Consider the following 72,089-nt stretch of genomic DNA (forward strand, 5'->3'; position numbering starts at 1 on the left):
TTAAGATGATTTGGCCCCTCCATAGATTTTTATATATAGTTTTCTAGAGGTTTACCTAAAAAGTATCAATTACTCTTACCATAGTAGTTGATTCCTCAGAGATTTTTGTGATATGACTGAGTGGGAAACAACTTCCTTTTCTTCCAGGTCAATATCCATTTTACAGGACTTATTCAACAATCCAATCTTTCCTCATATATTGAACTACAACTGTATCATATAGGAAATTTACTTATATACTGACACCTAGTTCCTGAGTCATTCAACAAATAAGCATCTGCTATCTGCCATAATTTCTAGGAACATTATACATTATATTCTTTTATGTCGATACTTTTGACAATTTAATTAATTAGCCATATTGTTATTGTTAAATTATTGCTATTTTATATCTTGCTTTGTTTTTGATGCTCCACTCAATTTCCTTTAATGCAGTTACTTTGAAGCCACTGTCTTTAACCTGGTTTCATTCTCTTTGCCATTCTTTTTATTTCATGACTTTACTTTTACTTAAGTTTGGTCCTATAGAGTACACATATTAACATACCATACATTTGTGAAAAGAAAAGGTGAACAAAACTGGTGAAGCCCTACTTGTTTGGATCTTGTATTATAGTGGTGAAGCCAGAGTGCAATGAAATAAATGTGTGTGTGACACCATGTGCTCAGGGATCAATCATAGAAAAAGAGCCCATCAGGTACCAGGATGGACTTGCTGTGGCAGGTTCAGGACCTTGTAGAGCACGGTCTTGAGGGCCTTTGCTTGTCGTCTGATGATGATAATCAGGCCTATAGTGTTCACATTGGGTTTGTCAAAAAAAGAATGAAACCTAATGTACAAACAAAGAGAAGATCACACATAGGAGAAATGAGAAGGCACTTGCCTTGTCTGCTACCCAACCATGGAAAACACAACTGGACAAATGTATACAGAATAGGCAAAGGGAAGACAATGCTTCTACGGCTTGATTTGAAAAATACCCAACTTTTCTTGTATATTTTATTTTGTGAATTATTTAGTTTCTTTGGTCAGTTTTCACTTGGGATGTTCAATTTGTAAAGTGTTCCACACCACAAATTTATCACTACTTTTGTCTTTTGGACAAATTTATTTTTTCTCCTTTATTATTTTTGCTTGGCATCAACAGAATGTCATCAGCTTTGGAGTGCTGCCAGAAACCAGTGAAATCTTTTCTTCCTCACTGTCTCTCAGGAAGCACCTGAGCTTATTAAATCTTTTTCTTCCTCATTCCCATTTTATTTCTCTCTCTCCCTCTACGTTTATTGAAGTGATTATTTTTCTTTAAATACAGGGCAGAAAATGCAGACTTCATTATGGTGCCCCAAGTTTATTTGTCATGGGAGGTTTCAATAGGAATACATGGATGCCATTTCTAAATTTTTTGGGGGATAGAATCGTGATCAGGATAGCTTGAGTTCTGGCCACTCACAGCCTAAACAGTGATGGAGAGGGAACACAGAGGAGGGTGGCTAGGTGTACTGTGTTGTGTGTGCGTGTGATCCTTGTGAACTGAGAGCAGTCCTCAGAACAGGGCTACCTGGACTCACATATTTCAAGGTAACCCTTAGAATAGAGGGTCCAGAACTTCATCCAGACAAGGTGCTGAGAGGATAGCCTTTGCAATTCACAGGGTGCCTTTGCAACCAGATTAATAAAGTATAAGTTTTACATGATATGGACAAGGGACTCCCCTTTTCTTGAGGTTACAGCAGCAGCAGGCAGGCCACCTCATTCCTCAACATTTTTTCACACCATCTCATCACTCTATGCCTTGCTCATTCCCCTAGACACATTTTGTATCTTGATTCTATAAAGCAATCGTCTTTCTCAGGGTCTTTGCAAGGCTGGTAATTCTGCCAGGCATACCTTTCTTCAGAGAAACTTGTGTCTCCACTCACTCTTCTTTTAGGTTTCTGTTAAAACGTCACCTCACTTGCAGCTCCTGCCTCAACTCCCAATAAAATATAACACCCCCATCCACTGTCTCCTTTTGACATGCCACCTTTTTGTCAGTGTCTGTCACCATTGCATATGTTGTATCATTATTTTTATTTGGTCATATTCTTTCTCTATCATTAGATTAGGGACTTTGTTTTTCTAGGTTCTATTTTCTGGATGGTGCTTGGAATATGGCTTATATTCAATATATATTACTCAAATGCAGGAAAGATACTCAATAAAACATTAGGGACATTATGTTTCAGGAACAAATTGATGGTGGAAAAGGAATTCCTAAAGAGAAGTAGCAGTGGAGATGCCTTAATGCGGACGAGATCATACACAAAATTTGGAAATTAAATTTCTTGACTCTAAATATAGATATCGCAGTTATTCTAGGTTACTAATGCTTGCTTGTGTGAAAGTAAGTCATTTATTTTTCTAATTCCTAGTAGTCACCTTCAACACATGGAACCAGGGAATCACACATATTTTTAAAAATTTCTTCTTCTGGGATTTTCAGAGGAACCAGAACTGTGGTCCCTTCTATTTGTACTTTTCCTCTCCATGTACCTGATCACTGTGTCTGCAAACCTGCTCAGTGTCCTTGCCACCATCTCTGACTCCCACCTCCACACGCCCATGTACTTCTTCCTCTCCAACCTGTCCTTTGTAGACATTTGCTTCACCTCCACCACCATCCCAAAGATGCTGCTGAACATCCAGATGCAGGGCAAAGTCATAACCTATGAAGGCTGCATCTCCCGGTGTATTTTTACATATTATTTGTAAGGATAGATAACTTTCTCCTGACTATAGTGGTCTATGACCGGTTTGTGGCCATCTGTCACCTGCTGCACTACTCAGCAATCAGGAACGCCCACCTCTGTAGACTATTGGCTCTGGTCTCCTGGTCCGTGAGTGCCTTTTATTCCTTGTTACAAAGCTTAATGGTGTTGTGATTGTCCTTCTGCACTGACGTGGAAATCCCCCAATTTCTCTGTGAACTCAATCAGGTGGTCCAACTTGCCTGTTCTGACACCTTTCTCAATAACATGGTGATATGTGTTGCGGCTGTGCTGCTGGCTGGTGGTCCCCAGGTTGGTATCCTTTACTCTTACTCTAAGACAGTTTTCTCCATACGTGGGATCTCATCAGCTCAGGGAAAGTATAAACATTTTCCACGTGTGCATTTCACCTTTCAGTTGTCTCCTTATTTTACTGTACGAGCCTAGGAGTGTACCTCAGCTCTGCTGCCACCCACAGCTCACGTTCCAGTGTCACAGCCTTAGTGATGTACACTTTGGTCACACCCATGCTGAACCCCTTCATCTATAGTCTGAGGAATAAAGACATAAAGAAGGCCCTGAAATCATTCTTTGAGATGGTAGCTATAAAAGGAATAATTCTCCTGGGTCAGAAGAAGTATCCTTGATTGCAGTGCTAAAAGTTTCTGAGCCAGAAATTGCTTTTCTTTAATTGTATAATGCAAGTAAAAATTGTTCCTGCCCTTTTTTCCATATCTGTCCATGTCTTTGACTTGAACATCTTTATACAATTTAAGTAACTCATTCTGTTAAGCTTTCACTCACTCTGATATAGAAACAGTTCTCTAATATTTATTTTTTTCCTGTTTATCAAAGTTTTTGCCAACTTTGTGTTTGAAATATTTCAAAATTCCCATTTCTTTCATGGACAACATGAATTTCTTAAAATTAATTTCTTCTCTAATGACATATACCACCCCCAAAAATTTTTCTCTTGTTTTCCTTATAGAAGAGTGATGAGTTGTGTTACTCATATTTTTAAAAAACTACAATTGACAACCAAGGCAATTTATATAATTTTATAATAGGGGAAAATATGAGACCACTGTTTTACACACTTTTGTACATCGTTCCTTTGCATATCACTACCCCAATTGCTTACCCAGAAAACGTAGACTTCTATATACATAGTGTTTGATAGGTAGTCTTTGAGTTTTATTCTCCTAGTTAGAATCCTGTTCCCTTATTCATATCTGTGTCCAAAGTGCATCCATAGTGACAGCAAAATGATTACTAAAGACATGTCTCCGAGTGGAGTCTACACAAACACAAATTTGAATAAATAGGTTGACTTTATTTGGCCTCTGAATCAGAGTAGAGCTTAAGTGTGATGAAGTAGAATTGTAAGATACTTTTTATTACTAAGTAAAATATTTCCATTTCTAGCTATACATCTACACATTGAAGTCTGAGAGACTGATGCCTGTGTGTAAGTGGGTTTTTCATTGGGTTGAATTGGTTGGTGTGTTCACATTTTTTATTAAATTATCTTCATTTCATCTTGAAAACTTCCAGTGCTGCCACAAGTCATACCCTTTCCATGACTTTAAATGCAGTAAAAACTTTGTCATAACCACTAAATGGGCAGTGAACAACAATATCAATATCACACATTAAATAACATGTATGTATTTATCTCCTCCTGATGAGAGGATGACTCACTAGAGAGCTTGAATTCCCGCCCCGTCATGTGATTCAGAGTCACAGGTTTTAAACAAACTTGCATGTCCTTCCACCTTCTCCTGCTTACCTGGAAAGGAACCACAGTGGAGTCAAATTTTAATACATTTATCTGAAATAATCTTCAGTAACAGAGTAACCATGAATGTTATCTTCAAATATCAGGGACAAATGACTAGAATGAAAAGAAGCAGATTGTTATAATTGCCTTCACTTCTGTTTGTTCTTATTTTTGTATTGGTTAGCTGTTGGTGCCTAATAAGCCATTGTAGTAGCAATTGGTAGTAAAGTGCCTTGATTATCGAATGAGATAGTGTGGAGGAGAGTTGTTCTGATCTCTGCTGTGTTCCTCGTGAGTCTATATTCAGCTATGATTCCTCACATTGTCTCTGAAGCTCATCCATCATGTTGTGTGCAGCTGTTTTGCACTTTCTTCTTCGAGAAATGTATGATAGTTCACTCCGTTTATATATGTAGATTAAAACTTAGAGTTTGTGAGAAAAATAGTTTATCAAGTGAAAATGGCCTTAATTTAATTTCACAGTTCCTATCTCTGTATATGACATTTTTCTTTCTTCCAAGTTATAAGATATATCTCCTAGGTCTCATAACTCAGCTACCTGTGCTCAAGACCTGACCCTGGGCTATGGACCCCTAGAATTTTTTAACTCTACTTTATTGGAGTGTAATTATGTAAAAAATGGCAAATTTATATATGTTTATTTATAATATATTATATAACATTAATTATATATTTATATTATATAGAATCCTATATAGTTTTATAGTAATATTAATATGTATTTATATATATATATATGTAAAAATCTTTCTCACTTACACTGGGGTTACATCTCAATAAACCTATCATAAGTTGAACATGTCATAATTCAAAAATTCATTTAAATACATCTAATGCATCTAAACTGCCTAACACCATAGTTTAGCCTAGACCACCTTAAATGTGCTCAGAACACTTACATTAGCCTACAGTTAGGCAAAATGATCCAACACAGATCTATTTTAAAATAAAGTGTTGATGGGCCAGCCCACTGAACTGGTTAAGTTCAGTGTGCTCTGCTTCAGCAGCCCAGATTTGGTTCCCAGGTGTGTATCTACACTGCTCTGTTAGCAGCCATGCTGTGCTGGCAACCCACATACTAAAAAATAGAGGAAGATCGGCATGGATGTTAGCTCAGGGCAAATCTTACTCAGCAAATCACAACAATAAAAAAAAGTGTTGACTATCTTATGTAATTGATTGAACACTGTACTCAAAGTGAAAAACAGAATGGTCGTATGGGTACAGAATAGTTGTAAGTGTTTGGGTTCTTTACCCTCATCATCGCATGGCTGAGTGGGAGTTGTGGCTTGCTGCCATAAGCCAGCCCCATGGGAGAGTATTGTACCATGTATCACTTCTCTGGGAAAAAGATCAAAATTCAAAACTTAAAGTACAGTTTCTACTGAATATGTATTGCTTTTCACCATCGTAAAGTTGAAAAATGAGGAGTTGAACCATTGTAAGTTGAGGACTGTCTTTGTGTATACATACACACACACAAAAACAGACCCATTGATAATCCCATCTTCTTGGTTGAAAGGAAACTTGAGAGAAAGAGGAACAGGATAAAAATAATAAACATTTAAAGAAACATGAAATTGAAAGAATGTAAAAATTTTGGCACAAAGATCTAGAGTAGAGCAAGTGACCTTAATTTTAATGATGAATTTCTTTTCCTCTTTTAAAGACTCAAAGGCCTCAGCTAGAAACACATTTATGTTTAGACAATGAGAAATTCTCTGCACTAAGGGAGCCACATGTCTGCAAATTGACTTTAATATTCTTTTCTTATTTAAGGTGGGATTTCAACAAAAAAATGCCTTGACCAAGAAAATCTAAATGAATGAGTTGAGAAGCTTAACATCAGTTTCCTTGAGCAAAGCAGTTTTAGATGAATGTCTGCTTTAGATTACAATTGCTGCTTATCAAATTACCACACTAGTGGCTTAAAACAAACAAATTTATACCTTAACGTTCTACAGTTCGGAAGCCCAAAATGCGTCTTATTGGGCTAAAATCAAGATGACTGCAGTCCCGGGTTTCTTATGGAAGCTACAAGAAAGAATAAATTTCCTTTTCTCTTAGACTTCCTAGCGGCCACCTGCATTGCTTGGCTCATGGCCATTCGTCCACCTTCAAAGCCAGCTGCACAACATCTTCAAATATTTCTCTGACTCCAATTCTTCCTCTTCCTCTACATTTAGGGGATGATCATGATTACATTAGTCTGACCAGATTATTCAGGCCAACCTCTTATGTTAAGGTAAATGTATAGTAACTTAATTCCACCTGCTATCTGAATTCCACTTTGCCATATAAACCAACATATTCAAAAGTTCTTGGGATTAGGATGTGGACAGTATTTTGGAGGCCCTTATTCTGCCTTCAAAGTCTATTTCAGATATATATTATTTGATGTCCTTGAAGAGCCCTCATATTTAAAAGAGTCAAGCACAATTTATCACTACCTGTAGAGTGAGTGAAAAACTGTTCTTTCAAAATTACATGCAAAGAAGATGTGGGTGGAGAAGACCTAAAACTACCTCTTACTCAGGTCCACAGCCTTGCTACTCACACTGTGATCCACAGACCAGGACCCGCAGCATCGACACCACCTGAGAGCTTGTTAGAAAGGCATAGTCCCTGGGCCCACTGGAGACCTGATGAATTTGCATTTGAACTACAGACTTTGTCCATTTGTATGCACATGAAGTTGGAGAAGTGCTGGTCTGGGAAGGTTTCCTCACCTTCTTATTGTTGACGTTGGGAACTGAATAAATACTTGTAGCGGATACTGTCGTGTGGATTATATGAGTTTGCTGTCTCCCTTAAGACGTTGCCAAATAGCCCCAGGGGCAAAATCATCTCTGATTGAGCACCACTGTGCCAGAGTTTGAGAACTGGAAGCATCCTGACGCAACTCCAATCAAGGCTCCATCAAGATTCTGTTTATATCAGTGATATTGTGATTTATAATCAAGAATATATATATTTGGCCTTCATCACATTTCTGGCACAGAGTTCCTAAAAGTCTTGGAATTTCCTAAGTGTTGAGAGCTATAAAGTGTCTTTTGTTATATTAAAAAGGTGATTTTGGATTCCAGCTAAGGATAGGAACTGGTTGCCAGGAGAACCAGCCATGTGGATAGAGGGTTGGAATTTAAGTCCCACATGTAACCTCCTGGGATGGGAGAGGGGCTGAAAATTGGACTCAATCCCCAGTGGCCAATGATTTCATACCTATGTAGTGAAGCTTGTATAAAAACCCATAGGGATGGTGTTCAGAGATCTCCCAGATTGGTAAACACAAAGAGGTTTGGTAGAGTGATTCACTCAGAGAATCTCCACGCCCTTTCCTCATCCCTTGCCTTATGCACCTCTTCCATCTGGTTGTTCCTGAGTTATTTCTTTTTATGGTAAACTGGTAACCTAGTAAGTAACATGTTTGTCTGACACCCGTGAGCCACTCTAGCAAATTATTTGAGCCCAGGAAGAGATCAGGGGAACCTCTGAATGGCAACCAGTTGGTCAGAAGCATAGGTAACAACCTGACTTGCAACTGGCCTCTGAAGTGGAAAGCAGTCTGTGGGACTGAGCTCCTAACCTGTGGTGTCTAAGGCTGTCTCCAGGTAGAGAGTGTCACCATTGAGCCGAACTTTAGGACACCCAGCTGGTGTTGGAGAATTGCTTGGCTGTGTAGGGAATATCCACACACACACATTGTAATTGGGTTGAATCTGTTCAGGTATTTTGGAGCCTCATGTACTTCAATGTCCATATCTCTTCCCAGATTTGTAATTTTCAGCTAACATTCCTTCAAGTGAGCTTCCTGCCTATTTCTCTTTCTCTTCTCCTTCTCAGATTTCCATAATGCAAAAAATAAACTCTCACTTAATGGTAACACATAACTCATTGGCTTTCTTCACGGTTTCTCATTCTTTTCTCTTTTTTTTTCCTCTTCGAACAGGATGATTTCAAGAGATCTGCCTTCAACTTCACACATTCTTTCTTCTAATCGATCAAGTGTGTTGTTGAAGGCCTCGAAGGTACTTTTTATTTCAATCATTGTATTCTTTAGCTCCAGAATTTCTTTTTCATTTTTTATTACAATTTTTAAGTCTTTGTTCAATTCCCTGACTCAGGTATGGGGCACACAGCAGCAGCAGCACAGGCCAGTGATGGGTGCATCAAACCCTTGACTTTCAGCTGAGGGGCAGAGGGCAGTGCAGCAGCAACTCTGGTCTTCACATGGCACAGCACTGTGACTCCTGATGCTGGAGAGTGGGAGACAGCAGGGAGAGTGGAAGAGTGGGTGCAGGAGTGACTCAGGCCTTGGGAACAGTTCTCACAAAAATGACAGTTTCAGCCCTGGGCAGATGATACGGCACTGGAAGCTATGGGCAGCTCTATGAGCTGGGCTCAGTGTTGGTGAAGACTGTGGGGTTCTTGATCTCAAAGGCTGCAGATGACCATGGCAGTGATGAGGATTGCTGGGGTCTTCCTCTGCTCCTTTCCCCATGGGGTAAAATCCCTGTGAGGGGATCCCTTTTGGAACCAAGTTTCTCTGGACTGAACCCAAAGATTCTAAACTAAATGTAACTAAACTTAATTACATTTGCAAAATATCCTCATTTTTCATAAATTGTATCCTAGTCTTGAGAGCTAAATCCTTCAATGCACACTCAAAAGAAGATGTATCCAGGGTTCATGTACCAGGAACAAGAATCTTGGGGCATTCTGAGACTGCCTATCACACCATGTTCGTGAATTGGAAGATTCAGAATTGTACCAGGTCAATTCTCCCTAAAATAATCTATAGATGCTGTGAAATCAAAACCTCTGCAATTGCTTTTGTAGAAATTGACAACCACTTCTAAGGTTCTGATAGAAAGGCGAAGAACCTACAATAGACAAAAATGTTTTGAAAAAGAACAAAGTTGGAGGTCTTACTATATATATATATATATATATATATATATATATATATGTATGTATATATGTTCTGAAAATGCCTTAGGATCACTAACAGGCCCGAGGGAAGGTATTCCTCTCCCTGGCCAGTCAGCAAACACTAGAGGAGGGGACCGTGTCTTCGTACATGCAGACAGCAATGCAAATATTAAAGAAACATGAAAAATCAAGGAAGCATGACAGCAGAAATGGAACAAAACCTCCCAACAAAGAAAAGCCCAGGAATAGAGGGTTTCACTAGTGGATTCTACTAAACATTTAAGCAATGAATGCCCAACTTTTATAAAGACTTGAAGAGGAGTGAACAATTTAAACTCATTTTTTTGAGGCCTGCATTAACACGGAGGTTTTTATGGGAGACGTGGGATCTAATAGGTTTTGAGGGCTAAGTAGGAGTTTTCCCACCAACTCTCCACCATTCACCTGGTAGAGATGAGCATAGTGAGAAGCAAATAAGAAATCAGAAAAGCGGTAAGGACATACTGTAATTGAGAACAACAAAACAATTATCCTAATGAATGCAATTATTATTAGATTACTGTGTGTTAGTTATGGCAGAAGATGAGATGTGAGTGAATTGAATATAAAATACCACAGGTTTGAAGGTAAAAGACCATATGTAATATGCTTTCAAATATGTTTGCATATATATGCATACTCCACCTTCAGGATAAGATGAAATGGCACACTGAAGTTCTTGTATCTGCTAAGCAGTGAAGCCTTAGCTGGTGTCTTAGTGAGTTTATAATCAACTAGTTGAGAAATTATTTCAAAGTGGAATTTATTTGTGGGATCACTAACTAGGCTTTTAAAAGCTTTTAAAATCATCAAAGAGGTTGTCTCTTCCCATAGAATGTGGTGGAAGCATACATACATACAAAGAATTGTTTTTGATTTTCATGTCCATGCTTTATGAAGAACATCTACTTTCTCCTGATATATTCTCTCATCTCTTTCCTGATATATCAATTAGGCTACATATTTCTCTTATGTTAATTTATTCTTTGCTGAGACTATACTTGAAGAACTAAAATTTTAAGACACTCTTCTGTCTTTAATTTAAATGACAAATTGCACATGAAACTTTAACCGCAGCTCTCTTTATCCAATAGTTAAGGATTTTCTGTGATTTTCTTGTTCAGTAACCTCCTTGTTCAAGTCCTGGAGGATCTTACCCTGACCCATAAGCACTGTCTCCCTGCTGCCAGTGAATTTTAAAAGTGATCACACTTACAATATCTTTCTACAATATCCTGCTTTGCCTTAAATATCAAAATGTCATCTTTTAATAGCTATCTGTCATTAGAAAAGCAACTGTTCATTACAGAAATATGAATTGTGCTACAAACTCCAATGCATTATCTTCCTCATAGATAAAATAGAATGAGGAATCCACATAGAAATTTTGCATTTACCCTTTAAGAAGGAGATTCCCTGTGTTTTTTATTTTAGCACACAAGCTAAGAAAGTTTGAATGATTTGACTAAGGGCATGAATCAAACTCTAGTCTCGTATAACGATCATTATCATTATGATGAAATGAAGGTTTTAATGCGGCATTAGGAGAAAAGAATCAGAATGCATGGGCCAACTATTGTGCAAGACTGTAACTGATGATGGAAAGCTTGTTGGTGTGAAGAACTAGAACAGAAAACTCAGTCCAATTCAGCAAGTATTTTCTGAGGACTTACTGAATCCTGACTACAGAAGAACTACATAACTGTAACAGAGACAATGAAGACATTGAAATTGTTAAAGATTTTGTTTACCTTGGTTAAGCCATCAATTTACATGGAGACTGTAGCCAAGAAATCAAGAGAAGACTGAGACTTGGAAGGGCATCAATAAGAGAATTTGGAAAGAACATCAAATGTAGGGAAGTGTCCTTAGAGAGTAAGGCCAAGATTATCCACACCCTTGTATTCCCAATTGCTATGTACGAGTGTGAAAGCTGGACAGTGAAGAAGGCAGACAGGAAAAAATGGATTCATTTGAAATATGGTGTTGGAGGACAGCTCTATAGATAACCTGTACTGCCAGAAAGATGAACAAGTGGGTCCTAGAGTAAATTAAGCTTCAACTATCCCTAGAGGTGAAAATGATAAAACTGAGGTTTGCTGACTTTGGGCACATCCCGAGAAGGCAGGAGTCTTTGCAAAAGACAATAATGCTGGGAAGAGTAGAAGGCAGCAGGAAAAGAGGAAGACCGAACATAAGACAGATTGACTCCATAGAGGAAGCCATATGCACGAGTCTACAGGAACTGAGTACGGTTGTTGAGGACAAGGCATTGTGGATGGCACTCATTCATAGGGTCGCCAGGAGTAAGAGCTGACTTGATGGCACATAAGAACAACAAACTGAATGCTTAGTGCTGTGCTGAAAGTTCTGGTGAGAGGGAAGGAAATGACATGCCTTTCTCCAAAGACGGTTAAGTTCCCTATGGTTTTGATTCTATGTTAGCTGATACTTCATAGTCAAACATATATCTCTCTGTGTGTATATATATATATGCACATGTATATACACAAATATGTACATTTGCATACACACAGGTACACATGTTCATATGTACGTGTGTACTTGTACATATGTATATATGCATGCTTATACATACATATTTCCTCATAACAGGAATGTAGAATAAAAATGGGTGCAGGTGCAAAGTGTGAGGAAAGACTTGACACTTTATATCAGAAAAGAAATGAAATAAATGTCTGATGAGCAAGAGATACTGCAGTTAGGAAGTGGTTGCAGGTATGCAGAGTATATTTGCATTTCTGAGCTGGGGCAGTGAGAGGTGGCCTTGGGTTGGAGGAGGGGAGGGAGATACCTGCCCTAAGGAAACACTGCTAGATGGTGAACACACTTTACTACACAACAGCCTGCAGTTTCTAATAAAAGTATTTTTGTCAACAGAAAATTTTAGTGAAATCTGGTAATCCTTCCTAATCTGTGCCTTCACATGTCCAGATGTGAGACCATCATTTTAGATTTGTGTATGTGTTTATGATGTCTATTACACATATTTATTGCAGTGGATCATGGCCAAAAATGTCCTAAAGCCACTAGTCAAGAAAAGGATGTTAGTCTGAGTAGCCCTATAAACCACTACATAATTGTCTCTTCCTTTTTTTAGTTGATTTTTTCTCATCATGGACTTTCATTTCTCCATAAGTAAATTAGAATAGAGGAGAGTGAAGTTTTCCCAGGTCTGTATTTCCCTCCAGGCCAGCATTGCTATACTTAGACATTAAAAATCTGTGTATCAGGGTTCCAAGATGGAATATAAAACTTTTAGAATAAACTTACCACAGTTATTTCCCAATAAACGTCTTAAATTAAAGCAAATAAAAAATCAATAATATGAAAAGTTTTTGAGATGACCTGAGCAAGAGGTGTAGTCTATAAGTGCCATTAATCCTTGAAAAGACAGGAAATATGAGTTACTTATTCTGTGCAATATTTATACCAAGTCTACTTTCTGGGGTGTACAAAGCAATTTATGGTTTTTTGAAATTGTTTTGAATTTTTTTTGTATGGAAAGAGAGAGAAATATGACATCATGGGATTTAGTAACAAGAATCTTTATTTCTATATATGCTATCCTGTCCTAAACTAAACCTTATATTGATATATTCCAATTATGAATAACAGTGCAAAAGGATGGGTAAAAACATATGAAGATATTCCATTTAAAATAATAGAGTAGAGAAATAAAAATTAACAAAAAAGTAATCCAAATCTATGTGTTTTTAAATAAATAGTAAAGTGCTAGGAGCTATGCAAATTGGTATAAATCTATTAGAAATCAGATATCACTTGTATTTTAATTAAGTAAAATGTTTTTAAAATTTGGAGGTATTCCCCTGCATTCAGTCAGGTAAGATGATGCTTTATATATAAAGATGTCTCTGAAACACTGTATAAAGAAACAGTTGGAGAAATTTAGACATGCAACAACAGAATAAATTGGGCATAGTGAGAACATAACAGTGGGTGGGCTCTTGCATCAGAAAAACCCAAGATGGAGTTCCAGCTGTTGGACTAGCTGTCTGGGCTTAATTCAGGTGCTTAACATCTCAGACTTCTCTCCCTCATCTGTAAGATGGGCGTATAAGATATGAAGTGAGTAAACACCTATGAAGGATGTAATTGTGCCTTTCATAAAGTTCCCCGCTCTCAGTGTGTGTTAACACTGTGCAGCCACCTATGGTGCCCTCTCTGTGGTTGGCAGTGAGTATAGAGCAAGGAGAGCATTCGACATCTGTCGGCATTGCAGCAACATGGAGCTTGTGTCACACAGGCATGGTGACAGGTCTGTCAGAGTGACATCACTGCAGAAGATTCCTTTCCCTTTATGTGACTGTTAAGATTTTTTTCAACAGAAGCAATAGTTTGGAAGTTTTGAAAAATTAATGCTAAAGTTTAAATAATATAATGCTTTGAACAGACAGCCAGTGTGGGCTGCATCCTTTCATACAGCTCTTAACTTCAAAAATGCAATCAATTTGGGAAAGAGAAGTAAGTTTTTCCCACTAAATGTCTCCTTGTGATCTTCCTTCTATCTTTGGATTCTAAATATGCTAATAATTGTAATATTAGTAAACTCATATTAGCAGTAAAATTGCCTTTCAGGATATTAAGACTTAAATTTAATTAGCTGGATTTAATTCTTTATCCAGACACATGGCCCAGCTAAATTGCACCCAGGTGTCAGCATTTATTCTTGTGGGCCTCACAGCTCATCAGGAGTTGAAGACGCCCCTCCCTCTGGTATTCTTATCCATCTGCCTCTTCCCAGTAGGAGGCAAGCTGGGTTTGATCCTTGTCATTAGAGCAGAAGCAAGACTGAAGACACCAATGTACTACTTTCTTAGCAAGCTAGCGTCTATTGATTTCTGTTATTACACTCAAAATGCTTGAGAATTTCTTGTACAAACAAAAGGAGATTTCCTTCAATGCGTGCACTGCTCACTTAGGCTGTTTCCTAACTGTGTGACAGCCAAGTGCTTGCTCCTGCTTCCATGGCCTACGAACAACATGTGGCCATTTGTAAACCTCTGCTGTATATGACTATAATGTCTCCAGGAATCTGCATTCGGTGTGTGTCCAAGAGAATCCCAGAAGTGAATGAAAACATCTAATTGTATTACAAATGTATGAAACAGTCTGAATGAAAGGAGTGGGTGTAAAGGTGAAGAAATCTATACTTTGGGAAGTGAGTTGAGTCTGTAAAACTGAAGATGAAAGAAACTGTGCCGAAGCACTGTATTGTAGCTGATAAAGTTGTGACCCAGGGGGTACTGTTAACAACGCTGATACTTCTGTACATGTGCACTGAAAATGAGCAGATACGCAAAGGGATAGTGAACAGTGGGGACAAGGTTATTATTTTGAGTAGGAGTTGACAGATAAGCAAGGAGAAGAGGTTAGAATGATCCGCGTGGAAACAGGGTTGAAGACATCAGTGTGAACTTACTTTAGCTGAACATAGACACAGAAGGCTGAGTATAGATATATTTATATGTGTTTGAATACACACAGGCTGCTACACACAGATATATTTCCTTGCTATGCCCGCTGAAAGTATCTAATGCCCTGACAGCAGCAAACACACCTGGTACCCAGATTTTAATTTTAATACCACGTTCCAACAAAAGGAAACAGCGCTCCTTGTAGAAATAACGGATTCTAGGATTTGGCAAGGAAATGTAGGAAAATGAGACTAAAGTGTCATTCAACATAAGAAAGTAATGAAATGCTACTCAAAAAAGGCCAAGAATGATGGGAGTGCGCCAAAGGGACACATCAGCGAACTGAAGGAGCTCTGCATCGCCAAAGCTGGAACAATGTGAGCAACAAAATAAATAAAATTGTTGGATAATAACCCAAAGAATGTACCGAATATCAATGACTGCACCAATGTAAGTAACTGAATAATAAGGAAATGAAAAGACACAAATCTCCTGTGCAGAACACCAATGATTCACGCAGACATTCTGCTCTAAAGGAGGTTGAGGCTAACTCTCTGCTCCTTAAGCGTGGGCTGCACAGACAAAAGTCCCTACAAATGGGATGGTGTGGACAGAGGGGACAGGGTAACTGCACAGGGGAGACATCTGACAAACGCAGCCTCAGCCAGGTGACCAACATCAACATCAATGGGGGGAAGTCACAGGGAGAGCATGGACCCTTGAAATGCTGAGATGAAAATGGCAAGTTACTCCTCTGATCTTCTTGCCCCAAATCCATAATCCCAATCTAATCATGAAAATAAATCAGAGAAATTCTGTTAAAGAACATTTTATGAAACACCTGACCATTACTCCCTAAAACTACCAAATTCTTCAAAAACAATGAAAGCCTGAGAACCTGTCACAGCCAGGGGAGGCTAGGCAGAAAGGACTAAATGTAGTGTAGGATAACAGACAGGATGTGTTCATAAGAGCAGAAACTGGGAATGGAGATGAGGGAAACTCTCTGTACTATCACAGCAAGCCTTTTGTAACTATACAACTGTTCAAAGAATAAAGTTAATTAAATATTAGAGTACTAGCGAAATGCAAAATACCTGGAAACGATGAGTTGTGAACACGTCTTCAGACTCCATTATGTGCCCTGCACAAGCACTGTCACTACAGTCAGTCACATTCCTCATAAAATAGGATAATGATACCAAATTCGTAGTTTCTGGGAGATTTAAATGATGAATATAACATTTCTGGCATTGTTTCTAGCAAAAACTCACTAGGTAATAGAAAAAGTAGTCAGAATTTTTGGATACATTAATTTTCACCCCTCAGAGACCCGCTCCTCTCCTTCCACTCCCAGGGTTTCTCTGCTCTTTCCATCCCTCAGTCTCTCTCACACTTTGAATGCAGCAACACTCTGTTCCTCACATTGACCTGGGTGACTTTTACAGAGAGCAGACCTGATCACAGCTGTCCCGTTGCATGAAACCTGCACTTACTGTCCACTAATTTCAGAATCAAACTACAATCCTGTGGCCAAAATATAAGGCTCTTTCTTCATCTGACTGTGTTCTCTCAGACTAGGCTCATGTGGTTTCATTTCCCACCCTCTGCTACTGAGTATTGGTCAGATAGTAATAATCTGCATTACAATTACAATGTCATATTGTCATTTTATAAACACACCTTGCAGTCTAATTATGCCCTAAATGTCATCCCCTCCCTGCTCATCCTGGAGTGCTCCCACCTCTCGACCACCTGGGAGAATTCCAACACCTGTTCAAGGCTGAGCACAGTCACAATCTTGTCTGTGATGCTTTCACTAAACTCTCACTGAAGAGTCAACTTCTTTGGATAAACTTCACCAGAGTTCAATGTCACCTCAGGATATTACAGTTTCTTTACATTTCCCATCATGTTTAGCCAATGAGTGCCTTGTGAGAATAAACAGTGTCTTAGTCATTACTTAACATCCAGAATAAAGTTTGGTGCCTACCATATATTAATTGCTGGAAAAAAAGATTTTTTTAATGACTGCAGAAACAAATTTTTGAATGAGGATAAACAGACATTCCCAAAGTGGGGGAAAAAGAATAAACCATGAAAGACAGGGAAACACTATTGAGAAATGAACGTCCCCTGATTAAGCACAAACACTGCAAAAGATACATCAGAGAAAGATGTTCGATTCTGAGTTTCCTTCCCGAATCAGTCTGTATTGGCAGGAGTTGGTGTTACTACATTCTCTATAACTTATTTTCCCTAGTGATGCCCCCCAAGAAACTACCAATAAAAAGGCTCCCTCACACTATCACATGTCCCCTCAGCACTTGTGAAAATGCTGTGATCTCCTAGATGTCATCACAGAACAGCCTGAGAGCACCGATCCACTTTCCTCCATGGACGAGTCATCATGTTTGAAGCCATGTCTCCACGAAGGGCAGATGGCCCCTCCTGGGCCCTTTCTCACTTGCTGTCTGCCAGGTTCTAAGCTTGACACGTCCCTGCATCATGTCATTGGCTTAACAACTGCTGTAGCACTGAATGCAACAGCAAGACGTTACCCTGTAAATATCCATGCAGATCGTTCACACAGATACTAGCGCTAAAGTGACAGGAGTGCTTCACACGGTGACCTGTTATTAAGTCCAAAAGTTTGGTCACTGTGCCCACCCAGAATCTGATGGGCACCTTCAAGAGGCAGAGACCACCACCTGCGGCCCCTTCCACAGAGAAAGCCATTAAGCGACCTCCTAAGAGACATTCCCTTCTCCAGAGAGCAGAGGAACATCACCTTATCTTCCCAGAAAATTAATGCCAATCATGACATGCCATTTGCAACAGCATAAACATGAGCAGGACCCAATGGTGACAGGAAACACCTCTGCTTCCCTCTGAAACCGCTTTATGATCATAGACCAAATCCTTCCCCAAACCATCCTGCTCAGCATGGCATGAAAAGTAAGGGGCCATCGCTCTGAACTCCTACAAAGAAATGCTGCCCTGCATTTCTTCCAACGCTTGCAAATTTCAGCCTCGACAGGCGATCCCAGTAAAAAAGAGAAGGAGAACTCAGGAGGCTCTTCAACTGTCCCCCAAACCCACTGCCCTCCCACAGCAAAGTGGGATGTCCAGGTCGTTCCAGTACAGGGAGCTGGGGAGAGAAGGGAGGCGTCCACACCAGGCGAGACACAACCAGGTGAGTCGCTGCCAGGAGGCAGGTAGAGATGCGGGCGGCCTCTTGCTCCCTCTGACCCTGGACTGAGCCAGCTGTCCCTCCCTCCAGCCCCTGAGAGCTGGCAGCACAGCAGGCAGCCTCTCTGAGCCTGAGACATCCGCCAGGACTGCCCCCGTCGCTGAGGAGCGGGTATAGAGGGGACAGAGGCACCGAGGAGCCCTGTGCAGCCCGCGAGCCCTGTGCGCCTGCCCTCAAGAGCAGCGCCCCACAGGCCTCAGCGGACACGGCGGGCCAGGGACGCGCCGCTGCTCGGAAGGCTGTCTGGGACGTGTGCCCGGGCTCAGGGCCCTTCTCCCCTCGGAGCGGCCCTGCCCGCTGTCCTCCGAGGGCGTCCTAGTCTCCATGGAGCCCCACATAAGCGCTCCCGCCCGGGCTCCCTGCAGAAGCAACGCCGGACGCCTGGGCCTCGCGGGCCAGGGCGGCACAGACCATTCTCCGCCGGCCAAGGGCCAGAGGCTTCATGAGTTTGACCGGCCGGCCCCGCCCAGGAGGGACGAGGCCTGGCCGGGACAGCCCCGGGCGCACTGGGGAGAGGGGAACCCGGGCGTCCTGGACGCCCTCGAGGCTCCGGCATCCCGGTTCTCCGCCTCAAGCACGCCCCTCATGCCAGTCAGAACCTGCTGCCCCTTTCGCTGGCTCCGCGGTGACACCGCCCACCTGACCTGGATGTCTGGGGCCTCCCCATTGGCTCGGGGTCGGGGGGTGGAGCGAGTGAGGAGGCGTGGCCAACAGGATGCCCTCCCCCGTGGGGCTGGAGCGAATGCCAGCCACCTGCCTGCACACAAAGGCCTGGAGCCACACCCCTCCTGTCCGCTGCCTGCTGGGAAACGGAGTCTTTTGATTGGAAACTTAGATGTTGCGTGTCTCTGCCCCTTTGCCTTTGGGAAATATGGTCCACTCTTGGACCTTCGGATCAGATGCCACAGCCCTCGATGCCAGAAAATCCCAAATGAACGTGCTAGGTCATTGATAACTCTATGTTTAATTTTTTTCTACACAAAATTCATCTTGAGGTGGAAAGTGGCTCCACGAACTTGAGTTTCCTCACCAAAAACAGCTGCAATATTTTCTGTATTCTTCCTACAGGAACCAAAACAGACTTGTTTTGGTAGGTTTCCCAGGTTTTCCCTGTAAATTGAGATCAGGCAGTAGATATAGTCATGGACAAAGACTGAAGAAAAGAGACAAATCCATTTCCGGCATCCATGGCCTCTGACTCTGTCTTGACCCTGAAACAGAGGTTTTCAGCATATTGCTACTTAGGAAGACGGAGGCTCGACACAGGAATGGGAACAGCAACAATCAGAGAAAGCTTTGTGTGCTCACCCCTGAGGGCTTCCTCAGGGGCCCCATCTGTTCTTAGATTTTTCCTAGGTAGGAGCCATCCTTCTTTGTCTCTTTGTATGCCCTGGAACTTTGGGCAGAAAACTTACCATTTGGAACATTATGACATGACAACTAGGGAAATCAGGTTCTCCACCTTCCCGGCATTTCTGGGGGATGCTGGCTGCAATAAATGGTGATAGTTACTTTAGGGGATATTCTGATCCAATCCTGAAAGTTCTGTATTCTTTGTCATGTGTGGCCACTGAACACTTTGATCTGTTAGCCTAAGGATCAGCCAGAGATCCTGAGTTCAGTGGGTCTTAGGATGTCCTCCTGGGGAAAGAGGGCGAGGGAACTCTGTATGTGACAGGGAGAGTGAGTGATTTGGTGTAGAGAAAGAGCGTGGTGGACTGCATCCAGTTCTGCTTTCATTCTGGCACACAGAAGACCATGTGTCCTAGCCCTCTTGGTTTTTCTTATGGACGTGTGGCTACTTCTGCCGAAGGGCATCACTTTTTGGCCAAAGGAGAAAGGAGGGTGTGTAAGGCCCCAGGTGCTCTTTGTGTCCTTCAGCGGCAATGGAATAAGGCGTGAGTTCCAGATGGTGTAGCAACAAGGTCATGGGGTCTCCATCAGACTTGCCCAACGAGACTTGGGAAGCAGGGGTCCCTTCACCCCGGTGACCAATGTTTGATGTAAATCTGAGGAGAAATGCATCTTTAGTCATGGATTTCTTAATCGTTGCATTTAATTTCTTACCAGAGCATTACCTAAGGTTGTCCTGAAGATTACGATGACCTACCCTTTCAGATTGTCTAAAAGGTGATTCTCCCAGAGCAGAATTGGCCGAATCTCATGTTGCTATGGTCAGAAGTCATGTCTGCTGACGGCTGCTTGTCACAGATTGGGGCCCTGCCAAGAGACTCTGAGTCTGACAGGGAGTATTGCATGTGGAAAGTGTATGGAAGTGTTCTGGAGAGATATCCCTATAGGAAGTTAGCAAAGCAGAGATGGTCACAGGAGAAGCTGAAGCACAAGCCCATTGCCACTGGGTCTCAGCTAACCCTCAGGGATCTCTAGAACTAGGACGGCCCTTTGGTGTTGTCCCAAATTGAGACAAGGGAACCAGGCTTCTTACTCCCTTATATGCCAGACATTGGCCTCTGGCTGTCCCTGGAGAGGGCTGTGTCCTCGGGTTAGGCAGTTCCCTATGCTGTGGGGATGTCCTGTGCAGGAAAGCGCTGTGAGCTGTCCTCAGCCAATATTCCCAGGAGCTGTGGGGTGGATGCCTTGGCCTTGAGCGTGACTCTGGGCTGAGTCTCAATATTTCAACGGCACTGCTCCTTCACCGTGGTCTTCCTTCCCAACCCAGTTAATAATCCCCTGATCTGAGGAAGTCTCTGGGAGGACTAACATAGAGCTCTGCCTTTCCCTGTGATTGGATGAGACAAAGGCATTGGGGAAGAGCAGAATCTCTCTCTTCAGGATTCAGACCCTCTTACCTGGGGACTTCTGGAGAGCTCCAGAAGGCTTCCGACTTTGGCTGACAGTGCTGAAGTGGTTCCTGTAATGGTGGCCATGGATTTGCTGTTGTTGGGTGCTTGTAGTTAGGGGAAATCTGATTCCCTCCAGAGAGCTTGAACAGGGTGCTCTCCAACGTCTTGGGGTCACGAGGACTGGCCTGGTAGACATCGAAACCCAGGGGAAGGTTGGCAAGTTGAGGGGTGTTCTCGTCGCTGTCCTCAACAATGACAGAAAGGCCAATTCATCCTGGTAATTCATCCAGACACACCTAAGCCGAGAGACAGCATTCGGAAGAATGGTCGAGTCATGCCATTCAGGGACAAAACCTAAGCCAAGCCAAGGGGAAGGCAGGATTCTGGACTCAGGTTACTCATCCAGAGATGCTCCTGTCTTGGCAGATGGCGGTGGTGTGAACATGGTTCCCAGGGCTCTGGAACACCCTGGCATGGCTCTCTTATTGTGATGAGGCAAATCGTGTCCAAATCAGCAAGACAGGTTTGCAGGGCAGTGTGAGTGGGGGAGATGGCATTGAGCTGGATGGTGTGGCTGTCAACTGGACAGATTTTTTGTTAGCTCCCAGAAATGGAATGTGCATATGTGCATGGACCACATCGCAAGATATTCTCGAGGTCCGTGAGTGAGGAGTACAAACACCGTCTCATCGACCACTTTGGAAAGACTGAGTTGAATCCTACGGTGATCTTGTTTTCGCTTGCACTGGAAGCCAAGATGCAAGCATCCGTCCCCACCTTGGACCTGGAATAGTTTAAATGGCACCTGACTTACCAGTTCCTCAAACATTTTGAGGATTTCCTGCCAACACCATGTTCACCTGAGGCATTTCAAGGGACTCACACTATTAGATTCTCTTCTCCTAAGTCAGCTCTTAGGAAGCCAGTTTTGGTAACTTCTGTGTGCCTTGAACAAGAAAGATTTCATCCAGATTTTCTAATTCCTTTCCTCGTGGACTTCCACAATCTACTTCCAATTTGGAAACCCAAAGATGGGATAAGTGGTGCCTCCTGTGTCCACAGCTGTACTCCTGCAACAAACTAAAAGTTGCTACCTGCCGGATCGGCTCTCAGGAGCTCCCCAGTCCTGGAGGAGGCACTCTTGGGACACCCATGCCTTCATCCTGGCTCTGGACTAGCCCTGGGACCTGCCACGACTATTTCTCCTCAGAGGGACAGCACAGTCTTCCCCACCTTCCTCTGGCAAGTCTCTTTCCTGGGTGGCTGTGCCGTACCAGCAAGGCCCTGGGCTGCCGGTGACCAGAATTGATCCTCAGCTCCAGGCTGTGCTGAGATGGCCTCCCTGGCAGAGCCCAGCCTGCCAAGTCTCTGAGTGATGCTTGCAGCCAACAAGGAGGAGGGGAGAAGTCAGAAGTGCCAGGGGCTTCACCCAGCCCTTGTCTTTCAGACTCTTTCCAAGGGAGGAGATGGCAAAGGCTGGGTGGTCAGGCTTTCGCTCCTGGTTCTGGAGCCGGTGCTCCGGTTGAGCTCAGAGCAGTGTCTGTTTAGCACCCAGATGGGAAGCATTTCAGCATTTCCCTCGGTAAGGCTGTGTCCATGAACATCCACAGATCATCAGGTTGCTGCCATTCCCCGCAGGACTCCCAACTCACACCCTTCTGAAGCCTCCTCTTTCAAAGCTCCCAACAGGAAAGGCACACATCCCCATGACAGAACCACCGCACAAGACTGTGGAAAAGAACACAGCAAGCCCAGGGGCTGCACACTTGCTGGGCTCAGGCACTGCAACGACTTTAGGAAAAGTCACTACAAATACTACATATTGTGTAAATTTGGGACTGTCCGACATCACGGGCCTGAGAAGCACACAGGCCCAGAAGTCACCCTTGGCAGCAGGGAGACCCTGGGGTCATTCCTGGTCAGGAGGATCACCAGAAAGGCTAGGGGCATCTAGGGAATTTCTACCCTAAGATACAATTGTATGCAGAAGTGCAGAAATGCTGAAAATCCTGGCTTACAGGGAGCACTACGTTTATGGAGGGAGACCTGGCTGAGGACCTAAAAGCTGCATCCCACAGCTTTCCCCTTGGAGAGACAACAAGCAGGAAATGGTATTTGGAGTCAGGGACCAGCAGCCCAGGAGGATCCAGTCTAGGTCAAGGGTGAACAGGGAGCCCCTCAGTGGGCCTGAGAAGGCAGAGTCCTGCCTGCCCATGGTCCATGTGCACAGGACCTTCCTCTGGCCTCGTCTTCCCCTCATGCACGTATTGATCTTTTGACAGTATTTTCCCCACTAAGTGCTGAAGCCATTCTGGAGACCGAATCAGAAAACAAGGTCCTAATCTGTGTGCAAGAGAAACTGGGAAAATCTTCCCTCTTCCTGCAGAGTGTAGGAAGGCAGCCACTGTCCTGGGCAGGACATGTGCTAGGGACAGGCACATGCTAATGTGAAAGACACGCCCAGCTCAGTGGTTGTCACTCTGCCTGAGAAAATGCCTCCAACCCCTTAGTCCCAAGAGGTCAGAGGGGCCATCTCTTCTCCTGGACAGGGTGAACCACACTGCAATGATCCTGTCCCTCAGAGGGAGGGGGACTTGGGCATGTTCTTCAGTAGCCTGGGAGGGGACTGGCCCTTCTCCCTTCTCCACATAAACTAAGCTGCTCACGCTGCGAGGTTTCTAAATTCAAGGAGGAATGTGAGTTTCTGGATCTGGTTTCCATGAGCGTGGCGAGCTAAAGACGCACACCTCCACTCCCAGGATTAGAAAGAAGCAACAATTTAATATACTACTCAAAGGAACCATTTGCCATTGACAACAAAAACATGGCCCCTCCAAATATGGAAATAGGTGCTGGGGAAAAGGGGGGAGGGAGAAGAGGGTTTGGTGCATTCCATTGTGGCCTCCAGGGGAACCCAGGAAACGGATCACAAAGTTCTCCTCATCAGAATCAGAGGACGTGGCCCTGTGCACCCTGAGTGTCACCACTGTGTCCCTGCTGTGGTTCAGCTGGTCTCAGGAGGGTCATGGATCACCACCACTGTGCGCTTGGTTGGGGTTCTGGCGCCTGGAGAAAGAGAGGCATTTCCTGAGGGGCCTGCCCTGGAATAACAGGGCACACCTCTCCCTGCCCCCACTGTGCTCTGTGCTCCAGCCCTGTGTTGAGTGCTCAGACAGCCAACAGTACCCCATCTGTCCCTGACACAGGGGCTGATATTTAACATCACCCATTTCACAGAGGAGGAAACCAGTCCCAGAAAGGTGAGTGCAATCGCCCAGGACAGGACCGCTCCACAGTGCAGCTGGGACCCACTGCCGGCTATCTGCCTGCCCAGGCCCACGCTCAGCCCGAATGTTTCCTGAGCCCATGGATTCAGCCACTGCCGGTCCGGACACTCACTCTGCCCTGGGCAGTTCTTCTTGTCTTTGAAGAAGAGTCGAATCTTTCTGGCCTAGTGGTTTTGGGGCTCCAGCTGGCAGGACAGGCTGTAGCTACAGGACAGAGTAGAGCTGTGAGCTCTCAGGAGCCACACATCACATGTGCGTCCTGGAGCCTGCCAGCAGCTGGATTCCAAGGGCCCCAGGGGTCGCCATGCAACCAGATCTGAGGCTGACCGTGGAGCCATGGCCATGGGCTCTGGAGCTGGTCAGCAGAGAGAGTCTGCCCTGCCCTCACCCAACTCCTGACCCGCCTCACCTCTCCTCCTCGCTCAGGGGCTTCACAGCCTGGAAGCAGGCCCCAAAGTGCTCATCGGGCTGCACAGTGTACAGATTTGCAGCCTCCTGGAGCAGCTCGATCTCCTCGATCAGTTTGAATTGCTAGGACAGAGAAGCACAGGATGCCCAAGGACCTGAGTGGGGGATCCTACAGGCTCTTGGAGGGGGTGAGGAAGGGGCCAACGAGCCAGCCTTGGGCCTTTGTCCACTTGGAACTCTGCCTGCCTGCGATTCCAGTCAGGACTCTCCTGCTCTCACACTTGGCCCGAAAGAGCTCCTCCTCCAGGAAGGCATCTTTGATGCCAGCCCTTCCCCCACCCATCAATGCCATCGGATCCCCAGCTCTACACATCGAACTGTGCAAATAAATGACTCTTGGGATTGGGCCAGAGGGGGTCATGCTCACGGGGGGTGGGGGTGTCTCTGATTTCCACACCCCCACCCTCCCCACCGTGAGGCTGCAGCCACTTACCTCATTCCATTTCCGACAGTTGAGCACATTACCCTGGAAGGCAGACAGCCACAGTCCATCAGAAACGGCCCCCTTAGGCCAGCACTAGCCCCCCTGTACACCTCTTCTAATGTTGCACTGCTGCCAGTGCACAGGCCCTTCCAGAGACAAGACCTGGAACTCGGCCAGGCTCTGGGCTCCAGTGCAGGGGGCACAGTGCAACTGAGGCAAGAGACCTTGTAATCTAACCCTCTCTGATGACACATGGGGAGACTGAGGCCTCAGGCAGGAAGGGAGAGTTCAGCCACTGATGTGCTTCCTGACTGGGAGGTGCCCGTCTTCTCTTCCCTCATGGGCAGGGCCAAAGGGAGAGGCTGAGTCCAGCTCAGACACCACCTCCCGTGGCCACACAGTCAGGCAACTCTGAGCCTCAGCAGCCCAGGGAACCTGGACGGTGGTTTCTGCGGAGCCTGCAACACTAAATTGGGGAGTTGGGCCTGATGCCCCGACTCCCACACAAGGCTGAAGGCCCTTCTGAGAGGAACTTTGCCAAATTCAGAGAGCTCAGGGCTCAGGGCAGGACTCTCTCCTCCTCACCCTCAGGAGCCTGAGCCCCCGGACCCACCTCCAGGATCACTCACCTCCACATAATTCTCCATCGTAGAGTCCAGGAGCTTCAGGGAACTGAAGAATGTCACCAGGGAGGGGACGACACCCTGTGCCATCATTGGGGTTGGCATGGTGATGAGCTCCCACTCTCAGGTGCCCCCATGAACTCTCCCCTGAAACTTCTCACCCCAGCCTCCTGCCCACCTCATGCTCCCACACAGAGCAGCCTAGGATCCTCGGGACACCCCAACACCCACAATTCCCTCCGCCCCTCCCCTCCAGGAGCACCAAAGTCCACCAGTCACGTCCCAGGGTTGGCTGTTGACCAACCACAGGGGGTGTGGCCCATGCCCCTCCCCACCCCAAATCTGTCCTGCTGCCAGCCCTCCAGGCCCCCTCCTGCTCACTGCCAATGCAGCCACATCAGGCTAGGTGGCCACAGCAGAAGCCCTGGAGGAGGAAGTCCCCTCTCCTGAGGGAGGTCTCCAGCTGGAGGAGGAGCCCCCTCTACTCTGACTCCTGGGCCCCTCCCCCACAGGCACCCTCACCTGCTGCTGCTGCCTCTCCTGGGCTCCCTGGCAGGCCCTCTCTGCAGTCCCTAACACAGAGGTTGCCTCCTGTCGGGGATGAGGACAAGGTCAGTGTGACCATACTCCCTCCACATGTCCCCCAAGGCCCCTGACCTCAGACTCTGGCCATCTGGCTCCATGCCACTGCTGTCTATGCTGCTCCCACCTCCAGGGTGCTCTGATTCTAGACCAGCCCTAGCTCCAGGACTCACTCCTGTGTGACCCTGGGCCTTCCCATGCCTCCCTGAGCCTCTTTCCTCATCTGAAAAGTGTGAGCAGAATGTCACCTGCTTCCAGGAGTCTCCTGAGGACACAGGGTCATCTGCCTCTCATCACTGCTCTCCCCTCACCTCTCGAGGAGGAGCCAGCACAGATCTCCTCACATTTCTGTCCTCCCTTAGACAGTATCACCCTGCTGGGAGGCCTGCACCACCGATCATTTCCCTCCACTTCCAAGAGGGGGAGACCAAGGCCCCCAGAGGGGCAGTGACTGGCTCAAGGACCCATTGGGAGAGACTGCTCCCTGTCCCAGCCAGAGTCCCTGTCCCTGCTGCCTTCACCCTACCCCCGGCTCCAAATCTTACCAAGGCCTAGACCTCTGGCTTCTCCCAGGGCTTGTACAGACCCCAGCTGAACAGACAGGGAGGGAGAGGGCATGGTGTCTTGGGGGGCCTGGCTGAGTGGCTCTGGCCTATCCCACCCTCACAGGGCTCTCTGACCCCCAGCCTGGGCTGAGCCTTGCCATAGCCTCACCTCCTAGGATCCCCTCAGGATGTTCCCCTCCCCTCTTCTTATGTACTCCTTCCAGATCTCCACCCTCCAGGTTACCTGCACTAGCAGCTCCCTGTTCACAAGCTGCTTTCTCCTGCACCACTTCTTCCAGGTTCGAGAACTCTCCCTGCGGGGTGGGGAAAGAAGGAAAAATAACAATAAAAACTGTGGGGTGGTGGAAGGACAAATCACTTTTGTTTGAGAACCCAGCAGATCCAAACTGCCTGGGACCTGGATGAGGGATTTCACTGGGGTGCTCTGAGCTCTAAGGTCCCCGTGGTACTGGTGAGGGGCCTCTCCTCTTGTCCCCTGGGGCCTCCACTCCCATATGTCCCAAACAGATCTCTTTGCAACAGTGCTGATTTCAGCTGCATAGAGACTTCTGTTGCTGCAAAGGAAACACTTGACAATCTCCACCTGGGCTCAAGGCAGGATCTTGTCTGGAAGGAAATGAATCACTGGGGCAGAACTGTTGGCCTAAGGGCCCCGAGAGACTCAGATACCCAGCACCCAGATCAGTCCCTGTGCCAGGCATTCACTGTCACCCAGGTGGTCTCAGCTGACTTTGGGGGACATGCCGGCCCAAAGCCGGCTGCCTGGGCCACCTCACTCTGATGGTGCTTGGCTGGAGAGCAGCCTACCCACCTGGAAACTTGTCCCCAGGTCTCTTGGAGATGGGTAGTGGCAGGGCTCTGCAGGGCAGAAAGGATTGTGTGGAGGGAAGAGAAGTTTCCGAGGCCTCTGCACTCCTGGGGAAGGGAAGAGATGGAGCCGTGAGGGGGAGCTGGAGCTCTGCTCCCTCTGGTTTCTGCCCTCTCACGGACTTCTGTCCCTGAGGAGACAGATGTCCAGGGAAGCCAGGGAGGGGACACGTGGCACCCGATGAATAACACTGCCAAGCACAAGGATTTGTAGCTCAACACAAGGAAGGAAGTGAGCTTGTCCCTACTGGGACCTCAAGTCAAGGTCAGTGTGGCCCTGGCAGGAGCATCAAGGGACAGTCCAGGGACTCAGACCACAGACTTCAATCCTGAGAGCTGAGAAACAAGAGGCAATGCCCACTCCTTGAGACAGGGCCTGCCACGACTTACCTCAGCCACCCGGACCCAGAGCTCCACCACCCTAGCCCTGCCCTGTGCTGTCATGCTCCGGTCCCCAAGGCAGGTTACAAGGATGCTATTGGCCACGGTATTGTCGTGTGTCACAGTGTCATGGACGGTGGGTGCCAGGTACTTGCGTTCCCTCTTGTGCTCGGACCAGATGGAGCCGAGGCAGTGGGCAGGCACCAATGTCTTGAACAGCTCCTGAAGAAGATTCGGAGTGTCACCCGGCTCTGATGCTCCCCAGCTCAGTGTCCACCGTCCTCCATAGGCCCAGGCAGGGTGAGATCAGAGCTGGAGCTCAGGAAGCAGAGCATGTGGCCCGAGGCTTGTGGGAGTCCCTGGGTTTGGCTGTGTCCACTGAATGCACCCAGTCCAGAATGACCCCGGACTCAGTACTGTGGGGGAGTGAGGTGACATTTGCTCCCAGCCCTGTCTCACTTCATCCAAGCTCCAGAAAGCAGCCCACACATGCCCACCAGAAGGGCCATCATCTACCCATCCCAGTCCCTCTTGGGTCCCACTCCCCATTCCCGTGCACATTCTCCAGAGGCAGGGACAACCACCAGCTTTGTTTGACTGTCTCCGCTGAAGTCAATGCACATCAACTGCCTGATAAGTGCTGAGGGCTGTCTGGGCCACCTGCGCAGACGGGGGATCCACCCAAGGACGTGGCAGCACTTCAGTGAGTGCCCATCCCCAATCGAAGGGCCAGACTCTGCCCACCTTCCACTCTCTCCCACCTCATTCATCTGCACAGCCACCCTGTGCAGCAGGTGCTCTGAGTGTCAGTCTCTACTGTGCCCTGTTCGCTAGGGGACAGTGAAGGCTTGGGGGGAAAGAAAACTGCCCAGGTCACAGTGTTGGTAAGGGAGGGAGCAGGGATGTGGACCCAGATCATCAAATTCTGGAGCAGGGAATGGCAGGTGCAGGGCAGCTCATGGCACCTGGAAGGCAGGAGTCACCTGCCCTGCCAGCTCCTCTGCTCACCGCAGCCATCATTGTCAGCTGCTCTGCCACCGGCTAGGGAGGGAAGTCCCAGAAGTTGGGCTTCTCCTCCCACAGCTGGTCCACGGTGGTCACGGCCCAGGGGCAGGTGGGCTCTGGGGCTGGATCCTGCGGGCTCGTGACTGGTACAGATGGAACTAGAAGGCTCAGTGGAGCCCAGCGTCCATTGGATTCCAGTGCAGGAGCTGGCTCTGGGGCTGCCTTTAATGGTGGACCTTGCTCCGGCCTTGGTGGTGCCAACTCAGGGGCTGCTGGCTCCAGCTCTAACACAGGTGGTGAGAGTGGAGGTGAAGCCGGCCCTAGCCCGGGGGCTGGCACTGGCTTTAGCTCTGGAAGTGGCAGGAGCTTTGGAGCTGGCTCTGGAGCAGGATAAAGAGAAAGTTTCACTCACACACCTGACAGTTTCTGTGCCTTTCCAAAGACAGGAAGGACTCCACTGACTTGAAGGGAACTCTAGCCCATGAACCTCAACACAGAAAGTATTCCCAGACTCCAGTCACCTCACCTTTCTGTTCGGCATCAATGACATTGAGGTGCTCCAGGTGGCCTGGCAGAAGGTAGGCATGGCCCTCCACGTGTGAGCCACCAAAGCTGACATGCACAGTGGCCAGCTGCAGGGTCCAACAGGGAAACTGCAGGGGCTCCCTGCAATCCTGCCCTTGGAACAGCCAGGTTCCCAGCAGCAAATAGATAGCACTGGGGGAGGCAGATGGGCCAGAGAGTCAGTGGCCCGGCCTTTCCTTAAACACTGCCCTCCCATGGCACTCTTGTTAGCATCTGGGCCCCTGTGCCAGCCCCTCCCCCTCCAGAGGAGGGCCCCATCCCAGCCCTGAGCCTTGGCTGGCTGTCCTGGCAGTGGCAGGCCTGCTCATCCAGCAGGCTGAACACAGAGTCTGTGAGAGTCTCTTGTTCCCACCGACACTCTCCTCCCCAAGGCTCTGGACACAGCCCACCCCAGCCCTCCATGCACGTGGGCCACTGGAATGAAGACTGCAGATTTGTGAGCAGCTTACTGATGCTCCTCCTACTATGGACCGGGTGGTGGCACTCACAAGGGGTGGGTGTGGAGAAAGGGAGGCAGAAGGAGCTGGGACTCTGCTGGGAGTGGGTCTCTAGGAGACAACTCAGCCCTGCCTCCCTTCTGGTTCTCAGGGGGCTTGGGACCCATGCACAGCTCTCTTTGAGTCCAGTCCTGCTGGAGTGGAAGCCACCAGAACTCAGCCCTCCCATGGGAATCACAAGATGGGTGAGATGCAGGGTTCTCCCAGGGCTGCCCCAGCCACAGCCTCCATCCTCTTCCCGCACCCTGTTTGCTAGGGACAGGATGCCCTCTGTCTGGACCCAAAGTCCACTCCCTTTCGGAGGTGGTCCTGTCCTCCAGCATCCGGCACAGAATGGGCCAAGCTGACTCCATGTGACCCAAAGGGGATGAGGGCATCGCCCGAGATGTAGGGTAGATGGGACCTAGGAATGATGTCAAGTGTGACTGTCTGAGTCTCAGACTAGAGGTGAGGCCCAGGAAGGCTGTCTGCTTCATTCATTGAGTGATAGTTAGTGTGTCCAGATGTCCTGCACACAGTAGGTCCTTCATAGACATTGTTGAATGAACTCCAACCAGAACCACCCCGGGTGTCTGAGTAGGCCTTGGGCGCCTCAGGGGCCCCAGAGATCCGTAAATGGTTACATCAAGGACAAGCACCAGGACCAGCTGGATGACATCTCAAACTCCTTGACAGGATGCTCTGCAGGTGCTTTTTCAAACTCAAAAACCACAAGCCGGTGAAGGGAGAGGAAGACTACTTTTCATGGGGGGCAGAGAAATAACCACCACCAGCAACCACAGCATGGCCCACGGCCCTTTCTGCAGAGCCGGGCACCATGGAAGCACTTGGATGGCTGATCCCATTCATCCCTGGGAGAACCCTAGCAAGTTCATCCTCTCCCACCCCACGTTTCAGAGGAGCCAACTCAGGCTCAGAGAGATGTGGTGACATTCCCAAAACAAGACACACAGCTGGCAGTGGGCAGAGTCACCACTGTGCTGAGGAGGAGGCGGGCAGTCACCTGGGAAACAGCTGGTCCAGGACCTGGTGAGATGTGCTGGAGCCTGAGTAGCTGCAGAGGGAGGTGATGACACTGCAGAGGACTCTGCCGGGGAAGGCTGGCAGCACAGACTCTGAGAACCTCTGCATCATGCCTGCCTGGAGGGCACGCATCCTGCAGGCCTCAGTTACAGACAGAGTGGACTCATCTTCACTCTGGCTGGGACGAGGAGGGACATAGGGTCAGGGCCACCACTGAGAACTGCCAGGATTATCAAGGTCTGCAGCTGACCCAGGAACTCCTATCCCCTGCCAGACATATGTAACAGGAGAGAGAGGGGCTCCCACACTCAGCAAGGCTCTGGGCTTTCAAAGTACAATCTGACTTTGGGCGGGCGAAGGATTTTATATTGAGCTCCCTCGAGGCCATTTGCTCGCTGAGGGACAACAGAGCTCCCTCTGTGAAGAGCACCAGCCCAGTGAATCCTGAACAGGCACCCCCTCTCTAGAGAGAACAGAGGCTTAGGCATGCCAAGTCACTTCTCTAGGTCCTGTGGATCAGAACTGAGAACCGCCCAAGTGAGGGCTGAGGACATCCCCTCTAACTGCCTGAGGCTTCCTGGGACCCTGACCCAGAGGGAAATGTTATGTGGCCACCTCACCCCTCCCCAGCTCCCCAGTCTGGAAACAGTGTACAGGGCAGTGACACGTTCTGAGAATCCCTTTGACTTCCCAAACACGCGGATGGTTATTTCTCTTACATTAAAGGGAGTTTGGAGACCCCCGTTACCCAGGTTTCATGTTCCAAAAAAGGCAAAATTCAAAGATACTCAGGGCCTAGTGGAAAGTGACAACGACATCAACATTTTCTCTAATCTTCCTAGGAAAATGCAAAGAGTGCCCTCCTACCCTCCTATGCAGCTGGTGGGGAGGAGCGGAAGTCCAGATTCCTTTGGGAATGGGACTGTGAGACACTCACGAGGGACAGCCCTGTGAGGGTCCCAGGAGAAAAGCAGTTTGAGTTTGGATTCTGGGCGGGCCCTGGTCATCTCAGGGGCCTGGGTGAGAAGACCCCTCCGTGCCCACTCTCACCTCAGAGCAGCCCTGGTTATTGATGGTGGCATGGTGCATCTGGCCCCTGTCCAGGGAGATGGAGTACCCAAAGCCATCCGCCAGCTCTTCGACCACCTCCTGCAGCGTGCAGCTCTGCAAAGACAGTGCCCGAGAGCTGGCCCAGGAGGTCTGAGGGGCCTGCCTCAGCTTGGCCACAGGAGGAAAACCCAGCACAGATCAGGTACCCAGCAGCATCTGCATAGACCTCCAGCCAGGGAGGGAATGAGATGACACCCACAGGGCTCAGAACTGACACATGCATACAGGAGCTTGGTCCCCAGCACCCACTCTCCCAGCCTGCTAGCCACCACCTAGGCTGGTAACATGATGCACTCCCAGGCTTCCAACACCCAGCAAAGGGCTACTGACCAGGGTGGGTCCCTGCTCTGCCTCGCCAGCCCTCACTCCACTCCCCCCTGACACACAAGGAGGCTCAGAGGTGTGTGGGACTGGGATCCCGTTGTGGCCTAACGTAGTTGGCCTGCCCTGTGTTACCTGGGGGCTCCTCCTGCCAAATGGCCAGAGGTGGTGCAGGTGAGGGGCAAGCCAATATGTGTACCGACTGAAAAGGCTCTGTTTCTTGGCTTTCCTGAAGCCAGAGCCTCGACAAGTCGGGAGACAACAGCAGAGCATCCAGCTCTCTTGAGTGTCTCCACTCAAGTGAGCTCAATAGGAGGCTATGTCTAGAATGTGGGCGCCTGGAGACCAGTGTGCTAAGTTCCGTTAGGGTCTGTCACCAAGGAAGTGAGGTCACTTCCTCAAGCTTCCATTACCCGGGCCTCTTCCTTCAATCACACCAACCCAAAACCCCTCTGGGATCTTGGCTGCTCACCCTCCTTGCCCATGTCATCTCCAGAACTGTACACAAATAGCCAGCACAGAGCCCCACACAGGACCTTCAGATGGAACCAGGCTTCCAGCTTGAGGAAGCTGAGTTCAGGTCTTTTTTTCCCTAGAAGCTCTGTGTCCTGGAAACGCCATTGTGCCTCCCAGGGCCTCCTCAATCCCTCAACCTGCACAATGTGGATGAGGCCAGAAATAGCTCCCTCGGGGCGTCCTCAGCTATAGAAGAGATAGTAGTGACAACACCTGTGGTCTTGTTTCCATGTGTCTGATGCACACACTTAGAGATGAAAGAATGACAAGAAGGGGTGGGATATCATGTGCAGTAGCCCTCTAAACAGGCCTGGGTCGCAGCTCTTGGACCTAGAGCAAGTCCCTGCCCCTCTGGGCCTCATTTCCACGTCTGCACCTTTTAGGGGTTGAAATTAGAGTTAATTCAGATATTGCCAGTCCCTGGCATGAAACCTTCCACAGTCTCCTGTTTGACTTAGAGTCAGACCCAAGTGTCTCATGTCGGCCTATGTGGAGGGCAGCCTCTGCCACGGCTCCCAGTGCTCACTGTCTTCTGCTGTGCACATCCTTGTGGAACTGCACAGTCATTAGGAAGTGGCCTCTAGGCAGAATGTACCCAAAGTGTTGGGATGGCACAGAACCCGGGGTTAATAACAAAAAGGCTGGCACTTCTTTTTCACTCACAATCTTCATCCCCCTCCCTCTTTCCCTCCTCCTGTTTCTCTCTCTCTCTCTTTGCGTCTTACATCTCTTGAACTGGAGGAGAAGGTGTGCATGTTTTCAGTTGCCCTATGAAGAGGCTCCATAGGAGAGAACAGAGGGAATGATCGGCCAACAGACAGGCAGGAACTCAGACTTTCAGTCCAAACAAACCCCGTCAACATGCATGTGAGTGAACTTGGGAGCAAACCCTCCCCCAGTTGAGCCACAATAGAGCTGTAGCCCCTGCTTCACAGAGACCTTGAGGCAGAGGCACCCAGCTAAGCCGTGCCCCATTCCTGACACACAGACTTTGTGAGATGTTAAGGATTTGTACTTTCTAGGTGCAATGTCTTAGAGCGATGTCGTCAGAGAGCAACAGAAAAAAGCACACTCTGCCAGGTCCTGCCACGCAGCCCTGCTCTGTCCCCATCTGCCCTCCTCTCTCTTCTCAGGCTCCTTCCAGCCTCACCGCCACCTTTCTGACCTTGTCTGGTCAGACTCACTTCTTCCTGTGAGTCTGCACCAGCGGTGCCTTCGCCCTGACACTCAAACTGTTCCCAGACACAGGCTGGTGTCCCTCTCATCTGTCACTCTGCAGACAGCAAATGTCACCTCCGTGAGGCCTTTCAGAGCCTCCCAGGCACAGTTTCCACCATCACAGATCTCCCACCTGGAATGGCATCTCATGGTTTCCTCCTTCTTGGTGTCATTTGGATAAAGTGAGTCCATGAAGGAGGGATTTCTGCTTGGCGGATGCAGACGCAGCTTCTTCCGGTGACCTCAGGATCATGACTGTCTCTTCTGGGCTAAATGTTTCCCCTCCCAAGTCCATTGTGAAAGGAAAGCATCATTTCTTCTCTTTCCTGGCTCTGGTTTCCCCCAAGACCACAGGGAGCCATCCCTTCTCCCTGGAATGCAGCACCAGCCCCTACACCCACAGCCAGAAAATTAGCACCCAGCTTCAAACTCCACCAGATCCTGAAGTCAGTTCCTGCTGAGGCCTCCCATCCATTTTATAATTTCCTGGTAACTCCTGACGTCAGGTTTCCCCTGAGACCCAGCTCCCAGCAAGCCCTTGGCTTCTTAGAGTAACAGTGGGATTTCCCAGAAGCACTCCCAGCCTAGGCAAGAAAGGTTTTGAAAAGTTCTCTATGTATTTTCCAGGACATGGGATATGAGCAGAAGTCGGTTTGGTGTGTCTGTGCAACAGCTTCGATGCAAATAGCATCTTTTTCAGACAGAGATCAAAGAGTGGGGCTACTGGGTGTAACAAGAAAATGGATATGCTGAGCCATTGTCTTCATAGTGTGAAGTATTAAAGAGTAAAGAACATGGTTAAGAGCAGAGAATATGGAGCCAACATGTTATGTTCAAATTTCAGCTCAACCACTTCCTGGATATTGGTAGTTGGCAAGTTATTCACCTCATCACTGCCTCAGTTTCTTCATCTGGTGTTGGCAAGAATGATAACCATACCTAATTTGTAAGGACACAGAGAGTATTAAAGGAGTTAATGTTTGAAAAATGCTTGCAACACCTAGCACATTACAAGCACTGTACCTATCCATTATAAATGAAATAGGAACATTCTTCTGATGCTATCTGTTTGCTCCAGAGGGGAGACTAGCACCTGGATGGATGTAGACAGCACTCCCTGAGACAGGACGAATCGATGAATGAATAACACTGTTGAAGGCATTACCAATGGCAATCCGCCTCCTTATGGACATTCCCAAGCTGAATCACACCCAAGCATCCCTCCTCTGTCCTGCATGGTCTTCTGGGATTCTATCCAGGGATCATGGGGGCTTCTTGAACCCTGGGAGCCACATCGACTACAGGTTCTCTTCTCTCTGGCAGCAAACCCCAGTTCTTGTCCTAATGGCTTTAGCCCACAGGCTCTGGACTCTGATCCTCTTCTTCCCTTGAGGGAGAAGTGCCATCCCCAGAACTGGGCACACACAGTGTGAGCCTTGGAGGAAGTGTTTCCCTGGCCAGTGGCAGGTAAAAGAGTGCCATGACAGAGAGGGATTTAGGGAGAGTCCTCCAGGTGTTGTCATTAGGGGCCCAGCCAGGGCATTTGTCAGCAAGGACTGGTCTGGTTGGTGGACCTTGGTGGCAAAAGAGTGGTGGGGGCAGCATGTTTTAGAGGTCCTGGCATGAGACAATCCATAGGATGGTCATGAAGTCGGAATCACCTTAATGAGGTCCAACTTAATCCAATGTCATCTGTTCCCTGACTGGCTCACTAATCCAGGAGTGATTTACAAGAATGATATTCATGTTCTATCATCTGTTCATTGGTTTGTTAGAGCTACTGTTCTTTACACAACTTGTATATTTCTACCTAGGAAAGGAAAGGTGAGTTCTGTAACAACCCTTCTTGCAAAATTCTCCCCAACATATTGAATCACTAACAGAATCCACCACTGGGAACCTCACAGAAGATCCTGACCTTACTCTCTGGTTTCATATCTTTCTCATTGGCAAATTCTTTTGACTTCTGGCTTCTTTCCTGAGGTTCATCCACTTAGGACAATGTAGGAGTGCAACCTCTTACCACTTGAGAATTAGTGGTGCAACTCTATGATGATGTTGGTTTTGTTTTGTGAGTGTGTGCATGTGTGTGTGTGTGATGAGACTGTTTTCTGCATCTTGCCGCATGGGTCGGATGGACCCCTTACCTTGGAAAAATTGTCCCTAACCAGTTTCTCTGGGCTTTATTTTCATGACTTGAACAGTGCTGTCCAACAGTAGAATTTCACACCATATCTCATGGAATTTAAACTTCTTTTAGTGGCCACATGTAAAAAAGTAAAAATAAATAAGTGAAGCTAATTTTAATAGTATATTTAAACCCATTATAACCAAGATATTATCATTTGTCCAGGCAATCTACATAAAAATTATTACCGAGATAGTTCAGTTTCTTTTTTTTTATGATTGGGACCTACAAATCCATTAACAGCACCGTCTCCATTTGAAAGTTGAAATTTTGTACATATGCAGTTTCTGTGTCCCCCAAATCAGAACCTGGGCTGACTTGTTAGAGAGGAAATAAAATAGAAGAGGTATAAGTAAGGATCACTGTCAATCCAGCTCAGCATGAACACTCACGAGTGACAAAAAGGCTGTCCCTGACCAGGGAGTAGAGGCCCCTCGGGGTGACATGGTGGATCAGCTGGTTCATCTCCCAGGAATGCTGCTATCTGTCACCTGGGGTCTCTGTCACACTCTCCGTCACGAGCCATGGGGTCAGTGTGGTAGGTGCAGACAGCTTCCATGCTGTTGGCTGCTCCAACCTCCAGAGGTCCAAGAAGAGAGGAATGTGGGGAGTCTAGTGAGATGTCCTGAATCCTCTGATAATGGAGGCCAGAGGGAGGGAGGAGCAAATTGGCAGTCCGTGGGAAGAGTGAAAAATGGGGTGGTCTCCGAAAGTGTTTGTGACTCTCAAATGCTCAGAAAAAGGACTTGCCTGAGGGAGAACAGTCTGAAACCCAAGGACAAGCTGCCCAGGCTGCTCTTATTGAGCAAGGATCCAAGCAGGGGAGGAGGCAGGAGGAGGATGAGCAGGAGAGACAGCAGGTGGGGAGCGGCGGGCTGGGACTCATCCTACCAGGAGCTATGGGCACCAGGGTCTCATCTGGTGCTGCAGGACTCTCTCAGTGGAGTTAAATGTTGCTTAGCCCTTGATCATGTCTGTCAAATATTGGAGGTTGGAGATGCTGAAGTTCAGTGTGAGGGCCTTCAGCTCGTGCCCCATAGCTTGCAAGAAGAGATGGAGAGAGATGGCCATCACTGACAGCTGGCCTGAGACCAGATCAGAGTCCTGAACTCTTATCGTCTGTTGCCTTTGCTCCCAGTGGAACCAACACCCAAGGCTGTGCTCATCCAAGTTGAAGCCAGCATATCTCTCAGCTCCTCCTTCCTCCCCTGCCAGTAACACCAATTCCACTTGCAGATTGCTCCTCAAAACATTCCTTCTCTTCAGCCGAGTCCCAGGTAGGTCTTATCTTTTATCACTGGAACCAACTCCCTAACATCCTCACTGGATGCCTTGTCTAAAGGATGTTCTCTGCCTTGAACATTAGAGCATTTTTCTGAAATGAAAATCTCACTAGAACACTCCTGCTCTAGTATCACCCATGGCTCCCGAAGGCCTTCAGGCTTAAGTTCAGGCTGCTTGACCAGGCACTGAAGGCCCTCCCACCTCTGGCTCTTGCTGACTCTTCAGCCTCATTGATCCATTCACTCTGAGTTAAACTTTCTGTTTCAGGCAAACCAAGTTCCTGCCCATTCCCCCATACAATATGTTATTATTGCCTACGGGGCTGTTGCTCATGCAATTTATTCTGCCAGGACCAACCTCCACACCCTATTTCCCTATATAATACCTACTCCTTCTTAAAGACCCCAGGTGGGCAAAACTTCCTCCACAAAGCCCTTCCCACCCAAAGAATGACAGGTACTTCTGCTCAAAACATCCCACCTTGTATTAGAATGTTCTGTGAGTTTCACAAGACGAGGGGCTCTCTGAGGGCTGCATCAGATTGGATTATTGGTATTATCTTTGTGCTCAGCATGATTGCCTGAAAAGCAGGATTGCACACCTCAGCTTCCCAGCGCCTGAGTGAAAATTGGGTGTGGAGGTGTGGGGCTGGAGAGCTCCTCTGAGGAAGCAAGAGGGGCCCCCTAGGCCTGTGGTGGCTTCTGGTTGCTCAGGTGATGAGGAAGTAGGCAGGAACTTGCTGCCTGGCTCAGGAGCTGTGGAAAGGGCTGTCGTCAGGGAAGGACAGAGCCCCCCACTCCGTGCGTGAAGCTCCACAGTCTCATCTGCACTCCAGTAGTGGCAGTCCCAGGACAATCATTCACACGTGAGCCATAAAGGTGAGTGACAGAAGGAGAGATTGTGTGAGTAGAGGAATGAGCTAGCCTGTGAAGGAGATGAACCCAAGAGAGTGAGTGTGGTTGAAGAGAGAGACAGAAGAAAGAGAGAGGCAGAGGCACAGACAGAGGGGATACCTGGATGGACAGAGGAAGAGTGGACAAATGGAGGGTCAAAGGGAAAGCAGGAGGAATAAAGACAAGGAGGAGAATTTGCAGAGATGGGAGGAAAGAGGAAGGAAGAGAGAAGAAGGACAATCAGATGAACACGCAGAAGGACAGTTGGACAGATTGATATCTGGACAGATGGCTGGATAGATAGTTGGAAGGATGGAGAAAGGAAGGAATGAATGGAGGGAGGGAGGAAAGGAGGGAAGGATTGTGGAAGGAAGGATAGAAGGAAGAAAGGAAGGAAGGAAGGAGCCTGAGAGGAGGGAGAATGGGGAAAATCACCTGCCCAAGTTCACAGGGTGCTTTAAAGGGAGCTTAAGGCTGAGAATACAGGACCCCTAACTCCCAGGCTTGTGTCCACATGTCCCACTGCTGCCTGTTATTACTCATAAAGATAAGTATATGGATATAAAAGAAACATTGACCCCCTACACTCCAACACACAAAACTCAATTTCTGGACACTTTGATCTAAAGGTGAAAGGTAAAATAATAAAGCTTCTAGAAGACAACATAAGAAAACATCTTCAGCACGACAGGGTAGCAACAACTTGTTAAAGAAGACACATAAACGCACACATACACACACACTCTCCATAAAAGAAGAGATTGGTAAACTGGGATTCATTAAAAGTTAGACTTTGCTTCATCATGAGACACACTATAAGAGGGAAGTGGCAAGTCACAGGATGCAAAGAGATTATTCCAGTTCCAATATCCAATGAAGGATTCATATGCAGAATACGAAAACTCTTCAGCATTAGGGGAAGAAAGAAGACAAACAAACCAATTGTTTAAAACTGGGCAAAAGACTTGAACAGGCTCTTCACAACACAGAGTGTCCCAACGCCAACAAGGACATGCAAATGTGCTAAAATCAGCAGGGACAAGGGAAATGACAATTCAACCACACTGAGATCTTCTATACAACCAGAGAATGGTTAAAAACAGTTTTGAAATGCTGAGCTGAGAGCAGCAAGTGGAGGGGAGGCTGCAGAGCAACTGGAAGGCTCACACATTGCTGGTAGGAGTAGGAATTCGTGCAGCCACTTGGGAAAGCTTTTTGGCAGGATCTATTAAAGCTGGAGACATACATACAACATGACCAGCAATTCTACTCTTCGATGTGCACTCAACTCAAATGCAAACATACCTGACCCTAGAGAAAGTAGCAAGAATGATTACAGCAGTATTCCCCATCATTCCTCCAAAGTAGAAAGTACTCAAATATCCATCTACAATAGAATGGATAAATGAATTGTGGTATCTAATTCGCGGTGCCTTTAAAAATTGGCCACAGATTTTGGGACACAGCTCCCATAAAGACGTGAGGTGTTTAGAGCATTGCAAATTCATACAGCCAGAAAGTAGAATAGTGGTTTCCAGGGATTGGGGGTTAGGGGAGAATGGAGAATTATTTTTTAATGGATACAGACTTCCACTTTTTTAAGATTTAAAGAGTTTTACAGATGGATGGTGGTGATGGTTGCACAACAATGTGAATGTGCTATCATAGAACTATACACTAAAAAACGGTTAAGATCATAAATGTTATGTCATGTGAATTTTACTACAATTTTTTAAAAATAATAAGGAGAAAAAAAACAAAACAGAGAGGGACTTGTGCTTCTGTCCATGATGACATAACAAGGATACAATATCCTCTTGCCGTGGACTAGAAAACTGGTAGAAAAACATATATGAACAACCACTTTCTGATTTCAGACTTGGACAACAGGCTGCATAAGATTGTGCTAAGAATAAACTCTATTATTGCGCTTCCTTAGTGAAAGCATTTTCTAGAGGACATCGGAAGTTGGGGAACCCAGGCAGAACACCAGACTACTGAGTGGGTGAAATCTATCAGAGCCCACGGAGGCTGAAGGAGCTGGAGACAGTGAAGAGGAGATATGTGAGAGGGCTCTGAAGAGAAGAGAGCTACATACAAAGAGCTCTAAAAATCTGCATGAGGGTCCCTTTCATCTGTTGCCAAATTCTAAGCAACACATGAAACTCAATGAGGCAAGGTAAAAACTGACCAGGGAGTTATATGTTGAACAACTTCCACTGCTTAACAGAGGGTTGGGAGACATTTAGAGCTTTGCCAGGTCAGAGAGGAGTCCCATTTGAACCACCAAGACAAGAAATAGGAGACAGCAAAAAGATTGTACCTAAATAGTGAGGCTAAGTTAGCTCTAGAGTAATGATGCTCTACACCTCACCTAAAAATCTTAAAATAAAAGCTTCAAAATTACCAAGCTCATCCACAAGCAACTTAACTTCCTGGAAAAACAAGTGGAACCCTCTTAAAAATAATGACAAAAAACAGACATTTACTGTAATCGTCACAATGTCTACCATCCAACTAAAAGTTACTGGACCTACAAAGAAACAAGAAAATATGACCAAAACCAGGGAAAATGTAGTCAATAGGAACAGATCCTAAAAGACAGAGATGAGGAACTGCCCAAATAAGGAGTTTAAGACAACTATGATAAACACTTAGAACTATTTAAAACACAGCATGAATACAGTAGGAGACCAACAGAAGATTTAAAGAAGGACCAGATGGAATTTCTAGAGGTGAAATACAAACATATATGGTGGAGATGAAAAACTCAATAAATGAGATTAACAGCTGATTAAATGTGGAGAAGGAAAGGAACTGGACAATACAAAAATAGGAATACCTAAATTGAAACACAGAGGGATGAAAGACTGCAATAACAAGGCTTGGTGACCTGTGGGACAATATCAAGTACTGTAACATGCACAGAAGATCCAGAATAAGAGGAGACGAAGGTGATGGAAAATATATTTAAAGAAATATTGGCAGAAAAGTTTCCAAATGTGATAAAAACAATACATCTTCAGAGTGAAGAAGCTTAATGAAACACAAAAAAGGTAAACACAAAGAAAACCATACTGAAGCACCAGAGAGCGAGACGAAAACCTTAAGGACAGACAAAGAAACAGAAGAATGAGCACAGATTTCTCATCTGAAATTATACACCCAAAACACAATGGACCAGAAGGTTTTAAGTGCTGAAAGAAAAATTGTCGAACTAAAATTTTATTTCAAGAATTTTTCTTTAAAATTAAAGAGAATTAAGGACTATTCCAGATAAACAAAAGGTGAAATAATTAGTCACCAGCAAACTGAAGCAACAAAAGATGTTAGAGGAATTTCTTCAGGAGGAATTAAAATAATACCAGGTGAGTAACCACCAAAACATTAACAAAAAAAACCCCTCCCTACTAAAATAGATAGGGACAATACAGTGATGTTGTCAGTGATGGAGATAAAATAGAATGCTGAAAAATACAGAACTAATAAGAAAGAAAGAGGAACAAAGAAGAGATAAGTAAAACAAGTAGCAAGACAGTACATTTAAACCCAACAATATCAATAATAACAGGAAATGTAAATAGTTAAACTATTCTAATTAAAAGGCAAGGCAAGGTAAAAAGAAGACCTAACCATACACTGTGAACAATAAAACCACTTTAAATATACAGACAAAAATAGCTTAAAAGAAAAAGAACGGAAAAAGATAAACCATGCAAACACTAACCAGAGATAAGGAAGGTCATTTTATGATAAAATGTCAATTTATTAAGAAGACATACAAATCCTGCATGTGTGTGCACACAATAAGTGACTGAATTAAAAGTAGAAATAAGAAGACACTCCTCTCTCTGTACTGAAAAATCAAGTAGACATGAAATCAGTAAGAGAATAGAAAACTTGAATAACACTATCAATTAGTCCTAAATGAAACTTTTAGAACAATCTAGCAAATAACTGAAGAATGCAAACTAATTTCAAGCAAACATGGAAAGGTTTAAAATTATACAAAACATTTTCTGACTACAAAAAATTAAATTTTAAATTGGCAGCAGAGAGGTACCTAGAAAAACCCTAAATATTAGTAAATAAAAAGCCATATTTTTAAGAGACTCATGGGGCAAAGAGCATATCATAAGGAAATTTAGAAAATATTTTAAACTGACTAAAAATGAGCACAAAAGATACCAAAACATGTGGGATGGTCATAAATTTCCAGAGGCAATGTAAAATAATACAGCCAATCTAGAAAATCATTTGGCAGTTTCTAGTTAAATTCACAAGTACCGCACGACCCAGAAGTTGTACTCATGGGCATCTGTCCTAGGGACTGAAATTTCAGGTTCACAGAATACCCTGTTCATGATTGCTAACAGCAGCTTTATTCCTCGTAGCAGTACTGGAAACAGTCCAGTTGCCCTTCAATGGGTGAATGGTTGAGCCAATCCTGGTTCAGCCATACAAGGGAAGACCACTCAGCAATACTCAGGAATGGACTACTGATGCACGCAGCAACCTGGGGGCACCTCAGGAACACTATGTTTAGGGAATAAAAGCTAATATCAAAAGGCTGCATACTCTATGATTCCACTTATATAATGTTCTCAACATGAGAAAACTAGAGAGATGGAGAACAGATTAGCAGTTTTCAAGGGTCAGGGACAGCGAATGGGATGGAGGATGTGTGTGGATACAAAGAGGTATCTCATGGAGTTCTTTTGTGGTGATGAAACAATTTGTATCTTGACCACTCTGGTTACACAAGTCTATACCTGGAATAAAACTGCCTAGAACTGTACACACACACACACATACACACAGAAATAGGCAAGTTAAAGTATGATGAAAGCTGAATATTGCCTGTGTTCTAGTTAACAGTATATCAATATCAACATATCAATGCTGATTCCCTGAATTGGATATGATGCTACAGTTATATAAGATGGTGCCCCTGGGGGATAGTGGGTGGACAGTACCCAGGATGCTTTATGTTATGTTTGCAACTTCCTGTGAGTCTATAATTATTTTAAAATAAAAAGTTTAAAAACTATGTGGGATACACCTAAAGCAGGGCTTAGAGGGAAACCTATAGGTCTAAATGCTAATATCAGAGGAGGAAAAAATTCCAGCATCAATTATCTTAGCTTCCACCTTAAGAAATTAGAAAAAAAAAAACAGCGAAAATATCCTAATTAAGAAGAAGGAAGAAAACACTAAAGTTAGCAATAAAAAACAATAAAAGGAAAAACAGACAAAATGACAGAGAAAAATCAATGAAAGCAAAATCTATACACTTAAAAACGTCAATAAAATTGATCAACCAGTAGCTAGGCTGATAAAGAAAAGAGAAAAAGACAAGTTACAAATCTCATTAGTGAAAGGAGAGACATCATTATGGATCTTATCATAATGAAAAGGATAGTGATGCAATATAAAGAGAAACTTTATATCACTGAACTTTATAACTGAGGAAAACATCAGTATCTTACAAAATATAAATTACTAAAATTGACTCATCACAAAAATATGAAAAGTTTTAAATATTTAAATTCTTAATTAAAAATCTTCTCACAAAGAACACTGGAGGCCTCAATGAATTCTATCAAAAATTTAATAAAAAAAGAAATACACAAACTCTTTCAGAAAATGTTGGAAGAAGCACTGCTTGATAGCTTTATTTCATCACAAAACCAAGCAAAGATACTACAAGAAAGGAAAACTACTGAACAATTTCCCTCATGATCATAGATGAAAAAGTCCTTTAAAAAATAACAGCAAATCAAACTCAGGAAGATATAGATAGATTTAAAAATATAATCCATTATGACTAAGTGAGGTTAAACCTAGGAATGCAAGGTTGGTTTAACATTCAAAATTCAATAAATGCAATTCAAAATATTAACAGAACAAAGGAAAAATAACCTATGATTATCTCAATAAGTGCAGAAAATCCTTTCACAAATTCAACAAACATTCATGATAAATTTAAAATTTAGGAAACAAGAAAAAGAAGGACATTTCCTCAAGCTGATAAAGGGGTCTATGAAAAACCTACAGTTAACACTATAATTAATGACATATGACTGAACACTACCCCCCTAAGATAAAGAACAAGGCAAGAAGATCCACTCTCACCACTTCTATTCAACAACATACCGAAGATCCTAGACAATAGGTGGGAAAAATAAATTAAAAACATCCATCTTGGAAAGGAGTAAGTAAAACTATATTTTCATGGGGGAAAATGTTATTGAAACTACTAATTGACTTTAGCTAAGTTGAAGGCATAAATTCAATATGCAAAACCAAACTGTATTTCTATATACTAGCTAACAATTAGAAATGAAATCTTTTAAATCTACCATTTATCATAGCACACAAAAACATAAAACATGTGAGGGGATAAATTTAAAAAAATATGGGTAAGATATGTGATTCCACTTCAAGGAGCTAAAAAAAAAGCAAGTAAACCCAAAAGACATTGAAGGAAAGAAATAAGGAGCAGAAATCAACAAAATTTTAAACAGACATAGAGAAAAATAACCAAGCTAAAAGCCAGTTCTTTGAAAAGATCAACAAGATGTGTATATGAACAAACTCATAGTCAGAATGATCAAGATAAAAAAATGTCAGTAAAGACAGCATAAGTCATCAGTGTTAAGAACGAAATAGGAACTATCTCTACAAGTCCTAGAGACAACACAAGGATAATAAGAGAATAGTCTCAACAACGTTAGCCAACCAATTCAACAACGGAAGAACTGGTAAAATTCTTTGAAAGTCAACCCCCAAAGCACCTTCAAGAAGAGGTAGACAACCTGCATAGGCCCACATCTATTACAGAAATTGAATTCCTACTTTAAAATTGAGCTCAGAAGGTGGCACTCGTCAGTTCTGCCAAACGTTTGAGAGAGAAGTTAATACCGTTCTACAAAATGAGGTGTCATTTTATGGTTTTCGATAGCAATACCACACACAAGGAAACAAACCTACAGACATTATTCTTCATGTAACTAGATGTTGAAATCCTTAAAACATGCTCAAATCAAATCCAAAAATATTTTAAAAGGATAAACATCACAACTAAATAAGGTTTATCACGAGAATGCAAGGTTGGTTTAACCCTCAAGCTTGTTCAACATAATTAACCATATTCACAGAATAAAACAGAAAAACCAGATGATCATGTCCACAGGAGTGAGAAATGGCTGACAAAATCCAGCACGCACTGTTGGTACAAATCCTCAGCAAGCTGCACACAGACAGGAGCCTCCTCAGCCCGACCCAGCACCCCCAGAGCCCTCCCCCTCCCTCCTCCTTCCGGGGAACCACACATGGTGCACAGGGCCCTTGGCGCAGGCGCAGGCGCTCGGTTCTGTGCTGCCATGGCAGGACGAGGCTCAGTTCACTGCATGGAGCAGAGGCTGGCAGATGGAGTGCACAGGGCGGCTGTGCCTGGCCAGGCCTAGTGGGTGGTGCAGGTGTAGGACTGGCAGATGGAGTGCTGGCTGGCTGCGGAACATGACTGTCGCAGCCATCAAGGCCACACCTCAAATGCTGCAGTCCTTCCACGTGCTCACTCCTCAGTTTAGTAAGGAAAAGCAATGCATAGGTTTAAAGACAGGAAGAGAGGAAACCAACTGATGAGAAGGTGAAGGACTTCAACAGTCTGGGGTCGGCAGGTTACCCAGGGAGCCTGGCTGAGACCATCTGAAGAGGTGGGCTATCCTAAGGAGACAGGAAATGTCTCTAGTGCTTCCTTTCATTATCCTTGTTTTGTTCCTCTTCTGATTATTCCCACGGAACTGAATCCTCCTGTCTTATCTGTGCATAGTGGCCTATTCCTCCTCTGTGTCCCAGAGTGACTGTTCTCTTTGAGAAGAGCAGGCTCTGATTAACAAATCAGTCTTGTGTGACAACATGTACATATAAAATCATTTAATCTCTACAGAAAACATTGTATATGTGAGGAACAAGGATATGGAGGCACAAGGACGTTAACCAAGTTTGCTAACATAGGAAATGGCAAACCTACAGTTCCAGGAAGCATTCTGTCTCCATGTCTCCTGCTCTAAGCTCCTATGCATATTGACAGAGCTGTACACTGGTCCTTGATGCCCTGCTGTTTCATACATTGAACATCCTGGTACCATAATATTTTTGGCTGGTGTATAGGATTCTCAGTCTCTTACTGCATTTGATCATCCTTTCATTTTATTTTTTAAAGATTGGCCACCTGAGCTAAGATTTGTGGCCAATCATTTTTTCTTCTTCTTCTCCCCAAAGCCCCCCAGTACGCAGTTGTATTTTCTAGCTGTGAGTGCATCTTGTTGTGCTATGTGGGATGCTGCCCCAGCATGGCCTGACAAATGGTGCCGTATCCGTACCCCAGGATCCGAACCAGTGAAACCCTGGGCCACCAAAGCAGAACACACAAACTCAACCACTCGGCCATGGGGTCAGCCCCAATCATCTTTTAATTTTTAACAACATACTTTCTCAATTTACAACACACTGTACAAACACGTGGAGGGAGTCTTTCTTGATACCGAAACTTGACCCCTCTTTCTTTTGTGTACCTATTGTACTCTATACGCACTTTTTTCACAGCAAGTAGCAGGTACAGGGTTTGGAAACACACCAGTGTGGACATGGAATGCCAGATAAATGAGTGCTTAGAGGGAAATTTAGCCTTCCATGAGTAAATTAAAATAGAGGAAAGACTATTAGCATCAATCTCAGCTTCCTTCCCCAGCACTAAAAACACAGCTATCAAACTGGAAGAATATAAGAGTAAGACAACAATAAATCTAAGAGCAGAAATCAATGACATAGAAAAATACAATAGAAGCAAATCAAGAAGGCTAAAATTTGTGTTTTGTTGATATTAATAAAATTAGTAAGCCCCTAGCAAAACAGATGGAAAAACAAAAAGAAAAAGAAGAAACCAAATTACCAATATCAGGAATCAAAGCATAGGCGTCCTCTACAGGACCTGGAGACATTAACAAGATACTAACAAGATTTTAAGAAATATTTAGGATAAAAAGTTGACGTCAGAGATCAATATTGACCACATTTTAAAAAACAACTAATCTGGGCCTGGCCCCGTGGCCGAGTGGTTAAGTTCGTGCACTCTGCTGCAGGCAGCCCAGTGTTTCCTTGGTTCGACTCCTGGGCATGGACATGGCACTGCTCATCAAACCACACTGAGGCAGCGTCCCACATGCCACAACTAGAATGACGCACAATGAAGAATATACAAGTATGTACTGGGGGTCTTTGGGGAGAAAAAGGAAAAAAATAAATTCGTTAAAAGAAAAAACTTATCAAAGCTGACACACACACAGAAAAACATGAAATGAGAAAACTTCTCTTTTGACTAAAGCGGATCGATTATTTAAAAATCAAATCAAACAACCAATCAACAGTGACACCAGAAAACATTGCCAAGGAAAACTCCAGACCCAGACTATTAAAAGATTTCAAACATAGTGAAGAAAAAAAACCACCTAAATTTTCCAAACTCTCTCAAAGAGGAGGAAAAGAGAAAATACTTTTCAATTTATTTTATGAGGCCAGCATTAAATTGATACCACAATGTGACCAGATCATTAGGAGAATATAAAATTCTAGATCATCTCTTTCATAAACTTAGATACAAATATTCTAGGCAAAATATTATTCTATGAATTCAGCCACCTATGAAAATAGAATATACCAGTGCTAAGTGAGATACACTAAAAAAATTCAGGGGTGATTTAGCATTCCAAATTAAATCACAGAAACCATCCCATTAGCAGAAAAGTAAAAGAGAAAATTATATCATCACTTAGAATCAATGTAAAACACAATTTAATAAAATTCAATATTTTTCATTAAAAAAAAACCTCTTGGGCCAGCCCTGGTGTCCTAGTGGTTAAGTTTGGTGTGTTCCATTCGGTGACCTGGGTTCAGTTGCCTGGCACAGATCTACACCACTCAAGTGTGGCCATGCAGTGGTGGCAGCTCTCATACAAAAAAAAAAAAAAAAGTCTGATTGTTCTTTTAAAATGAACCTATAGCAAACATCATACTTAATACACAATAATTGAAAGCTTTTTCCCCTGGGATGAAAACCAGACAAAGAAGCCTCCTATTACTCATTTGTTCAACATGCTGCTGGAAGGTGAGCCAGGGCATTAACCCAGTGGAAAGAAATAAGGCATAAGGATGAACAAGAAAGAAATCAAACCACCAGTAGACACGGATGGTACCATTGCATGAATGGGAAATTCACCATAATCTACAATTATTGCAACAAACAGGTAGATTTTAGTAAAGTCACTGGATATAAGCTTGATATCCAGAATTAATTTATTGACATATGTCAGCAATCTAAAAATAGAAAGTAATGTACAGGGGCCAGAATAGAAGGCAATAGATACAAACCAATAAAGGTTTACTTTATAGAATATCTATAAAAAATTCTTCAAATCAGTAAGAAAATGCAAAGGACACAACAGAAAAGTGAGCAGAGAGTGAGTACAAAGCAACAGAGGGTGCTGCTGCCTGATCTATTTGGGAAACTGTAGTTCAACAGAAGTAGGGAATCGCACCGTCCAGGCGACAGGATCCACATAGGGATTCTAGTCTCATTGGAAAGACACTGTGTGTCAGAAGGTAGGAAATAAACCCCACAAAAGTTCAGGGGCCACCACCCTCAATGAAACTTCTAGGAGCCCAGTGGTGTTGGGCTTGTTAAGATATTGCTTTTAAGATGAAGGGTAAGTGGTGCAATCTGGCCCCTTCCCTCCTATGAACAAAAAGGAGGCATAATGCCTAGTGGGCCTCTGTGCATTTTGGAGGCAACAGAATCCTTATCAGGGTGGATGACTCAAGCTCATTGACTGAGGGACTCGAAAGGCTACCAGTCTTGAGTAGGGCCCAGAACAAGAGAAGGCCCTGCAACAGGTCCAGGCTGCCGCGGAAGCTCCTTTGCCACTGGGGCCACAGGATCCAGCAGACCCAATGGTTCTGCATGTGCGGATGTTGTGTGGTGCCATCAGCAGGCCCCAGTGGAGGAATCACAACGCAAACCATTAAGACTGGGAGCAAATCCCTGAGATCCACTGCAGATAACACCCTGCTTTGGAGAAACAGCACTGCTTGCTGCTAGGCCTTAGTGAAAACTCAAGCATAACTATAGCCACCAAGTGACCATGTGATCTTGGCTGTCCATTTTGAACAGGTGTTACTTACCTTTGGTAGGTAAGGGGACCAGAACATTTGGTGCACACAGCAGCACTCCATCCTCAAAAGTAAGTGGTGCCTACGAGATCAGGCTGGAGTAGGCACTGAAGGCATAATTAAGTTACTTGAGGGTATGGCCAAAACATCCATGACTTCCACTTGGGCTTTCATTCTCCCAGGCTGTGCCTGTGGCCTCAGGTAGAAAATCCTACAAGTTGACTGAGGGAGAGAAATTTCTGCCCAAAAAGAGTTGTAGAAGGAAGTGCAGGGATTCCAGAAATCCTAGTTCACAGTCCCTGCCACCCTCAGTCCACCTGCAAATGACTTTTCGCTGGCCTTGTCTTCTCCACATGCATTTTGTAATTTTTTTATATGTTTTTCCCCACTTAGTGTTGCTGCAATTCAGAGATGGATTAGAAAACTACAAGTTCCACTATTTGGTCAAAAGAACCCTCAACAAGAGGAGTAGAAAGCATTCCTTCCTTCTCCAAAGCTGTAGAAAGGCAGCCACTGTCCTTTGGCAGGATGTGGTCCTGGCTAGGGCTATTTGAAAGATACCCACATTTCAGTGGTTGCTGCTCTGCCTGTGAAAGCTCCTCTGACTTCTAATCCACGGGAGTTCTGAGGGGTCATCTGTGCTCCTGGCCCAGGTGAACCACACTGCAGTGAACCTGTCCTCTGAGGAAGGGGGTTTGGAGGTGTCCTTCAGCACCAAGGGAGGGGGCTGGCCCTTGTCTCTTCTTGCACCAAAATAAGCTGAGACCCTGCAAGATTCCTTCATTCAAGGAGGAATGTGGGATTCTGTCTCCCATTTACATAGCACAGGAAGGGAAAGGACCACACCACTACTGCCAGGCTGTAAAAGAAACAGGATTTTAATATAACATTGAAATCTAATGCTTACTATTAACCATAAATAACTATTGACCCCCCCCCAAATAGGTAAATAGGTGCTGGGGTAGAGGTGTCAGGGAGTTGGGTTGGGCTCATCCTCTCTCTGCTGGGCTTCAGGGACCCCAGGGAAAGGCTTACAATGTTCTCCTTCCCATCAGGGTTGGAGGAGCTGGCCCAGCTCATGCTGTGTCCTCACTGCTCATGAAGAGGCTGCGCCTGACCTGGCCTCAGGAGTATGACCTGCATCTGGGACAGGCCCTGTGCTGGGGGACTGGTGACTGAATGAGGAGACTGATTATCGAGGGGCCTCCCCAGTATTGCAGTGCACCTCCCTTCTCTCACTGCACTCTATGCTCCAAACCGTATGCTGAGTGCTTAGTCAGCAGCACCCCATTTGTCCCTGACCGAGGAGCTGTCATTTGGCACCATCCATTTCCCAGGGGAGGAAGTGGAGTCTCAGAAAGGTGAGGGGAACTGCCCATTGCAGCAATGCTCAGTACTGTAGCTGGGATGCCAGTGCTGGCTATCTGACTCCGCAGGCCAGCACTTAGCCCAATGCTCTACTCAGACCCTGGACCCAGTCACTGCCAGATCGGTTGCTCATACAGCCCTGAGCTTGAAGAGAATGGGTTCTTCTTGGCCTTGAAAAATATTTGAATCTTGCTGGTCCACTGGAATGGGGGCTGGAGGTGTCAGGACAGGCTGGATCTATGGGACAGAGTGGACCTGTGAGTTACCAGGAGCCATGCCTCAAGTGACCCTCCTGTACCCTGCCAGCAGCTGAGTCCCAGTGCCCCAGGGGTCACCATGCAACAAAGTCTGGGGCTGACCAGGGAGCCACGGCCACAGGCTCTGAAGCTGGTCAGCAGAGCGAGTCCACTTAGCCCTCACCCAACTCCTCTCCCCTCACCTCTCATCCTCACTAGGGGCTCTATGGCCTGGAGCCAGGCCACAAATTTCCCTCAGGCTACACTGATTTGAAGCGTCTTGGAGCAGCAAGATATCTTTAATTAGTTGCTGGGACAGAGAAACGACAGGATGCAGACTGAGCCTGGGTGAGGGACACTGTAGCGGCCTTGTGGAGGGTGGGGAAAGGGGCATAGAGCCAGTATGGAGTCTTTACTCACATGGGAGACCTCCTTCCTTCCAATTCCATCCAGGACTTGCCTATTCTCACGGTTGGGATGAAATAGCGTCTTATCCAGGGAGGTAGGCATCCTTGGTGTCAGTCCCTTCCCCCACATCCCAATGTGATGGGACCCTCAGTTCTGTGTATCTGTCGATGAAAATAATCCATAACCAATCTATAAATGAAAATTTGGGTGAGTTTATTCTGAGCTTAAATCTGAGGATTATAACCCGGGGCCTTTCTTCCCAAAGGAAGAAAAGGCACCAAAGAAGTGGGGTGCACAGACTGGTTATATACCCCCAGAGAGGATGTTTCACATAAGATTGAAATGTCCCTTTTACAATAGTCGCGAGACTGCTCTGTCAGCACAGCGATTGATGGAAACAGCAGGTGGGTCTTCTGTCTCAGTGAACACATCAGGGTGGCAGTCTGTTGTCTCCAGCTGAGTGGTCACAGGTGATCTGGGTGGTCAAAGGTGAGTGCAGCAATCAGCTCCTAGCCTAAGGAAAAATGCTAATGTGGGGGGGGGGGAGTTGCACCTTTATCTCAAGGGCCTTTGTTCTGGCCATAGGAAATGTCTAAGCAGATATGCAATGCATGCTCAATAGCCACAGTCAAGCCCTTTTGGAAAAAACAAAGTCAGGCAGAATTAGGTTTATACCAAATGGCTTCCTCATATAGTCCAATATATCCTATTGCTTGCCATTTTTATTTGTCATTTACCCCTTTTGATCTCTAATCTTTTGATAGAAAGCATTTATGATCAAAATATTGTCCCTCGGCGCCAGGGTGGTTGCTGCCTGCCCTGGATCCATCATGTCCCTCGGTGCTAGGCTTTTATTTCATTTATTTGCCTAATCGTCCACGTTGGGGGGAAATAGTGGACAAGCATGGAAGCATATTTGTTAACAGAGGAAGCATTTCATATGTTATATAATTAATTTAGATTGTTGCACAAACATTGCATATGCGCTTTTCTATGACACCTTGCATTTACATTGTATATGATTATAGAACAAGTACAGTAACGATAATAACAGCATTTTTGAAAGGATTAGTCTGAAATGAATTCTTAGTCATAGTCCCTATCAGAAAAGGAAATTTGTCCAGGGTTATAAGACAGATCAACCATCTCAAGCCATCGAGCAATCATTACTCTAGTTTGTATGCTACTCTTACAACACTGAGTAAAGAAAACAACAATTACTTTGAATATTATGACTAGTACAAGAATTCCAAGAAGTAGTGGAAATAAGAATTCCAATCTGGATCAGAAAAGGGAACTGATACCAGAAGGGAGCTAACAAAACAACTCAAGACTGGGTGTCGGATCGCATAAGGCATCCACTTGCTTCTTCACATGTTTTAGCAGAGATGACACATTGGAAGATACATCACTTATAAAAGCACAGCATCCAGTCTGAATGACTGTATATGTACCACCTTGGGATGCAGTAATAATATCTAAAGCCATTCTGTTGTGAAGGACAGCCCTTCTCATTAAAGACATTTCAGTATTTAATAAGGCCATTCCTGTTTGACTATCATTAAGGGCATCTTGAGTAAATTTAGTCAAAGATTCCATATGTAATAATGCCATCTTTTAGCTCCAAAGAAGGAGCAAATATAGCTGCAAATATAGCCATACCAGTGGAACACTGAACAACCCCATCCGGCCTTAAAGAGAGGGAGGTTGGCAACAGGTTTTAACTCAGCCTGACTCCTTCCCTGCTTTTAAAGGAAACTCAAGGTACAGTGTTTTAGCCATCCAGGCAGTAGCCAAGGCCAAAGATTTGTTCCACATAACGATTGAGTTCCATTAGGAGTCACTCGATAAATTCCTGGCCTTCAAGACCACTCTGTTCTGAATTAATCACTTTAAGTATGATAGCTTTTCAAGCAAATTATAAAATAGGTATACAGTTTAAGCATAACAAATGTTTAAATGAGGAGATATAAGGTTGGAATACAGGCCTGGTCCGGAGTCTTGGGACTTCTGTCTATAACAGATGTCGTCTTCTTCTCCTCCTGGTATTGTTCTTTCCAACAGGGCTACAAAGAGTCTTATTTGATGTCTCTTTCAATAAATAAATTCTTCAGGTTACAGTCCATGATCCTTAAGTTCTGGGACTTCTCTGTGAAAGAATCAGCCACAAATCTTTCATTTCTTTTAAGCACCACAATAAGACCATGAAAACAATGTAATACATCCCTTAAGCAAAGCTGGTTCATATATTTCTTCATCCAATTGCATAGGCTGTTTTATTATTATTTCAAAATGAGACAGCCGATGTTTACAAAAAGTATAGATCTAAGATTAAAGAGCACTAGCACAAGAGCTTTTGGCCGTGTGAGAGTAAATGCTTCTGAAATCTTGCCAATTAAGTTCTAGTTGTGCCATTAGTTTTACCAGTCCTGAGGATCGAGGATGGTAAGCGCAGTGGAAATGCTGCAATATTGGCCAAACATTACAAACAAATTTGAGTTCCCCAGTCACTGTGTAACTCAGTAGGAATTCCCCAAACAGGAATTATTCTCTCTAATAGTAATTTACCTACTGTTAAAGCCATTGCTCTTCTGCAAGGAAAGGCCTCAATCCAATGTGAAAGCATGCAAATCATTACCAAGATGTATTTATATCCTTGAGATGGTGGCATTTGGACAAAGTCCAATTGCCATACCTCAAAGGGTCCCTTAGGAAGGGGAAAGTGGCCTTGTGACCCATGGAGTGGGTTTCTTATTGGGCCCGAACCACATCTGCAAGGGGGTGTCAAAAATTCCCCCTTTTGACTGCCATATCTGTTTCTCTTGTTCCATGGCAATTTCTTGAGCCTGTAGAAGGAAATCTTTTACTGGGTTAGCAGAGTTAACAGAAAGTAGCAGGCATTCTTGAGGCTAGACAGTGTAACATCCTCACTTATCATTTAAGTAAGACTTATTTGTAGACCAAATTAAACAATAGAATGAAGTCGTGGTCTTCTCTCCTTTGTGATGTTGGAAGCAAGGTAACAAGGTTAATGGTTGGAGCAATTATAAATTAGTTCCTGCGTCCAGGGGGCAGGCAGTCAAGAAGACTTCTAGATGTCAGAGTCAAAGCATCTTTTTGCAGCTTGAAAGGTCTCTGATGATGTCATTGGGCATTCAGGTATCTTTGTAAGTGCTTACAGCTTACACAGCAACAGACAGGACTCTCTCTTAAGTTTCTATTAAGTCGTTCAGTTTCAGTTTGCAAGGTTTCAGGAAAAAGAGCATGTTCAATTCTCAATGATTCCAAATGAAAATGAGGGAAAAATTGAAAACATTAGTTTGGAGGTTTGTAACCAGATATTTCAGTAGAAGAATTCAGGATGCAGTTCAGTTCACAGGTAGAAAAAGCCTCAAAGACAATTAACAGAACTAGGATCTAATGTCTACAAATGTGCATTATAGTTTTTTCACTGATACATAATTCTTCTCTCTAAAATCACCCTCATTTTTTTTATTAATGTTATGATAGATTACAACCTTGTGAGATTTCAGTTGTACATTATTGTTAGTCATGTTGTGAGTACACCACTTCGCCCTTTGTGCCCTCACCCCACCCCCCCTTTTCCCTGGTAACCACCGATCAGATCTCCTCCTTGTCAATATATTAACTTCCACCTATGAGTGGAGTCACATAGAGTTCGTCTTTCTCTGACTGGCTTATGTTGCTTAACATAATACCTTCGAGGTCCATCCACGTTGCTGCGAATGGGCCAATTTTGTCTTTTTTTATGGCTGAGTAGTATTCCATTGTGTATATATACCATATCTTCTTTATCCAATCATCAGTTTCTGGGCATGTAGGTAGGTTCCACGTCTTGGCTATTGTAAATAATGCTGCGATGAACATAGGGGTGCAAGGGACTCTTGGGATTTCTGATTTCAGGTTCTTAGGATAGATACCCAGTAATGGGATGGCTGGGTCATAGGGTATTTCTATTTTTAACTTTTTGAGAAATCTCCATACTGTTTTCCATAGTGGCTGTACCAGTTTGCATTCCCACCAGCAGTGTATGAGGGTTCCTTTTTCTCCACAACCTCTCCAACATTTGTCACTCTTGGTTTTGGATGTTTTTGCCAATCTAACGGGTGTAAGGTGATATCTTAGTGTAGTTTTGATTTGCATTTCCCTGATGATTAGCGATGATGAACATCTTTTCCTGTGTCTATTGGCCATATTTATATCTTCTTTTGAAAAATGTCTGTTCATGTCCTCTGCCCATTTTTTGATCGGGTTTTTTTTTTGTTGTTAAGCCGTGTGAGTTCTTTGTATATTATGGAGATTAACCCTTTGTCAGATAAGTGGCTTGTAAATATTTTTTCCCAATTAGTGAGCTGTTTTTTGTTTCAATCCTGTTTTCCCTTGCCTTGAAGAAGCTCTTTAGTCTGATGAAGTCCCATTTGTTTATTCTTTCTATTGTTTCCCTCAACTGAGGAGTTATAGTGTCCGAAAAGATTCTTTTGAAACTGATGTCAAAGAGTGTACTGCCTATATTCTCTTCTAGAAGACTTATTGTTTCAGGCCTAATCTTTAGGTCTTTGATCCATTTTGAGTTTATTTTGGTGTGTGGTGAAAAAGAATGATCAATTTTCAATCTTTTGCATGTGGCTGTCCAGTTTTCCCAGCACCATTTGTTGAAGAGACTTTCTATTCTCCATTGTAGGCCCTTTGCTCCTTTCTCAAAGATTAGCTGTCCATAGATGTGTGGTTTTATCTCAGGGCTTTCAATTCTGTTCCATTGATCTGTGGAACTGTTTTTGTACCAGTACCATGCTGTTTTGATCACTGCAGCTTTGTAGTATGTTTTGAAATTGGGGATTGTGATTCCGCCGGCTTTGTTTTTCTTGCTCAGGATTGCTTTAGCAATCCGCGGTCTTTTGCTGCCCCGTATGAATTTTAGGATTGTTTGTTCAATTTCTGTGAAGAATGTTCTTGGGATTCTGATTGGGATAGCATTGAATCTGTAGATTGCTTTAGGTAGTATGGACATTTTAACTATGTTTATTCTTCCAATCCTTGTGCATGGAATGTCTTTCCATCTCTTTATGTTGTCGTCAATTTCTTTCAAGAAAGTCTTGTAGTTTTCATTGTATAGATCCTTCACTTCCTTGGTTAAGTTTATCCCAAGGTATTTTATTCTTTTCGTTGCGATTGTGAATGGGATTGAGTTCTTGAGTTCTTTTTCTGTTAGTTCATTGTTAGTGTATAGAAATGCTACTGATTTATGTATGTTGATTTTATACCCTGCTACTTTGCTGTAGTTGTTGATTATTTCTAATAGTTTTTCTACGGATTCTTTGGGGTTTTCTATATATAAGATCATGTCGTCTGCAAACAGCGAGAGTTTTACTTCTTCATTACCTATTTGGATTCCTTTTATTTCTTTTTCCTGCCAAATTGCTCTGGCCAACACCTCCAGTACTATGTTGAACAGGAGTGGTGAAAGTGGACACCCTTGTCTTGTTCCTGTCCTCAGAGGGATGGCTTTCAGTTTTTGTCCATTGAGTATGATGTTGGCTGTGGGTCTGTCATATATGGCCTTGATTATGTTGAGGTACTTTCCTTCTATACCCATTTTATTGAGGGTTTTTATCATAAATGGGTGTTGGATCTTGTCAAATGCTTTCTCTGCATCTATTGAGATGATCATGTGGTTTTTCTTTTTCATTTTGTTGATGTAGTGTATCACGTTGATTGACTTGTGGATGTTGAACCATCCCTGTGTCCCTGGTATAAATCCCACTTGATCATGGTGTTTAATCTTTTTGATGTATTGCTGTATTCGGTTTGCCAGAATTATGTTGAGGATTTTTGCATCTATTTTCATCAGTGATATCGGCCTGTAGTTCTCCTTCTTTGTGTTGTCCTTGTCAGGTTTGGGGATCAGAGTGATGTTGGCTTCATAGAATGTGTTAGGGAGTTCTCCATCTTTCTCAATTTTCTGGAACAGTTTGAGGAGAATAGGTATTAAGTCTTCTGTGAATGTTTGGTAGAATTCTCCAGAGAAGCCGTCTGGTCCTGGACTCTTATTTTTGGGGAGGTTTTTGATTACCCTTTAGATTTCCTTACTTGTGATTGGCCTATTGAGATTCTCCATTTCTTCCTGATTCAGTTTGGGGAGGTTGTCGGAGTCTAGGAAGTTGCCCATTTCTTCCAGGTTGTTCAATTTGTTGGCCTATAGTTTTTTATGGTATTCTCTTATGATCCTTTGTATTTCATTGGTATCTGTTGTGATTTCTCCTCTCTCATTCCTAACTTTATTTATTTACGATTTCTCTCTTCTTTTCTTGGTGAGTCTGGCTAAAGGTTTGTCGATTTTGTTAATTTTTTCGAAATACCAACTCTTTGTTTCATTGATCCTTTCTATTGTCTTATTTGTCTCAATATCATTTATTTCTGCTATTATTTGTATTATTTCCCTCCTTCTACTGACTCTGGGCTTTGTTTGTTCTTCTTTTTCTAGTTCTGTTAGGTGTCGTTTGAGGTTGCCTAAGTGAGCTTTTTCTTGTTTAGTGAGGTGAGCCTGTATTGCAATGAATTTCCCTCCTAGGACTGCTTTTGCTGCATCCCAGATGATTTAGCATGTCGTGTTCTCATTTTCATTTGTCTCCAGATAATATTTGATTTCTTCTTTAATTTCTTCAATGTTCCATTGTTTGTTCAAAAGCGTGTTGTTTAGTCTCCACATTTTTGCACCTCTCTCTGCTTTTTTCTTGTAGTTGATTTCTAGTTTCATAGCATTATGATCAGAAAAGATGCTTGATATTATTTCAACTCTCTTGTATTTATTGATGTTTGCTTTGTTTCCCAAAATATGGTCAATCCTTGAGAATGTTCCATGTGCACTTGAGAAGAATGTGTAACCTGCTGTTTTTGGATGAAGTGTTCTATATGTATCTATTAAGTCCATCTGGTCTAATTTTTCATTTAATTCTATTATTTCCTTGTTGATTTTCTGTCTGGATGTTCTGTCCATTGGTGTTAATGGTGTGTTGACGTCCCCTACTATTATTCTATTGTTGTTGATGTCTTCTTTTAGTTCTATTAAGAGTTGCTTTATAAATTTTGGTGCTCCTGTATTGGGTGCATATATATTTATAAGTGTTATGTCTTCTTGGTGGAGAGTCCCTTTTATCATTATATACTGTCCCTCTTTGTCTTTCTTTATCTGTTTTGCTTTGAAGTCTACCTTGTCTGATATTAGTATAGCGACACCTGCTTTCTTTTGTTCATTATTACCTTGGAGTATTGTTCTCCATCCCTTCACTCTGAGTCTGTGTTTGTCTTTGGGGCTGAGGTGGAGGTCCTGGAGGCAGCATATTGTTGGGCCTTGTTCTTTGATCCATCCTGACACTCTGTGTCTTTTGATTGGGGATTTCAATCCATTTACATTTAGAGTGATTATTGAGATGTGGGGGCCTACCACTACCATTTTATGTCTTGCTTTCCGGTTTTCTTCAATTTCCTTTGTTTCTCGTCCCATGGTTTAATCTGTTCTGATGAAGTGCTGCTACTCTCTGTTGTTGTCCTTCTACTTATCTCCTCTGCTCTTGGTTTTGTAGCCCCTTTCTTTTTTTGATTTTTCAGGAATGAGGGTTTTCCTGAGGATTTCCTGAAGAGGAGGGTTTGTGGCAATGAACTCCCTTAATTTTTGTTTATCTGGGAAAGTTTTTATTTCTCCATCGTATTTGAAGGATATTTTCGCTGGGTAGAGAATTCTTGGCTGTAGGTTTTTGTCCTTCAGATTTTTGAATATATCATTCCACTCTCTTCTAGCCTGTAAAGTTTCTGCTGAGAAATCTGCTGATAGCCTGATGGGGGTTCCTTTGTAGGTTAGTTTCTTTTGCCTGGCTGTCCTTAGCATTTTCTCCTTGTCATTGACTTTTGCTAGCTTCACTACTATATGCCATGGGGTTGGTCTTCTTGCATTGATAAAGTTTGGAGATCTATTGGCTTCTGTCACATGAAGATCCATCTCTCTCATAAGATTTGGGAAGTTCTCAGCCATTATTTCTTTGAATAGGCTTTCTGCCCCTTTCTCCTTCTCTTCTCCCTCTGATATACCTATAATCCTTATATTGCATCTCCTAATTGTGTCTGATAATTCTCGGAGAGTTTCTTCATTTCTTTTTAGTCTTACTTCTCTCTCCTCTTCTGCCTGTAGCATTTCTATATTCCCATCTTCCTAATTGCTAATTCTTTCCTCCATATTATCGGCCCTACTGTTCAGTGCCTCTAGATTTTTCTTAATCTCCTCTATTGTGTTCTTCATTTCCAGTATTTCTGTTTGGTTCTTCTTTATCGTATCAAACTCTTTTGTGACATAGCTCCTGAACTCGTTGAGTTGTCTATCTGAATTCTCTCTTAACTCATTGAGTATTTTAATGATGGCTGTTTTGAAGTCATCCTCATTTAGGTTATATATCTCATTTTCTTTGGGATTGTTTTCTGTGTATTTGTTATTTTCCTTCTGTTCTGGAGATTTAATGTATTTTTTCATATTGCTTGATGTTGTAGATTTGTGCCTCCACATAGAGATAGAGTTTATTTGCTCCTTCCACTTGTTTCTACTGGTGTGGTGGGGGAGCAGCTGTTTACACTGCACTAACCACGAACCCTATCCACAGTTACTAACTGGGCCTGGGCCCCTCCTCGTAGTCACAGTGGTCCTTTGGATTTCCTCTTCTGCCGTGGGGGCCCTCACGGGGGGGTTTCAGGCTGCTGGTGCCTACTGTTGCAGCCCACCTAGACGTGCTCCCTCCTTGGGGTCTGCAATGGTGTTATGGGCTTTTCCAGTGGCCAGGGGTAGCATCACTTATATTTGCCGCTCCCAGCCCCAGTCCTCTCTGCGATCTCCGGCAATCCCTAGCCCCACGGGGCGGGCAGTGGCAGCCGGGGGGCCGCCGTACCCTCTGTGATTCTCTCTGGGACCCTCTGAGCGCCATGAACACTAGGCGGGATCTCCCCATCAATGGCGGGGCGAGACTCTTCCCGCGTGCTCAGGTGTGTAACTCTAGAGTTTCCCTCTGTGTTTAGGAGTAATTGCGGGGGGTTTAGGTAGAGTTCTGGTCACCTGTTTCCACCGTTGCTCCTCTGGTGTGTGCTCGCTCCTGCCCTAGGTGTGTGTTGATCTTCTGGGGGCGTTCGTTGGAAGAAAGCTGCTTGCAGGTACTAGGCTGTTCGGTCGGGGTCGGAGAGTTTTCACCTATCTCCACATCCTCGCGGAGGGAAGTCCATCCACCTTCCGATGTATAGTCGCGTGGGTCTCTTAGACGTCCTGAGATGCTACCTGGATATCCTTTGTTAAGCGATGAGTGTCCAAATAATTGTAGACTCCAAGGGGGAGAGACAAAGAGGACTACTCACGGTGCCATCTTTGATCCCCCCCTAAAATCACCTTCATTTTTACCAAAGATAGTCAAGTTAAGACTAATTGGTTTGCCAAAATAAGTTTAGTTTCAAGAAACTTGGCCCAATTATTTACATAAGTGCAGCAAGAATAGCAATTGATCATATAGGCTCTTAAATCTGCGTTTGCTGGAGTTTTTTATGAGGAATCTCAGATTGAACTTTAAAGACTTCTCGAGGCCAGAAAAGCCAAACCAAGGATTTGTGACATCAGGCCTTGCCTGCAATAGCTTAGATTTGGGTGAATTTCTCTCCTTTCTTGAGATTCCCCAAAATATTTCGAGGTTCATTGCACCTGCCAGATACGCAAGCTTCCTTACTTACCAGAAAGATTGTTGGAATCTCTCTCTGTAAAGCAAGGTACCAGTCCCATATTTCCAAGTGGCTTATTCCCAGAAAGTCAACCTTATTCCTCAAAGGCAGTATTATCATATCTGAGTCTGTATGTTTCTCTCAAACATGACATTCCATTCAAAGCTTTGGTAAGATAACAAATGTCCTGTTATAAGGAGAACAGATTCTTATTGAACTTACGCAAATAACTATATTGCCATGAAATAACCATACTCACTCACAAAGAGTTTCCAAATTCTCGAGGGATCAGGTAGGGAGAAAAATATAAATGTTTCAGTTATGCTCACAAAGGTATAATTTCATTAAATTGCTGGAAGTCATAGTTAGCATAAGAGAAAAGAGAAAACGATTTTCTTAAATCTGAGAAAACAAAACAACACATCAAAACTCAGTACTCCAAACAGAAGTCATAAAAAAATTATAATCATCCTCATCAGTTCAGACAGTCCTGTATAATCAGTTGTTGATCTTAATCTTTCACTAGCAGGTTTATGAGGTCATCAGTTTTTCCATTAGATTTCTGTAATTTCTTACCCAGTTCAGTTCTATGATCTGAAAGTTTATCAGAAACCTGTATTCCAGAGTAAGCGTCAGAGTCCTTTCCATGAATTCCTCTGAAAATGAGACATATTTGCAAAAGCAAAAAGCATCAGAGTAAAACAACTGACTGCAAACAACAAAAGACTTAAAAATGGCAATTGACAAAGAAACTTGTTATTCCTGTGATATACAACACCTTAAACTAATAATTAGAATTATGACTGATAACCAGGACAGATCAGAATTTCAGGAATGTTATATAATTTTCAAAACACTTATATCAATAACATTTACCCACATAATACCAACTAAGATTATCATCACTTATCTGACAATGCTGCCAATGTAATTAAACAGACCAATAAGCCTAATTAGTTTAGAATCTTCCACCTTATAGGAAGAGAGAGCAAATTTTCTCTGTGAAGTCTCAGGGGCCTTCTGAAAATACTCAGAGAAATTCTCTTCCTTCATTCAGGTCAAAGGAAAACCTTTATTTAGGACTTGAATATTTTTCTTTTGAGAGAAAATCTTGTCAAAAATATCAAAAGGTTTTTAAAATACCTATTTAAACAATGCTCACTATGAAACAATGCTTAGGTATCAACAGCAAAAAAAACCTTAATAGAGAGACCTCTGTCTTTTGCACCTAGGAAACATAAACATAGATACAATGAAACATAGATCTTTTGTAAACTTACTCAGAAGGAAAAACCTTTTATAATCTCGTGATCAAGAGCAGACTAAGAGTTTAAGAAAATTATCCTTTTAAGAGAGAGAGCCAAATTCTAATTTTTGTACCAGTTTACTTTTTTTTTCATATTAAAACCCATTTACTTAATTAGATTCATTTCAATCTTAACCAACTTGACCAGGTACAAAACTCTTTTCAGAATTTCTTTCACAAACCTTCTATAACTCTCTTTTTGCCTTCAGAATTTGTCCCATGCTTTCTTTCTTCCCTTCTAGAACATTAGGACAAATTTATCTTTCTTAATCAACCAAACAAAAATATTTCCATTCTTTATACCTTCTTTACTGAAAACTTACATTTTAACTTTCCTTGAATGCAGAGCTGCTTTCCTTATTAATTTCCAATAGCTTTAATTAGAACTTTTAACCATTAACAGACAAAAGGTAAGCAATTATGAATTGTCTTTTCTATCAGCATTCTAAACACTTCATAATTTCTAGGAACACATCACTTTACAGTAAAAGACTCAAAGAATTTTAGCATCTCTGCAATAAAAACCAAAAGCAGATAAACTTAGATGTTTAGCAAAGTTTGCTCTATCCAATCCAAAAATTACCCAGATACTCAGATTTTTATCACTTAACTTAGCAGAACTCAAGGTTGTTACCAAAAAGAATTTGGAAGCTGTTTTCCCCTCCTCCCTTTTTTTTTTTGTCCTTCAGTCTTAGGAATTAGTGATGGGCTAGGTAGTAGTTCCTGGAGAGGGGAGATGATAATCCTTTTCGAGATAAAGGAACTGGGTGGAATCTCAACTGCCTCTAGAGCAGTATTTCCAGTCTTGCAGGGATTTTCTAAGGACTGTTGCTCTTGATTTCCCAGAAACTGGGTTGTAACTCAAATTACATTCCAGGTTGATCTACCTGTCCAACTGCATCACAAAGGCACAGAGAAACCCAAGTTTTTGATTTTACAGAAGGTCCAGGTTCTGGTCAGGTCCAGCCTGAACTTAACCTTGACTTGGTGACAACAGAAGAGATGATGAGCAAAACAGACAAAGAAAAGAAGAGAAGAGATCAGACCTCGCGCAGATGGCCTCTTCCAGAGGGTTATCAAGATAAGAATCTCACAACATTTCCTATGCTGGGCACACAACCCCGGCAGGACAGTTCACAGAATAAATCACAGGTCTCCTACCCTTATAACTGACTCAGTATGTGACCAAAATACTCAATGAGTCAACTGTCAAGAGAGGGTACCCCACTTAGGGTTGCTGGGGTGGTCAGGCCCGGAAACTCAAAGTTGGGGCTCCCAGGGGTGGAGCCTTTGACTCTTTAAAGATTTCTTTGTTTCCCGGTTGCAAAGCTCAAAAGGAGGTGAAAATGGCCATTGTAACTCTAAGAGAGATGAAGACATTTGGGTTAGTTCTATTCAGAAAAACCTTTTGTAAGTGCTTACTTTAAGTCAACAGAATAGAGCTCTTTAGAAAAGAAGAAGGAGATGAGCTCTGAGATTCCAAAGGCAGCTGCAGAGGAGATGGAAGTGATAAGTGGGCTGGGACGGTTTCTGGCTACTTATCCTTTTTTAATTCAGATACAGTCTCTGCCAATTTACGGTTAATCTCCTGTAAAGCATTCACTTTATCATTATTAGGTTTTGAAGCCTCTAAATGCCAATCATAATAAGCTTCCCACTCTTTTGCTTTAGTTTTAGAGCCTGCTCTTTCTACTTGTGTGCGCAAATACAGTAGCTTTGAGATATCGAACGTTCCCCACTTTGGCCACTTAAGTCATTCTTAGTTAGTCCTTCCCATTTTGTTAGATACTTGCAAGCATTGTTTCCATACAGGAAACCAGCTGGAGTCCTATTGGGAGGTTGTCCATCCGGGTGCTGGCTGGCTTTAAAAGCACGGTTTTCCCATTTTCTTTTTGCTTGTCTGTGTTTTGTTTTTTTTTTTAATAAAGTTTGAACAACTTCTAAGGACAATGTAGTGGGTCAGAAGTGTGCCTCTTGTGAGTGTTACTCCCTATAGAAAGGTCGTAAACACTTTCTTACGTGCCTCAGTTTTTCCTCCGGCCGCCTAATACTGTCGTGGGAGCTCGGAGCGCTGGGTGACCAGCCCTTACGTGCACGTCCCCAGACGAGCCTGTAATTAATTACCATGAATGAGAGTGGAGTTCCCTATGGGACCGCTGCACATCGCGAGGATTGATCCTCTGACACTCCCGCTGACGTTCTTAGTCACCTAAGGGCCCCTTTTGTTAAATGCCAGGAGGAGCAAGTGTCCCTTTTCTTCAGAGCTGAGCTGAACAGGTTCAGTCTCTCATTTCTCTATCAAGCAGTTGTTCAGACCTTATAAACACAATTCTTTCCAATTTAAAGCCAAATTAAAAGGACAACCAACCCAGCTCACTCCAAGCTCCTCTAAGCCCCTGCGGCTTAGGAATTCTCTCTAGGTTTTTCTCCACCTAGGAACTGTACCAGTACTCCTCAAAACCTCTAGTTTTAAGACCTTACCCAGCTCATATAAACTCTGGGACCGTCAACTTAAACTAAGGAGGTCCGGGTTTCAGGAGAACTCACCAAGGTCACCTGAAGAATGCAGTGATCCAGGGGGCTCAATGGGCCCTTATTGGTACCGAATGCCGGTTCAGTGTAGATTCCAGGGGCCCTCTGGTGGGTTTCTCTGAAATCCTGCCCCGACTACTCCAAGAACTGTCGACGAAAATAATCCATAACCAATGTGATGGGACCCTCAGTTCTGTGTATCTATCTTTCCCAATAAATGTAGGATGCAAGGGATGGGGCCAGGGAGGTTCTTGTCCGAGGGAGTCTATGAATTCCACAACCCCACTCCCCCCACAGTGAGGCCGCAGCTGCTTACCTCATTCCATTTCTGACAGTTGAGCACATTCCCCTGGAAGGCAGACAGCCAAAGTCCTTCAGAAACAGCCCCCTTAGGCAAGAACTAGCCCCCATCCCCACCTCTTCCAATGTTGCATTGCTGCCAGTGGGCGGGCCCTTCCAGAGAGAGGACTTGGACCTGGGTCAGGCTCTTGGCTCCAGAGCAGGGGACACAGAGCAACTGAGGCAAGAAACCTTGTAAGCCTACCCTCTCTGATGACACATGGGGAGACTGAGGCCTCAGGCAGGAAGGGACAGCTCAGCCACTGATGTGCTCCCTGACTTGGAGGGGCCCAACTTCTATCCCCGCTGGACAGGGCCGGAGGGAGAGGCTGAGGCCAGCTCAGAAGCAAGCTCCTGCAGCCACACAGTCAGGCAACTCTGAGCGTTACCAGCCCAGGGAATGTGGACAACCTGGATCCTCAGTTTACTCATCACTAAGTTGGGCCTGTTGCCCTGGCTCCCAGGGGAAGCTGGGAGGATCTCTGGAGAGGACCTTTGCGAAACACAGAGAGTTCAGGGCTCAGGTCTCAGGGCAGGACTCTCTCCTCCCCAACCTCAGGAGCCTGAGCCCCCAGGACCCTGCCTCCAGGCTCACTAATCTCCAGATAATCCTCCATCATGCATTCCAGCAGCTGCCTGGAACTGAAGTATGTGCCAAGGAAGGGGACAACACCCTGTGCTATCAGGGAACTGGTGGTGATGAGCCCCCGCTCTAAGGTGCCCTCAGTTCCTCTCCCCAGAAACCCCTTTTGGCAGGTTTTTAGTTAATACCTGCCCTGATATGGGTTCCCATACATTGAACCCAGCACACATGGGGTTAAAACCAAAAGCTCTCATCCCCTTCCCCTGCTTCTTTAGTTCACACTCATATGTAAATATCTGTTTCTTTAACCTTTGAGGCCTGGAGCTTCACTACCAAATAGAAGTTACAACTTGTTAAAGCCCAGGTGGCCTCCTGCTGGGCCCCCACTAAAGTTGTAGCTGATCCAGGGTCCATGAAGTCTATCACAGGAAAACTGATGGCCAGAGAATGTCAGGAAGCTCCAGCTTCTGAGGCCCCAGCTCCTGGGCTTCCTGGAGGCAGAATCCACCATCCACCATGAAGGCAGACCACCAAGGACTCCTCCAGCGGATTCCCTTCTCTCACCTCCCATCTACCTGCAAACAGCCTCACAAGGCCAACTCAGGCCAATGGGAAAGCACTGACCAGCCAGGCCACAGGCTGGCCCCTCCCTACAAGTAGCCACATTCCTTGCCAACTTTTAAAACACTTTACCTGCTTCTTAAGGGGAGCCAGCAGTTCTCAGGCATTAGGAGGCTGGTACTCCCTTCACCTGGCAAAGAAAATAATAAAACTGGGTTTTTTTCTTTTTCACCCAAAACTCTGTTCTCATTATTTGGATTGGCACTGAGTTCAGAGACTGAACTTTCGGTATCACCCCAGCCTCCTGCCCATTCCAGGCTCTGACATAGCACAATCTAGTACCCTTAGCAGCTCCTCCCAATTCCCTCCTCTTCTGCCCTCCAGGAACACCAAACTCCCCCAGTCACCACCCAGAGCTGGATTTTGGCAAATCCCTGGAGGTGAGGTCCCTGCCTCTCCCCACCACAAACCCATCCAACACCCAGCCCTTCCAGGCCTCCTCCTGGTCACTTCTAATGCAGGCACTTCAGGCTCTGTGTCACCAGGAGGCAGGCTGGAGGAGAAAGGACTCCCTTTCCTGGTGGACACCTGCAGCTGGGAGGGGAGACCTCCTTCTCTGACACGTGGGAGCCTCCCCCACAGGCACCCTCACCTGCTGCTGCTGCCTCCCCTGGGGTGTCTATCTTCAGCAGTGGCCAAAATGGAGGTCACCTTCTGCCAGGGTCGGGCACAGGGTCAATGAGGCCATACTTCCCTCCACACGTCCCCCTAGACCCCTGGACTCAGACCCTGGACATTGGGCTGTAGTCACCTGGTGCCTATGCTGCTCCCACCTCCAGAGTGCTCTGAATCTAGACCAGTCTCAGCTGAAACACTCAGTCTTGTGTGACCTTGGGCCTCCCTGAGCCTCTTTCCTTAGCTGGAAAGTGTGAGGAGAACTCCACCTACACCCAGGGTCTCCTGAGGACTGCATTTCATCTGTCATCATTGCTCTCCCCTCACCTCTTGAGGAGGAGCCTGCACACATCCCCTGCACATTCCTCACCTCCCTTGAATCTCATCATAACCCTGTGAGACCTGCACCACACGTCTTCTCCCTCAATTTCTGAAAGAAGGAGACTGTGGCCCACAGAAGGACAGTGACTTACTCAGGGACCCACCAAGGAGAGACTGCTCCCCTCCCAGACAGAGGCCCTGTGCCCCCTGCCTTCACTTCACCGCCAGCCCCACCAGTGAACAAGGCTCTTACCTGGACTCTCAGGGTGTGTCCAGGCACCCAGCTGGGGCAAGCCCTGGATGGAGAGCATCAAGGTGTCCTGGGGCCTGGTCAGTGGTTCCTGCCTGCCCCACCCACACAGAGTTTCTGACACCCAGGCTGGGCCCATGGCCTTGCCATAGGCCTCACCTCCTGGGATTCCCTCAGGATGTTCCCCTCCCTTCCCTTCCTCCCCTCTTTCCAGATCTCCAGCCCCAGGTGATTTCCATGTGCAGCTTCCTGGCCACCTGCTGGTCCTTGGTGCACAGCTTCTTAAATTCTCATGAGCTCTTCCTGAAGGGAGGGGAAAGAAAGAAAGAAGGAGTGCAGGATGGTTTAAAGGCAAATCCCATTTATTTGAGAACCCAGAAGATTCAAATAGCCTGGGGCCTTGATGAGGGTTTTCACTGGATTCCTCTGAGCCACGAATTCTCTGATGGACTGGGGAAGGGGCTCTCCTGTTGTCACTGGGGTCTCCATTCCCATATGTACTGAGAAGGTCTGTTTTAAATAGTGTTGGTTTCAGTTGGATAGAGTTTTGTTGCTGCAAAATAAACACTTGAAAAATCTCCAATTTGGCTCAAGCCAGGATCTGACACTTAAGGAAACTAATTTCTGAAGCAGAACCACTTGCCTAAGGTCCCAGAGACTCAGAGAGTGCCCCCACCTGAACCAGGTCAGTCCCTATCACTGGGGTTTACTGTTTCCCAGGTGGTTCCAGCTGACCAAGGAGGCAATGCCAACACTATGCAGGCTGTCTGGAACACCCTGGTGATGCTCAGATGGAGAGTGGCCTACTCCCCTGGAAACTTGTCTCCCTGTCTTCTTGAGATGGTGAATCTTCTGAAACAGAAGAGAGGATCTTGTGCAGTGAGGAGAGATTCTTGAGGACTTGGTTCTGCTGGGGAAGGGAATAGAGTGTGCTGAAGGGGGAGTTGAACCCTGCTTCCTTTGGCTTCTTTTCCCTCATGGACTTCTCCTGTCCTGGATGAGACAGGTGCTCAGGGAACCCAGTGAGGGCATACCTGGGACTTGATAGGTGACACTACCAGCTGTGCCCTCAGCGGACAGAGACAAAACCCAGGGATACCCACAAGCCTCAGCCACATCCTCAGCCTCCAGAGCTCCAGCTTTGACCACTGACCCTGCCTGGGACTGTTGGAGACTGTGGATGCTGATCTTGGGTGTGGCAGGTCAGGTGATACTCTCCACCCTCCTCAAGAGCTGCCCAGGCTGGCTTCCTCCAACCACCAGAATGTGGCTCTCACCTGCCCACCTCAGGGGTCATCTTCCAGCCATTCTGACCACCCTCAGTCTGACTCCCCATTCAGATGCACACTCTCTGGGGCAGCAACAATCACAGGCTTTGTTTGCTTGTCTCCCATGTAGTCAAGTGCCTGGGCACAAATCAGGTGCCTAACAAGTGCTGAGGCTGTTGAGCCCTCTTGGGAAAGTGGGTGATCCACACAAGGACCTGACAGCACTTCAGTGAGCACCCCTCCCCCACCAAAGGGCCAGACTCTGCCCAGTTTCCTCCCTGTGCCACCTCATTCATCTGCACAGACACGGTGAACAGTGAGCATTTGGTCATAGAGTTGGTAAGACGGGAAGCTGGGATTTGGACACAAATCGTTGGTTTCCAGGTCAGGGAACAGCAAGTCAGGGGTAGCTGACAGCGTGTGGAAGGCTGGCTCCACTCACCCTCAGAGCCCCACTGCTTACTGCATACAACAGAGTCAACTGTGCTGCCACTGCCAGGTGAGGGAAATCCAAGAGGTTAGGCCTCTTCTCCCCTCAGCAGGTTCTTGGAGGTCAAAGAGGCAGGAAGGTTCTAGGGCTGGATCTGGATTTACTGTTATTTCTTCATCTCGAGCTGGGCCACAGAGTCAGAGGCCTGGTCTTTCCTTCCACACTGCACTCCCAAGGCACTCTTGTTGGGGGTCCTGCCCCTTCCCATACAGGAACCCTGTGTGACAGTCCTGGGCAGTGGCACGACTGCTAATGAGCAGGTTGAACACAGTCTGTGTTAGTGACTGATTCCACTGACATTCCTCTTCTGAAGGAACAAAGCTTGGCCAAAGCAGACCACTCCTATTGTTCTCCTTCCCTCTGCCCCACATATGTGCACTCAGGGAGAGGACCAAGGCAGGGCCTTTCTCGGTCCTTAGTCATGGATTTCTCCAAAGATGAGTTCCCTAAGAGGCAGGAAAGCATGGTTTTCCTCACTCTAGAGCACAGGGTGAGACAGGCCAATGGAAGAGCATGCCTTATGGGTTTCCCATTCTCTGGGTGGCCTGCCTTGAGTGGTGAACTCCTTTGGCAAGTCTTTCTCAGCCTGCTGACTTGACAAAGTCTTTCCTCCACCTGGAGTATAAAAGTGAGTTCAAGATGTGCTTTGTGGCCATGTTTTTCAAGGAAGAAATGAGAACTGAGAAGAACCAGCTGTCAGAGGGATAGCCTTGAACTCCTCCCCAGTCCAGTGTTGACAAACAAGGCCCAACCGCAACTTGCAAAAAATGGATGCAATGAACTGAGCAGGAGGGGTTACGAGGAGGTGAGAAACAGCTGAAGAAAAAGTGAACCCAGTGACATGCAACATGTGTACCCTCAAGAAGGAGGAGAGAATCATGAAAAATACGAGGACCAAAACAAGGAAGAGAACAGAAACATCAAGATGGGTATGTGCGTATTTGGGATCCAGGAAGGAAAGATGGAGAGAGAGAGTCTGAGTGTTTCTGAGGCAGTATTTCGAGTTTCCAAGACCGACAGCAGCCCAAGGCCATTCTTTGGACCCGAAGAAGAACTCCGACAGGCAGCACCATCAAGAATATCCGATCTGAGACCGGAACAAGTGTGCTGATCATTACCCACAACGTCTGAGAAGTGTGCGGAGAGGGTGAATTGAAAGAAAGTGCAGGGAGAGTGCTCCTTTGAAGGAATGCTCCTCAACATGAAGACCTTCCACCATCACCCACACCCCCCAGGGAACTTCTTCTCAGTCAAAAGAATGGAAGCAGGGAGATGAAGTTTTGGAAGGACAGAAGAGAGAGCTAAACTGCAAGTGGATCCATAATGAATTTCCCATCCAGTATGCAGCTGAGTGTGTCCAGTCACCCTAAGTGAACGTTCCCCTCCTTGATCATAGCACCACAGTGAGGTCAGATTTGACCACTGGGGAATGGGGCTGGGGGATCACAGTGCCATAAGCACCTGCTGAGACCTATTCATGCAACTTTCCTGCAAGTGTCAAATGTGTTACTGATAAGGCCCTCTCGCATACTCATGTTCGGAAAGTTATCTCTCAGGATGGAAAGGGGCTTCTTCCAACTGCCAGTCCGAAGCCTTGGCCACGTCTGATACACCTTCAGGATACCCAGAAAAGACAAGGGGGGATAAAAGGAATCACACTCAGCCAAAAGGCAGAACACAGCCGCTCAACCACTAGGTCACCTGGAGTGATAGGGACTGCAGGAAGGCCCAAGCCATGCAGGCAAGCCCAATCTCTTTACTCACAGGGGCAGCCCCATGACCTCAGACTGTGACTCCAGGAGCTGAAGACCCTGAGGGTACAAAGCTTTCCAAAAGCACACAGGCAGTCTTATCTCGGGGTCTCAGGGCAGACCCCATCCTCCACTGTCC

General features: G+C 45.0%; 1 protein-coding gene and 1 pseudogene across 2 annotated transcripts; one reads left to right on the forward strand and one right to left on the reverse strand.

Moving 5' to 3' along the window:
* On the forward strand, positions 2,428–3,383 carry OR7A212P (olfactory receptor family 7 subfamily A member 212, pseudogene; annotated as a pseudogene).
* Positions 23,798–33,105, reverse strand: LOC138921423 (ral guanine nucleotide dissociation stimulator-like). 2 transcript variants are annotated; one of them, XM_070255231.1, is made up of 12 exons: positions 32,911–33,105; positions 32,395–32,508; positions 31,325–31,518; positions 29,766–29,956; positions 27,798–29,619; positions 27,210–27,279; positions 26,361–26,429; positions 25,845–25,919; positions 25,225–25,257; positions 24,733–24,854; positions 24,436–24,527; positions 23,798–24,102 (listed from the first exon to the last, which is right to left on the reverse strand). In XM_070255231.1, the coding sequence occupies exons 1-5, from the start codon at positions 33,046–33,048 to the stop codon at positions 29,276–29,278; spliced, it is 981 nt and encodes a 326-aa protein (XP_070111332.1). In that variant the 5' UTR covers positions 33,049–33,105; the 3' UTR covers positions 23,798–24,102; positions 24,436–24,527; positions 24,733–24,854; positions 25,225–25,257; positions 25,845–25,919; positions 26,361–26,429; positions 27,210–27,279; positions 27,798–29,275. The 2 variants fall into 2 exon arrangements, with proteins under 2 accessions (XP_070111332.1, XP_070111333.1); XM_070255232.1 differs by lacking the exon at positions 26,361–26,429.
* Positions 33,106–72,089: the final 38,984 nt, after the last annotated feature.

This window comes from Equus caballus, chromosome 29, assembly GCF_041296265.1.
Source record: "Equus caballus isolate H_3958 breed thoroughbred chromosome 29, TB-T2T, whole genome shotgun sequence".
In the NCBI taxonomy this organism is placed as follows: domain Eukaryota; kingdom Metazoa; phylum Chordata; class Mammalia; order Perissodactyla; family Equidae; genus Equus; species Equus caballus.

Bases quoted from the DNA above. Each gene is read 5' to 3' on its own strand.
- LOC138921423 (XM_070255232.1), bottom strand. From the start codon at position 33,048: ATGCTCTGCTGTTGTCTCCCGACTTGTCGAGGCTCTGGCTTCAGGAAA. The intron at 31,519-32,394 runs GTGAGAGTGGGC...CGTCCCAGCCAG, and splicing joins ATAACCAGGGCTGCTCTGAG to AGTGAAGATGAGTCCACTCT. The intron at 29,620-29,765 runs GTGAGGTGACTG...ATCCTGCTCCAG, and splicing joins CATTGATGCCGAACAGAAAG to AGCCAGCTCCAAAGCTCCTG.